General features: G+C 45.5%; 1 protein-coding gene and 1 pseudogene across 1 annotated transcript; both read left to right on the forward strand.

Moving 5' to 3' along the window:
• The first annotated feature begins 26,947 nt into the window (after positions 1-26,947).
• On the forward strand, positions 26,948-27,463 carry LOC147869128 (secreted RxLR effector protein 161 pseudogene; annotated as a pseudogene).
• A 2,468-nt stretch (positions 27,464-29,931) lies between these two features.
• LOC147869129 (uncharacterized) lies at positions 29,932-33,784 on the forward strand. Its single transcript, XM_087336610.1, has 4 exons — positions 29,932-30,177; positions 32,024-32,180; positions 32,474-32,617; positions 33,348-33,784. The coding sequence occupies exons 1-4, from the start codon at positions 30,068-30,070 to the stop codon at positions 33,420-33,422; spliced, it is 486 nt and encodes a 161-aa protein (XP_087192736.1). The 5' UTR covers positions 29,932-30,067; the 3' UTR covers positions 33,423-33,784.
• Positions 33,785-72,089: the final 38,305 nt, after the last annotated feature.

Genomic DNA, 72,089 nt, shown 5'->3' on the forward strand with positions numbered 1-72,089 from the left:
CCACTCGAACCATTCCAGAAGTGGGGGCTGGACTTTGTTGGACCGTTCAAACCACCGGCAATGAGAACAGGTAATCGGTACGTCATCGTCGCGACGGATTACTGCACGAAATGGGTGGAGGTCAAAGCCTTAAGAGACAACACCGCTGCGTCAACGACAAAATTTCTATACGAATACATCTGGTGCCGTTACGGATGCCCAATCGAATTAATAAGTGACCAAGGGGGGCACTTTCTCGACCAAGTAGTTGAAAGCCTGACGACATTCTATGCCGTTGTCCATAAACGGAGCACACCGTACTATCTGCAAGCAAACGGGTTAGCTGAGTTGACGAACAAAACGCTCCAGAATATCCTCCGGAAGATCGTCAATGAAAACCGAATGGATTGGGATACCAAGCTACATAGCGCGCTTTGGGCATACCGAACAACATACAAAACGAGCATCCGAACAACACCATTCCGGTTAGCGTTCGGACTACAGGCGGTCATGCCGGTGGAATTCCAAGTACTAAGCTTATGGATCCAGCTACAAGAACGGCTGAACGAGAAGGAGTTGGAGGCAATACGGTTAACAGAGCTGTGTGAACTCGAGGAACAACGGCTGGCAAGCATCCTGCACTTAGAATTGGAACATCGGCGACAGAAAGCATTTGTCGACCGGCACAGGAAAGGAAATGAAAAAAAATTCGAAATCGGCAAGCCGGTGTTAGTATTTCAGACCCGGATGGGCAAGATGCCGGGTAAACTACGGTTTAGATGGACCGGCCCGTATTGGCTGACACGGGAGTATAATGGGTCCTACCGGTTAGGGACACTTGCCGGCGAAGTGCTAGGCAAATGGGTCAACGGATTCAGATTGAAGCCATATAGAGGACTAATGCCCAAGAACCCATTTGAGCAAAGGACCGACACCGGATCGGGAACCGGTGCGGAAACGGCAACCTGTGAGGGAAACGGCAACCACCAAGACGGAGGAGACGGCAAGCTAGTAACAGGGGAGAATGAGGTGACGACAAACCGTAATGAGGCCGGTAAGGGTCCGATAGGACCAATGGACAAGTAACCTCACCCTACATTAAAAATGAATAAATAAATAAATAAATAAAAAGCGAAGTAATCATGCAAAAGCGAGGTATGAATGGACAAGAGAGCGAGGAGCGAAAAGGTACGTAGTGGGCATTTAAGCGCCGCCACAGGACATAATACTATTTTAGTACACGACGTGCACACGCTCGAAAAGGCGCTAGAATGCACAGAGAAAAACCACTGCGCATGGAGACCCTCTACTTTCACGAACCCAGGAGCACAGAAGCACCAAGGCGTTGGAAGATCATCAGATGAGAACCTACACATAGAGAACCCCCGCTTTCTGAACTCTCTCTCTCTCTCTCTCTCACTCTCATCACCATCCAACATCGCCACCACAATCCGACCTCGACACAGACATGGACCCGCAAACGCTGTCGGGATTCTTGACGATTATGGAGGCGCCGCCACACAAAGAAGCCAACAAGGTGATCAAAGCAATTGACACAGAGGTCATAACGGAGGAGGCGATTCGTGCGTTAACAGGCCTTCCGGAGGGAGGCATATTCACGATCGACAATCTGGCCTCGGAGCAACTCATCAAGTATTTTGGTGAGTACTCCCTTGCCAGCAAGGGCTACCGGACACAGGGCGGCGGAGATATGCTGTTCCGCGAGATTTCCTGTTAAGAGTCTATTACTAATCAATAGACCAAATCAAGTAAAAAGGAAGAAAATAGATTGGATAGAAGAACCCGTTCCACCCGACCACCTCCGAGCTATGATCTAGACATAGCCAACCTACCACCGACGTCCCATACCGCCGGATATTAGGATGACTAATACCTTGGAAGAGATAAACACGATCGTCGAGACGAAAGCCTAGCCCGCACCACCGGTGTCTACGACAGCAGCCTTCCGACGTGATGATCTCTATGAGGGTAGCTAAGCCTCATATTTATACCTTTTCCTAGGCCCCTTGAATAGATGTGCCTTTCTAAAAGGCTCTCTATTCATTGGTTGTCTAAATCATGATAGTGCATGCACATATCATTCATTCTATCCAATCATTAGTCCCCTTTTTAATAATAGTGAACATACCCTTCACTAATGTAAATATTAGTGACCTACCCTCACCAACGTTATGTGTACATAACATACTCCCCTACTTCAAAAGATTGCACTCTTGCAATATAAAGTGAGGAAATTGTGCCTTAAGCGAATGCTCGCGTTCCCATGTGGCATCATCAATAGGTTTATCCATCCATTTGATCTTGAATAGCCGAATCTCTTTAGAACGTAAACGTTTAGTACGAGAATCAAGAATTCGTTCAGGAACATGAGGTTTGTAAGAAAAATCCTCTAATGTTACAAGATCTTGGATTGTGATGGTGTTATCACCAGAGCCTAAAAATGGTTTTAGACGACTGACGTGAAAAACAGGATGAATACCCACGTTACGAGGTAAGGCAAGGTGATAAGCAGATGACCCAACTCGCTTAAGGATTTCAAATGGGCCACAATATCGTGGGGCTAACTTAGCGCACTTGCCCGTAGATAATGACGTAGAATCAGTCGGGACACGCAAAAAAACTTTTTGACCAATAGTAAATGCACGAGGACGTCTATCCTGATCAGCATAAAATCGAGCACGATCTTGAGCTGTCTTGACATTTTCTTTGGCAATATGCAACATTTGGTTCATGTCTTGCAAAAAATTGCGTGTACTGTCTAATGTATCACGATGAATCGTGACATCAACTGGGGCACGTGGCTGAAAACCATACATCAACATAAAAGGACTATATCCAGTGGATGTATGTTTAGAGCTATTATAGGCAAATTCTAAGATAGGAAGGTATTGCTCCCACTTAGAAGGGGTTTTTGCTACATAAGCTCGAAGCATGTCCTCAATAATTTGATTAACTCGTTCAGTTTGTCCATCAGACTGAGGATGATCTGCGGAACTCATGCTCAACGTAGTTTCTAGTTTCTTAAAGACCTGAGTCCAAAAGTCACTAGTAAACTTGGAATCTCGATCACTAACAATATCCATCGGTAATTCATAAAAACGAAATAACTCATCAACAAATTGATAAGCCAACTGTTGAGCGGTTACCGTGGTTTTTGTAGGAATAAATCTAGCTAATTTTGTTAGCCTGTCAACGACAACCCATATGGCATCATGACCCCTTTGTGTACGAGGTAAACTAACAATAAAATCCATTGAGATACTTTCCCATTTATTGTTGGGAATATCTAAGGGATGTAAAAGACCAGCAGCTTTAAGTCGTTCCGACTTATTAATCTGACATTGTAAGCATTGAGTTACGTATTTATGCACGTCAGAGCGCATCTTAGGCCAGAAAAAAGTACACGAGATGAGAACGAGTGTGCGTTGTATTCCAGGATGACCAGCAGATGGTGCATCATGACATTCATGAAAATTTTTTTGTTTAACATTTGGTAAATCTGGAACACAGACCTTTCCACTACGGTAGAGCAAACCGTTTGTAATGTGAAAGGTCGCCTTCGAGGGTAGGGTGCTAGTATCGGCATCTAAACCAGATTCGGCTTTCGTCCAGTATTTTGAGAAATAACTGTCATCAAGGTATTTCCCTCGAAGGTGATCTAAAAGATCAGATTTTATTTCCGTGAAGCTAAGCATGTTAACTTCTTTAATGCGACTAAGAGCATCAGCAACGGTGTTCATAGAACCCTTGCGATATCGTATGGAAAAATCAAAATCTTGCATAAGGTCAGCCCAACGGCCTTTACGACCAACAAGATCGGGCTGGTCACAAAAATACTTTAATGATTGATGGTCTGTTGTAACCACAAATTTATTTCCATAGAGATAGTGCCTCCATGTTTTAAGTGCGTGTATCACCGCAAACAACTCTTTCTCTTGAACCGAATACCGAGATTGAGCAGCATCAAGCTTCTTACTTTCAAAAGCAATAGGGTGACCACCTTGATAAAGAACGGCACCAATAGCATAATCACTAGCATCGGTTTCAATTGAGAAAGGCTTAGAAGGGTCTGGTAATAGAAGAGTGGGAGCCTGACACACATGCTCCTTGAGTGTCTCAAATGATTTGTCAAGTTGTTCATTCCATGAAATTGGTTTGACAGACTTACGTGGATGACCTTTTAAAAGATCAGTTAATGGCGTAGTCAATTTGGAATAGTTACGAATTGTTTTTCGTAAAAATCCAACAAACCCTAAGAATGATCTAAGTTCACGAATATTACGAGGAATGGGCCAAAGTTTAACCTTTTCAATACGAGAAGGTTCAATTTCAACGCCATTTTCTGTAATTAAATGACCTAGGTACACAATAGATTTTTGGAAGAAGTCACATTTTGAATGTTTTGCATAGAAAGAGTTGTCACGCAACTTTCGCAAAACAAATCGAACATGTTGAACATGATCTTGCAAGGTACGGCTATATATCAAAATATCATCCAAGAAGACGACAACAAAATCACCGAGTTGATCTCGGAAAACATCATTCATCGCTTGTTGGAATGTGGCTGGAGCATTAGTCAACCCAAACGGCATGACTAAAAACTCATAATGGCCATAGCGCGTACGAAAAGCGGTTTTAGGAATATCATCCTCGGCGATGCGAATCTGATGATAACCAGTTCGTAAGTCAATTTTCGTAAAATATCGAGCCCCGTGCAAACGATCAATCAAATCATCGGCACGAGGTAATGGATATGCATTCTTAATTGTCATTTTATTCAAACGGCGATAATTGATACACATTCGCCACGAACCTTCCTTCTTCTTGACTAATAGAACTGGCGCACCCCAAGGTGATTTACTATACCTAATGTGGCCCATACTCAAGTATTCCTTAAGTTGTTTAGCGATCTCATCCTCTTCTAATCGACTAAGTCGGTAAGGTGGAATGCTCACAGGAGCAGCCCCAGGGATGAGTTCAATTTGATGGTCCACATTACGTTTAGGTGGTAAAGTAAGCGGTAATTCAGTAGGAAACACATCTTGAAAATCCTCTAAAATAGAGTCGAGTAATCGTTGCTCAAAATGTGGTAATTGTGTGGCGTCAATATTAAAATAATAAAATTGAACCGCCGGATCAATTACACACGAATAAATTAATGAACTAGAATACTCACTTAAAGATTTAGAAGACACAAGTGAATGAGAAGGAAGTTTGGAACATTGAATAAAATGTTTACAATTATTAAGTTCAAATGTGATTGAGTGATTAACCCAATCAATGGACAAAGAAGGGTTTTTATTAAAAAACCAAGGATATCCTAAAATGACATCTGCGGATTGTAATTTCATAACATGAAAGTCAAGCTTCTCCAAATAAGTATCTATTTGAATTGGCAGTTGACAAACAATGCCACTGATGTATTGAACGTTTCCATTTGCCATGTGAACTTGATAGATATGATCACTTGCGTTTATGTGGAGCTCCATTTGTTGCACAAAGTGATCATTAAGAAAATTGTGAGAACTACCGGAATCAAACAAGAAATGTGCTTGTGTTCCATTGATATATTCGACTGCTCGGAGTAAATCATTAGGTCCAAGTAAATGTGAAGGAAAAGTGCATTCACATAAACTTAAGTGATTGGTATGAACTTCAACAATATCAAAAGACTCACCTGTGTGACTCGTAGATTTGTCTTGAGGAGGGGTGTTCATTGACTTCCTCTCAAGACGACGACAGGTATCCTTTGTGTGGTACCGCTTCTTGCAATATGCACAGAAGAGGTTCGGTTTCTTTGAGTCGCGGTCAAGAGTGTCACTGGATTGCTTACGTTTCCCAATGAACTTGACATTCGGAGTTTTGGCGAACTCAGGTTTATTGTGGTCTTTCTTGGAAGTCCTATGGTATCGCAGCACAATGTTGACGGCTTCCTCGAAAGTTGTGGGGTCCTTGTCATGGACAATCCAATGATAATCCCCATTGGGAATACCATTCAAAAAACAAGCGACAAACCATTTCTCACCCGTAAGTCCCGATTTTTGGATCTGGATCCGAGCGTGATGCACATAATCCTCGAGAGAGGTAAATGGCTTACTAGACAATGTGAGCAAGTGTTGCGCTTGTTCGGTTTGAGAAGGTGGCTGCAAGAATTGTTTCTTAAAAACATCAACGAAACCTTCCCAAGTTGTGGGTAAGTTTTTTGCGGTCCTTAGGCCACGCCACCAAGCAGCAGCTCGGCCACCTAACTCACGACCGACATAACCAATTTTTACTGCATCGGGCTTGGGATGAAGCTCAAAGTGAGACTCCCAACGACCAAGCCAAGTGCTAATAGCCTCCTCGGTTCTTTCTTTCTTATCTCCCTTGAAAGGCGTGACTACGAAGGAAGGTTCACCTTCTTTCTTGGACTCAATAGTTAATTCTTGGAATTTCTTTTCCAATGCCATATTGGCCTATCTCATTTCGGCCAATTGATTCAAGGTAGTAGTGAGCAATTGCTCAATAGTGATCTCAGCTTGTGTGCGAGATGCGGATTGGGGTTGAGAGGTCTCATTTGGAGAGATCGTTCCAACTGCGTTCAAAACTTGTTCCATGATGCACGCTGTGGGTATGCAATAAAATAAGGAGGTTCAGAAAATACACAAGCAAAATGAATGCTTGAAATTTTGATTGAAAGAACTTTATCCAAGAAAGTATCTCATGTCTTTACCCCTCTAGACATATGAGATGTGATTCGAGATCCGATAACTATGGTAACACTATGGTGTTTTAAAAACCATGGGGGAAAACATAGCTAAGATGTATTTCTCGGATCTCTATCTTGAGTAATCATGGCGGCTCCCTGAGGCTCAACCATGGTTCTTACATCAATGAAATTTCCTAGATAGCCTTATATTAATGCCAAGCCATCATGTATTATATGGTCGAGAAAGTGTATTACGTGAAAAAACAAGTGCACTCACAAGTAATATTCTAGTCTTGCGAGCAATAAGCAAACGTGATGATAAAATGATAAAATAAGGCACTACTCATAAGAGTTAAGTAGTGACGAAAACAAGGGTAAAAAAAAGAACCCATGTGTTACCTACGAAAAAAACAATGTCACAAATAAATGGGAAGTGCAAGGTATGCACATATACATCCCAATATGATTGTTATAACTTGCACAATTGTGACATAAGCCACAAATTGATACAAGTGATGACGGTGTTGTGCGCAAAGATGTAATACTCAAATCCATGAGTAAAACATCAATAAGGGAACTCATAAGGTTTTACTCGTTTTCTAAGGCTTGATGATAAGAGTTAAACCTAGATGACCCGTTGAAAAAAAAATCGTTCAACAAGCCACTCCATAGGAAAAAAATAGTCTACACGTAAAGGTTACATTAAAAATAAACGATGTAAATACTTTATACATGAAAAGGAAGTGGAAAAAGGAGAGTTAATTGTGGGCGGGTAAATAATAATTACTAGAAAATCATATAAGTGAAACAATACTTATGAAATTAAAATTTAATTAGAATAATCAACAATTAGGTGTATGGAATCAAACATGCCCTAAGATACGAAACCCTAGGGTAGTTGACATGCACCTCCTCAAGACCACCACATATCCCTAGAATCGGCCAAGTAATGGCTAATTAAAGAGGAAAGTGGCATAGGTAAGTGACATATACCTCGTCAAGGCCACATCATCCCTTAGAATCGGCCAATTGATGGCTAATTAAAAAGGAAAGTGGCATATGTAAGCTACATATACCTTGTCAAGGCCACAACATCCCATAGAATCGGCCAATTGATGGCTTAATAGAGAGTAGAGTGGCATAGGTAGGCAACATACACCTCGTCAAGGCCACATCATCCCTTAGAATCGGCCAAGTGATGGCTCAATAGAGGGGAAGAGTGGTATACTCAACATCATATGCAAAACGGCCATGAGATAAGCGTGTGCGATTAGAGCAAACACGCTCGACCCAATGCACAAGAATAATTATTATCGTAAGAGTTCAAGAGAGGAGAGAGTGGGATATATATCGCAATATGCAAAAGGCCATGAGTTGAGCGTGTGCGATTAGTGCAAACACGCTCGGCCCGATGCATAATAATAAGTAAAATCGTAGCGTAGTAGGAGGTAGAAAGAAAGAGAATAAAACGTAATACCAATTTGATTCGACCATAAAGAACGCATAATAGAAAAAGAGAAGAGATAAAAAAAGAAGAATACCGGGTTTAGAGTGTTGTTTTGATCCTGAGAAGAGCATGACGAGCCTTGTTAGATCCCCCTCGCTCACACGCAAAAAACATCAAAACAACAAAAAAATTGTTAGTAAAAGCTCTGATACCACTGTTAAGAGTCTATTACTAATCAATAGACCAAATCAAGTAAAAAGGAAGAAAATAGATTGGATAGAAGAACCCGTTCCACCCGACCACCTCCGAGCTATGATCTAGACATAGCCAACCTACCACCGACGTCCCATACCGCCGGATATTAGGATGACTAATACCTTGGAAGAGATAAACACGATCGTCGAGACGAAAGCCTAGCCCGCACCACCGGTGTCTACGACAGCAGCCTTCCGACGTGATGATCTCTATGAGGGTAGCTAAGCCTCATATTTATACCTTTTCCTAGGCCCCTTGAATAGATGTGCCTTTCTAAAAGGCTCTCTATTCATTGGTTGTCTAAATCATGATAGTGCATGCACATATCATTCATTCTATCCAATCATTAGTCCCCTTTTTAATAATAGTGAACATACCCTTCACTAATGTAAATATTAGTGACCTACCCTCACCAACGTTATGTGTACATAACATTTCCTGTGTGCTCCACGAATACGGCCATGTGTACCCTAGACCCCCTGTCATGCCGCAGAACCGGGCAAGGATGATCATTGCCACCTATGAAGGGATCAAGGTGGATTGGCCGGTATTGATCGCAGACGGTTTGTGTGCGGCGATCGAGATTGTCAGAGGAAAAGACGGCAAAGAAGGCCGACATGGATGGAAGATATGGCACGAAGTAATGCAGTGGCTCACCTTGCTTGTGCCACTCGTCCAGCCCGTCCAAGAAGTGGGGAAGAGTGGCGGACAACACCCAAAGGACTGCTTCCAAAAGACAACAGCTATTGGCCTTTAAGGCCACTAAGGGGAAGGCGGCGGACGCAGAACAGAAAAGGAGAGCGCCAGCCGGAAGCGGCCAACAGATGCGCAGGAGGAACCATCGGTACGGCCCGTAAAGAGTACACTCCGCTGACCGGTGAATAGAGAAGCGGATCCCGTGGCGGCGAAAATCAATGCCGAGACTCAGGAAGAGGAAATAGAGGAGGAGCCCACGGAGCACCTCCAGCGACGGTCATCGGCAAGGACCGTTGAGGCAGCCGGGAAACGTTCGGATCCTCAGACGGAGGGAACACCGGCTCCCCATACTGAGACTCCCATGCCAAGGAAGGAACTGGAATCGGTGCGCATGGAACCGGAATCAGAAGCCCCTGCACCACTGGCAGCACCGGCAAGTCCCGTACCGCCAGAGCCGGAAAGGTCAATGCAGCCTCCCTCGGCCAACCAAGAAGAAGCGCACGGGGAACCAGGACAACAGGGTGGTCCACGGGCAGAAACGGAATTGCAACTCGGCGCAATCAAGCGGCACCACCCACCCACAAGCGAGCCCATCCGTCAAACCTCCATGCAAGCGCAACAAAAATGCACCGGTAGCCTATGGCTCCGGTGGATAGGCGAACAGATTGCCTGAGCAGTAGGGTATATTGAGGCGGAAGAAAGAGCGCAAAGTGAACAGTTGCTCGTCACAACCGAACAACTAGAGACGGCCCGATCCAGAATCCGGTGCCTTGAAAAAGACTTGGATCAGGTCACGACAGAAATGGCCAAAATGGCCTTAACGGCAACACAGATCCAAGCACCGGTGACTCCGGTAAGTGTACACAATAAAGAAACAGGCCAACCTATACATATTAATAAGACCTTGGCAACAGAAACCGTTCCAGAGAGAGATGCGGCGCAAGCCCAGGAGCTTGCGGAATTGAGAGATGAACTTGCCGCACAAGAAGCACTAAGGAGCCGTGAACGGGAATTGAAGACAGCGGTCGAAGCCAAATTAAAGAAGACTGATGAGAACCTCCGCCGGGCAGAGGAGAGCCTCCGGAAAGGCCATCAAGAGTACGACCGGCTAAGGGAGGAAAAAGACAAAGTGCTACAGGAAAAGGACAAGCTGCGGAAGACGGCGGAAATGGAAATTGAACGGCTAAAGGAGGAGCTCCGACAGTAGAAGGACCGCGAGGACCGGGCTCGTCGACAGATCAACGTACAGCTCAAGCAAAAGACAAATGATTTGGAGCACCTGCATCGGGACTACAAACGGCTGGAAACGGAGCATAAGGAACGGATGGCTGAGCTCCGACAGGAAGTTGATCAGGCCGCGATGGCGCTCGCCGACGAACGAGCGGAAAATACAAGACGGTTGGACGAGGCGGAGAAGGTCCGGATGGAGCTCCAGAGGCAGCAATAGGAAGAAAGGGAGAGAGCGTCAACGGTATTGCAAAAATTACAAAGCACATATCCAGGGCAATTGATGCATTACAAGGAGCAGGTAGAAGACAACATCATAATCATCAAGCAATTTAAGGAGGAACGACAAGCGGTGGAGATCAAATCACAGATGGGAACGGGCCGGATTCAGTGCATCCTCCGGGCATGGCTGAATTAGACAAAACGCTTGATTGATGAAAGCTCCGTAAGATGGTGGACAAAGTGGGCACAAAATACGGCGGAACTCCAATGACGTGGAAAACCGGCGGAAGGAAGGAGATGATTGTTACACGTTGACTTCCGAGGACTTCACCGCCATACGGGACGAGCTGGCCGAAGACTTCCAAGTCCTGGCAGATGAACAACTGGTGTAGGTCTAGCAACTTGTAGCTCAGCTAGACGATGATAGGCTGGACGCTCAAATCCAGTTTGAGAGCTACGAGCGGTCCCGGGTTCGGGAAGAAAAAGCACGAGAAGCGACAACGGTTAACCTTAGTGATGAGGAACCGTCGCCGAACGAGGGCCAGGCCGGAACCGGTCAACCGGAGACCACTACGACGGAGGCAGCAACGACGGAAACACCGATGTCAGAGCAACAAACGGAGGCGCAGCAGCAGCAACCACAACAACAACAACAACAACCAATTCCAGATGAACCATTGGAGACTCTCGAACAAAGCATTCTGGATATTTTGGACGAAGAATAGCAAGGGTCGGATGGTGGATTCGACGTACAAGGTACTGTCCCACGGGCGTGCCATGTGTTACCGGCCTGCAAAGGAGTCCAGAGTGTGAAACGAAGGAGTTATTTAATTATTAAGGGATGGTTGTAAGTAAGCTATTAGTGTGGACGGACGGACCGGAATCGGTATGCCGTTCCGGATCCGGACCGATCCCGAACAGGTGCGGATGGCACCGGAAACCTATTTAAAGGCCCGGATACAATGTAATGGGCAACGGATAATTAATGAAGCTTAGTGTTTCTATCTCTCTGTGTTAATTGCCGTTCTGCATTCATTGTTATATCTTACGCGTGTGATTATTAAGGACGATCTTGCTAAGTAACCTAATTAAGTCGGATTAATCGTTGAGCCTAATCCTCTTGCCGTAACATCCCTTTGGTGAAGTGTCTTCCGTAGACACCCTGTGTTAGGCCATTGTCCGGCCCTAAGAGTTAACAGTAAGAAAATGATCACTTTGTCTGGTGTGAGGATAGCTTGATCTCTCGCGGACAACCTCCCGAATCGACTTTCGAATGCCGAAAACACATTGAAGACCTTCAGCCCCTTGTCCGGCATTTCCACCCAATCTTCGAATCCCCTCTGCATTGCCTTGGAAGAGTCCTCGATAGTGAACGTGACCTTCAACGCTTCTTCAAATGCTTCCCACATCGGATTTTGTTGTCCTATACCGTGGATACTCCCTTGAAGCCCGTCCGTAGCCACCCGATTGAAGGATGTAACTTGCAATCTTCCGATATGCCGCATTGTAGCATTTCCGCCTTGTAGTCCCGCAAATAACGTGACACATCCTTCCCATTGAATTGCCCGTTCCGTTGCATGAGCCACTCTACTGCCACCGCAATCTCCGACATTGCGCGTTGTTCTTGTAGCATCCGCTCGAACATTGTCATCATATTGTTAGCCTCTTGTTGTTTTTCCATCTCCTTACCACCCGTTTTCACATTGGGTTCACCAAATGTGTCGTGCCTTTCGGCGCCGAATCATTGCATGAGTTGGTGGGAACCGCTGGGGTTTTGGAATAGGATGAGAAAGAATTTGAGATGTTATCAATATGAATAGATTATAGGAAAGAAAGATATGAAACTCTTGAATCCCATGAATATAATATATTAATCAACCCTTATATAAAAAAATCAACACCCCCCCCCCCCCCCCCCCCCCACAATGTATATCTTTCTCTCTTCCTTATATAGTGATGGAAGAGTCTAAGTTTACCACATCCAAGCATCATGCCTTTTCTAACTTTAGTTTTCATGCACACTACATGTGCAGGATTAGCTTTCTATCACATCTTTTCATTTAACTCGAGTGTGTATGCATGAATAACTTTTTCTATCATGCTTATCTAGAATATTTACATGGGATAAAGTAATATTAAAACTCATAATATGCTAGTACAATGGTAAGTCTTAAAATTGCTAACATGGAGGTATAGGGTTCAAATCCGCCCTATGCATGTAACATAATTATTGTAGTATTTTCTCTTATTTCTTTATACTTCGTCAATTGGGTACTCCACACACATTTTATGTATTGTACAAAGTACACTACGACAACACTAGGTTCCAATCTAGAAGCACATGTATGAACTCTTGTTTACTCAATCGATGACATTATCAAAAGCGTAGGTGGTAGCGGCGCCGGACAACGACTACACACAACAGCGATGGCGGCCAAGAACTGACGACAACGGTGAAGATGACGGTGGCAAACGTCAGACGACGGCGATGACAATGTCGACAGACGACAAACAGGGATGACGACCGTCTGTAGAGGACAACGGCGGCGGCGACAACAGTAGACGACGATGGCAACGACAGAAAGAGCCATCCATTACACACACACACACACAGAGAGAGAGAGAGAGAGAGAGAGAGAGACAGACAGACAGACAGACAGACAGAGAGATACAAGAAGTTGTGTGAGTTGTAACCGCTGGTTGGTGAAGATATAGAGCTCGAGATCATTGCCCCTGAGTCACACATAGAAAGGTAAGTTCATGCATATTTTCTAGTATAAAACTTTAGTAAAAGAAAACGCTTTATAGAAAAAAGCTACACATGCACATCTAGTGTGCATGAACACTATAGTTGATAAAGAAAACGCATGAGGTTAGGAAAACCATGTTAGTGTTGAAAAAATAGATGTCACACATAGAAAGGTAAGTTCACGCATATTTTCTAGGATAAAACTTTAGTAAAAGAAAATGCTTTATAGAAAAAAGTTACACATGCACATCTAGTGTGCATGAACACTATAGTTGATAAAGAAAACGCATAAGGTTAGGAAAACCATGTTAGAGAAAGCATATAGTCTATAGTTAGAGAAAAAGCATGGATTGTGAAGACTGTCTCATCACTATATAAGGATGGTAGCACAATATAATGAGAGGAGAGAAAATTATGGATGAAAAATAATTAGGGTTAAAAAATAATGATTAATAAAATAAACTATGCTTCTGAGATTCACAAGTTTTCTATATCTCTATCTTCCAGTCTATTCTAATTTATTATTAAGGTTTTCAATATTAATAAAATAAATAAACTATACCCGTGGGATTCACGAGGTTTCTATATCCTTCTCTTTCAAACTAAATTCATATTCTTATCTAAATATTGGTTAATAAAATACATTATACGTGTGGGATTCACAAGTTTCCTATCTCTCTTTCCTATAATCTATTCATAACTAGACTCATCTCAAATTCTTCCTCCTAGTCCAAAACCCCAACGGTACCCACCCGACTCACACAAACGATCCTGCACCAAAAGGCATGACAACAAGCCACCTAAAAACAGTTCGAAAAGAATGGTCATAACTCCTTAGTTTGAATTGAGTTGATGTTGTTCTGCTCTAACTTTGTCTCTCTCTCGTGTAAAGTTTCCATTAAACTTGTGTCTATATTCTGTTGCCATCCGGCTAAGCCGATTTTTCCTTAGGTTTCGCATATTTACTTTTTCATGGTATCAGAGTGTGAGGGTTAAGAACCTCTCCAGCCAACAAGTGCTTTTCAAAGACAAACCCTAATATCCGGTAGAGAACAGAAATCAAGAAGGTTAAAATGGACCTAGGAATGGCTAGCTCGCTTCTGGCGGAGAAGCTCGATAGATCCAACTATGCATCTTGGTCGTACAAGATGTACTAGTACCTGCTCGAGCACGGTTATTGGAGTTATGTCGACGGAGCTAATGACACAGCATCTGATGCAGCACGGAGGGTCTTCCCGGCTTGGGAACAAGCGGCAAGCAGGGAAATGTACTGCTTCACATCCAGTGTTGGTGATCAGCTGCTTAGCCATATACAGGATGCAAAGATGTCAAAGGAAGCATGGGTAAACCTGAAGAAGGTCTTCGCCACGAGCACCAGGCCCGGAAGCTACAACTCCACAAGAGTTAAGCAATGTCCGACAAAAGGATATGTCGGTGGACGACTACACGACCCGAATAAAAGACATATGCATATTAACATGACCATTGAAGAAGATGAGATGGTGCACGTCTGTGTCAGGGGCCTGGTGTCAAAGTTCGGTGCATTCCGGAAAACAATCTGTACAAGGGAGAATACTCCCTCGTTTTTCGACTTACAGTCAATGCTCCTTGTAGAGGAGAACCACGTGGGTGCGTGGACGAGCACACACACCAATCACGAGATGCTAAACATGGAGACGGATCGGCCCCGTAGTCGTGGCGGACGAGGTGGATCGACACGTGGTGGAAGCAGATGACAAGAGCTAAACCGAAGGCACAAGGATGGTGCCAACAATAGTTCTGGACCCTCCGGAAGCAGGGGGAGTCAAAGCGGCGCTAGAAACTGACAAGGGAAGACCGCAACGGAATGTTGGTACTATGGCCGTAAGGACCACAAGGAGAGCAAGTGTTGGAAAAAGTGTGTTGATTTGGACAAGTCTGGATCCGGGAAAGCCTGACGAGAAAGTCAGCAAAGCTCGCACTATGCGGAAGGACCGGAAGGATCCGGTTCCGAAGATGGATCGGGCCCAACCTTCGTGATGAAACACAAGCCTAATTCAGTGAAGACAAGCACCTCGAAACTGAATGAGGTATGGTATGTTGATTCTAGAGTGGTTTGCTTATCTAGAAAAACCGGAACAATCAGGGGTGGTCGAAACTGGAGACAACACCTCGCATACCATCGAGCACATCGGTGAGGTTCCTCTCAGCCATGTCGGGCAGAAGCGAAAGCTAATGAACGTCCTACACGTTCCGACAATCACGAAGAATCTCATGCCAGTCGGACAAATTGTCGATCAAGGGATGCAGGTTCGGTTCACGGACCTCCGATGCTTCATCGAAGAATAGGCAAAGTCATTGTGCAAGGGTGCCGAGATAGGAGAATGTTTATCCTCGAAACAAATGATGTCGGCACCGTTATGTTCGCGAAAGGGCAAACGGTCGAGTCGAACATCGACCTGTGGCATAAGCGGATCCCTAAACTTAATACGGTCGTTACATATGGTACGGATATTGATGATGAGAGAAAGAAAAAAGATAGAGAAGAAAAGAGGAAGAGAAAAGAATACTTCAATATACTATTAGGAAAACAATACAATCCTCTTGGACTCCAAAAGTAACACCCCAAATAACTACTTCAATATACTATTAGCTAAAATCGTCTTTCCTTCTTCTCTCTTTCTTCAACTAATCTTCTTCTCACTTCTTCTAGTCTTCTTATTATTGCTCACTTCTTGTAGATATTGTATTCCCCCTTTTGTCTCTCCCAATTGCTAAGATCAATATACTATTAGCTAAAATAGTCTTTCCTTCTTCTCTCTTTCTTCAACTAATCTTCTTCTCACTTCTTCTAATCTTCTTATTATTGCTTACTTCTTGTAGATATTGTATTCCCCCTTTTGTCTCTCCCAATTGCTAAGAATACCCTCATATTTATAGGTTTTTAGTTGCGTTATTATTGCATTTTTCTTTCCTTTTCTTTCTACATATCCTCGAGTTTGTGTGATGCATTTTTCATATCATTATTTCTAGTTTTTCATCCACATTTTTCATACAAGAAAGCTATCTTTGTCAACTTTCTTTGAAATATTTTCTTTTGAAATTTGGATATGAGATGAAGAAGTTCTGAACATTTTTCTTTGCCTTTTTTATGCTGTTTTTTTCTTTTTTCCTGCTTTTCCTAATTTTGGAAATTGCCTCTAACTTCATATCCCTTCAGTTTCCTTCGTCTTTTAACTCTTGAACCTTTCATATTGTGCTTTATTCATATACACCTTAGCATCCGCTGTATTTGCCATGCTCTTTTCTTACGAGCAAAAGTTGACTTCACATTTAGCCCCCCTCCTTGCTTGTTGAGCAAACCATTTATGGTGAGCCTAAAAAAAAGAAAATGAAAAAACTCCTTCGCCTTCTGGTAGGCTATAGACAAAGGAGTATAAATACTAAAATTGTAACAAATTATTGTATGAGAAAAAAACCCCATTAAGCGGTGGAAAAAAGAACTCACAGTCCTAGACACACCCACACCCACACATTGACAATCTCCATCACCATCTTCCTCCTTGTCAACACGGAGAAAGAGGTTACCACAATTATTATGTTTTCGTCAACTCTCCAAAAACAAGTAGGGCCATGCGATACATAACTCTTGATTGAAGTAAGCATGTCAACATATGAATAAACCTTTCAAGTGAACGAACTTTTTGTACAAATACCTTCAAAGTTTTGAGACTTGTTGGAGTTGTCACCTTTTGAATTACTTTGATCTTTGCTTCATCAACATGACTTCCTTCTTGGTACACCACATTCTCCACATTACCTTGTCTTGTGCGTACAACTATTTCATCTAGAATTACATCTCAAAAAGGAAGTGAAAAATGATCTCGTGTGGTGGAATCATTCAAGAGTTTGAAGTCGATGTCATTGTTCTTTGGAACCACAAGAATAGGTGACAAAAAATTCAAATCCTCCACATGATAAGTGAAACTCACTTGAAACAATGTTTTGAACTCCTTTATAAGTTTTTCCTTTTTCACAACCCCCAATCGTCGAAGCTTTTGGGCAATTGGTACACTTTCCTTCAACTTGATGTGGTCCTTGATGCCTTCTCTTATCTGTGAATAGTCATTTATGAATAACTTTGGAAACTTAGAAAAAAGAGAAATAAAACTTAGATCCTCTTTTCCTTGGACTTTGTTCAAAATCATCATCTTTTTTCCCTTTAAGGTTATAATACCTTCTTCAATTACTTCGCCTTCATCCTTAGACACCGTGTGGAACCATTTCTTTTCCCTATCCCATGAAGTTCTATCACTTGGTATGCTTTCCTCTTCTTGCTTGCCATTGTCGATAGATGTTTCCTTCTCCTTCATACATTTGATTACTTGTTGTAGATACAAGTCATAGAAGATGTTAAACCCCTTCGACGTTGATGATATCATCATACTCCAATCATGTATTACGTGTAATTCTTGCATCCAAGGTCTTACTAATATTAAGGAACAAGATGGCCCTTTAAGAAGTATCACATGCAAATCCATTGAAATGGATATGCCAAAACACTCAATAACAACATCCTCTATAACTCCAAAATGAGAGGCCAAACATCCGTCAACTATGTCTACCTTGGTAGAGGACTTTTGATAGATAGGATTTCCAATCTTACTCACTAGGACATTAGATGTAGGAGCAATTCTAATACCACTATCTACTAAAGCATTCTTAGTTAAAAGACCTTTAATGGTTACCAAAATAGTGGGTCGAATATCCTTTTGAACTTTCAGTTGCACAATCTTCGTACAATGTAATGTCTTTATACTTTGTTGTATACTCGATACACGTCCCCACTCCTTTTCTGGTGATGGAGAAAGTTGAAGAAGTTGTGGCCAAGTTAAACGAGGTCCACTAGAGATTAGCTCTTGGTTGAGATCGAATGGTTCCACACCTTCCCCCATAAGCATATCATCAATTTTAATCTTTCTTCGTGGATGTTTCTTTCTAAGTTCATCCTCCAAGTTAGTCTCCTTAGGATTCTTCTTTTGTTGAGAGTTAATAGACTCTCCTTCCAACTCTTTATTTTTATGTGATGCAGTAGATGTCTTAATGTGTGCAACATCACAATCTTGAGCTATATCATACACAAAGTCAATAAGATTTACCTTAGGAGGAATTGTTGGAATTTGCACTAAAGTATTTTCCCCTCCTACCACATGGTTGTTGAGTTGGTGAAAGTTGTTACTAGTGTTGTTTTGATTACTCTGAAATTGATTCATGCCTTGACCCCCAATCACCTTGTCTTCGTGAAGGACATCGTGTAGATATATGTCCCTCAACACCACATGTGTAGCACACGATCACTCTCCTTCGCTTTGGAGCATCTCGAGTTTGACTAAAATTTTCTTGCATGCTTTGGATTTGTCGAGTAATTTCATCAAGACATTGATTAACTTGCTCCGAAAGACTTCCTTCCACCTTAGTTTGAGTTGTTTCTTGCATCACCAGAATATTAGGTTGATATGTCGTAAAAACATTAGGGAATCCATGCATAATTGATGATTGTTGAAGAATAGGAGATTTAAATGTTACAATTGTTGAATCCACTCTCGCTTGTAGAACTTGGATTTGTCTATTGTAAGCTTGACAAGTTTGGACAAGCGCTTGGAAAGTTGTAGGATCCTTTAGATTTGCTTCCAACACAAAGTGTGGACTTAATCTTGCTTTGAAATGGTCCATCTAAAACCATTCATCCTCCATTCCACCATGTAGTCCAATCCACGTAGTCCAAGGGTCAATAAATTCCCTCTCATAATCGATATACTCAATTTGATGACATTCGTAAACGAAAGAGTTCCTCTCACACTTCCATTGCATTTCGACATTGAATATACGGAGCTTTAAATTGTTTTACCAATAGTTGTAATTCAATTGTTGGTCTAGTAGCAAGGACTGATATCAATCCCTTGCTTGTCCATAAAAAGTAGCCACCAATAGAGGAAGCTTCTCAAAATCCTTCATCTTCCCTATTGATATTGCATGATGTTCGAAGGCGGCCAAGAATGCTCCCGCATCTTGAACCCCATCACCTGCAAAAGCAAATTGAAAAGCCATATTTTCTACAAAGAAAACATGCCTTGTCTCTGATATGGAAAGAATCGATCCTCCTTGGAGCGCTAAAATGATGATGAGAGAAAGAAAAAAGATAGAGAAGAGAAGAGGAGATGAGAGAATACTTCAATATACTATTAGCCAAAATAGTCTTTCCTTCTTCTCTCTATCTTCAACTAATCTTCTTCTCACTTCTTCTTGTAGATATTGTATTCCCCCTTTTGTCTCTCCCAATTGCTAGGAATACCCTCATATTTATAGGTTTTTAGTTGCTTTTTTCTTGCTTTTTTCTTTTCTTTTCTTTCTACATATGCTCGAGTTTGTGAGGTGCGTTTTTCATATCATTATTTATAGTTTTTCATACAAGAAAGCTCTCTTTGTCAACTTTCTTACAAATCTTTTCTTTTGAAATTTGGATATGAGATGAAGAAGTTATGAGCTTTTTTCTTTGCCTTTTTTATGCGTTTTTTTCTTTTTTCTTTCTTCCTGCTTTTTCTACTTTTGGAAAATGCCTCTAAATTTTATCCCTTCAGTTTCCTTCGTCTTTTAACTCTTGATATGAGCTTTTTTCTCTACCTTTTTTATGCGTTTTTTTTCTTTTTTCTTTCTTCCTGCTTTTTCTACTTTTGGAAAATGCCTCTAAATTTTATCCCTTCAGTTTCCTTCGTCTTTTAACTCTTGAACCTTTCATATTGTGGGTTATTCTTATACACCTTAGCATCCGATGTATTTGCCATGCTCTTTTCTTACGAGCAAAAATTGACTTCACAGATACCATACGTATATAACGTATTAATACATGTATAGTACCTCCCAATTTAAAGGTACGTTAAATACGTTTTTTAGTATGTTAAATACTTATAAAATACGTAAAATACGTATAGTACGTAAAATACTTCTAGAATTTGAAAATTATTTACCTTTCTAAAAATATTTGTAATATTGTAAAAATCATCTATGTTTACTCAATTTTGTGATGTACATTATAGTTCTACATCCTAAAATGCATATAAGACATTTGAACATTTCACATCCTAAAATACTTCTAATATGGATGTCGACATTCACTTCTTCTACAAATCAGTGTAAGTGTGTATCATGATGTTCTATTTCAAATTGCAATTATTTACGATTATGCCTTCATAGATCGAGGAATCGTCTACGATTATCACACTCAGGATCGGTTTCTATCTTCTTTTCTCTCTTCTTCATCATCTACTTCTATCTTCTATGATTATCACAGTCAGGGTCACGATAGGTTTTTGTCTTCTTTTCTCTCTTTTTCTTCTTTTTCTTCTTCCTCTTCTTCTTCTTCTTCGTCCTCATCTCTTCTGTTCTTCTGTTCTTCCTTCTTTTTGCTTCTTTTTCACTAAAATATTTTTTTTCTTTTGCTCTTTGTTGGGGTTTTACTTACAGTTTTTTATAAATAAGTACTTGAAGAGAATAGCGCGGAATACTACTCCGAGTAATGAAACACTTCATTTAAGGATTAAACACAGAAATGGGAATAGAGATGAATACTCGAACACACACGAACAATAGAGACTACACAGGATGTTTACATGGAAAACCCTAGTAGGGAAAAACCACGGGAGCCCACAGGCTCCGAACCATCAATATATTATGAGAGAGGTACAATCAGAGACTCGGAGGCAATGACCTCGAGCTCTATTTCTTTGCCAAGCGGCGGTTACGGCAGAAACCGTTCTCTCTCTCTCTCTCTCTCTCTCTCTCTCTCTATCAACAGTTACGCACATACAACAATACGGCTACAACACACAACAACCACATAAAGTGATTGCCCTAAGTCATATTTATACTTATATGAACTTAAGGATATTTAGAAATATAGCCTCAATAGGTTTATTGAAAAAAACATATTTACATATATTTCTCTCTTCTGATTCTCACTGGGTCTCTTCCGGTTTCCCGATCTCTTCTGATTTTCACTGGGTCCTCTTCATTCATCATCGGATCCCATCCGGAGGAACCGATTTCCCAACAATCTCCCCCTTCACTCCGGCATGGGATGTCTCGTCAGCCCGATCCACTTTCGGCACGCGTTCAGCTTGTCGGTTGTCAACGCCTTAGTCAACATGTCCGACCTGTTCTCCTCCGTGTGAATTTTCGTCACCACGAACTCTTGATCTTCTACTCCCTCCCGGATCCAGTGCTACCTCTGTTCGATATGTTTCGTTCGGGAATGGTAGGCCACGTTCTTTGCAAGATGGATGACACTTTGACTGTCGCAGTAGAGCCGGTATTCCTCATGTTGGATCCCTAGCTATCCGATGAAGTCCTTCATCCAAGTTATCTCCTTGCCGGCTTCCACAACTGCCATGTACTCCGCCTTCGTGGTTGACAACACAACCATCTTTTGCAGCCTCGACTACCATGAAACAACTTCCCCTACATAAGTCATGACATATCTGGATGTAGATTGGCTGGTATCCGCATCAGCCAACATGTCGAAATCCGTGAATCCGTCAAGTTGGGGATTACCGGAGCCAAACCGGAGGCACATACTTGAGGTTCCTTTCAAATATTGGAGTATCCACTTGACCGCGTTCCAATGCTCTCTTCCGGGATTGCTCATGAACCGGCTCACCACTCCGACTGCATATCCGATATTCGGTCGGGTACATAGTATCACATACATCAAGCTTCTGATGGCAGAGGCATATGGTATCTTCGTCATATCCGTCTTCTCCGCCTTTGTCCTCGGACTTTGTAAGTTTTTGACATCACTACGAAGGCCTGAACGGAATTGCTCCATTAGGGCTTGTTCATCCCAAGGAATATCTCTTGCGATGAGACAGAAATTGGCAGCATATGTCGAAGCTGGTTGATCACCTTGACGAAGTGTACGAATCTTGTTGATAGTTGTTCTCACCCCATCAATATCTCTGAAACAAGCCTTAAATTCCTTGATAAATTCCTCGAAATGATTCAATAGAGGAGAATTGGTCTCTAGCAATGGAGCAAACCACGACAACGCTATGCCAGTCAATAAGGTGCCCACTAGCCCGACTCGTGATGCATCTGTTGGATAACGTGCGGGATGCATTTGAATCACCAACCGTACTTGATTCAAGAAACCTCGTAAATGCACCCTCGACCCATCAAATTTAGTTGGGAGGCTAATTTTGGGCTCCTTGATAAGTCCTTGACCTTCAACCCTTTGTTGTTGTAACACTACGATTGTCGACTCTAATTATTGCACTCGTCGCGTGAACTCCTCTTGTTGTTGTTGCTTCTCTATAGTAACCTTTTGTAGATCCCCAAGTAGACGTTGATTCTCTACTTCAAGAGATGCGAACTTGGATTTAAGGTTCTCCATTTCTGCAACAAGGGTGAGATATTCTTCAGAGTTAATGGCAACCATGGTTTCAGGATGGTTACAAAGGAGGATAAGAGAGAGAGAGAGAGAGAGAGAGAGAGAGAGAATTCGAATCAAACTGTCAGAACCAAGGATAAAAGATAGAGTGATGGAAGAAGGATATTAGAGAACACGAGAAGAAAGGAACGAAATACTAAGAGAAGAATGGATGTATAAGATAGAGAAAGAAAGAGAATGGATACAAGATATGTAATGAGAGCTAAAGACTGGTGTTGATTCGAATTGATTTGAGAATACATGTATGCCCTTATTTATAGGCTCCTATAGAATAGCTTAGAGATTTCTAGAATGTTCTAGAATGTTCTAGACCTAGAATGCTCTAGGACATTCTAGAACATTTTAGAATAATCTAGAGGTTTTACAATAATCAATGTAATACAAGAAGTAGCTTTTATTGTTTCATATAACAATAAGCTATCTTAATGGTTGAGGTTTTCAAGTATGGATTACAAGGTTCGAGGTTCAAGTCCGGGTGACGCCATAATGGTCATGTGTTCATGACAATCGGCCACACAACCGAAATCTGAACAACCAGACCCCAGGACCACCACACCAATGCAATCACAAACACAACAAAAATCGACACTTGTCGTAATTGAACAGCCGACACAACGGCTGCGAAGGATGAAACAAAGGTCCCAACGATTTCCTCAGACTCAGCAAGAGGAGCCTGCGCAAAAGAAACAAGGAACCGACGACCAAGCCACACAGAGCACACAAATACCCCGGGTCAATCCTAATGACACAACCAAAGTTCAAAAAGGGCAGTCATCAATAACAACGGTGCGAGAAGTAGTAGGCTTTGCCGACATTCCTCTAGTGGCACATGAACTGGTAGCTATTCGACAATTCGAAACATCGTATGAGCTAGTAGAATGGTTAGCACAAAGATTACATGAGGTGTCGGAAAGAATGGCATAGGAGCACCAAGATCAGATAATGATCCAAAGGTCATTGAGTGGAGCTGTCAACCCGGAAGAGCAACACAAATTGGATCAAATCGGCCGACAGCGTAGTGCGCGAAACAAGGGCGAGGCTATCCGGATGCCACTGTTACATGACGCTCTGGTAGAAGTACATAGAGAATATGAAAAGGCCAGCCGAGCAGCCAAAGATATGGCTGATTTATACAAAAAATCATCAGTGGCGTCGGAAGTGCTAAACGCACAATGTACAAACATGAAAGCCGAAAACCAGCAGTTGACGGAACAACTCCAACAAGTAGAAGAGCAACTGTAGAAAACAAGGGAGGAATGTCCCACCAGGCGTGCCAAAATTATACTGTGTTGTTCGGTCGACAATGAATATTGTCGACATAGTATAAGTCGAACGTTGCTCACCGAATGTTTTACCAATGAATTGTGGTTAAACAAATAGATCCTAAAGTGGCTGTAAACTTATCGATGTTAAACAAACATCGAGATCATTATTTATGTAATAATGTTCTGACAGAGCGTTTAGAACACAGAGATTTCCTAAACTAACTTTATATTACTAAATAAAAACGATATATCTTTACACTGCCTTCGGTTCCATTTATAGGCAACCGGAAGGACTTTCTCATCAAGAAAACATATTGCCAAAAATGGCAAGAACAACAAAATCTCTGACTAACTATAATTTCGGTTTTAATTTAATTCAGCAAAATGCTGACTCATTGATCCTCTATACTGATCCAACTCCGAACCTTCTAGATTTCCGACTCCGACACTTCCCCACTTGTTCGGGTAACAAACAATAAGAACATGACATAGTAGTCCAAATCAAGAACAACGCACTTCTTGGACATGTCATTTCCAAGCCTCAACAAGTGCAGGATTCATACCTCAGCTCTTGGATGAACACTGGAGAAAACAAGAAGAAGAAGAAGAAGAAGAAGAAGAAGAAGAAGAAGAACAACAACAACAACAACAATAGATAGAGCAAGAGCAAGAACATCACCAAAAATACTCAACAAGAACATTTTGAGGAACATAACATATACATAGGACCATATCATCATAACACCCCTTTCCATAGATGAACATGTACTAGACTCAACCATATACATGTTACAAGACTCTCAAATGAACACATTTGAAAAACAAGACGACAAATATACTCAACAAGAACACGTTGAAGAAGATAACATATAAATAACATCATATCATCATAACGCCCCCTTACCATATGTGAACATGTACACCACTCAAGCATATTTCTATACAAGACTCTCAAATGAACACTTTTGAAAAACAAGACAACTTGTGGTAGAGTTACAAGTTATTTGGTAGACTCTCAATGAGTATGTGGTAGAGTTACAAGTTATTTTCCAACAACTTGTTGTAGATCATGCAACAAAACCTACAATAGGAGGAGACATAGATGTTGTGTTGCATGTTTGTTGTAGAGGGGTCATAACAAGGACATCGAGTAGAGATGGTATGAACACAACGAGTAGCGGGGACAGAGTGAGCAAAGAATGCATGATACACCATAGAGGGGTCACAATAATAACCAAGAGAAGAGAATGCATGTTCGCTGCAAATGGCTCACAACAACAATAAAGAGCAAAGAACTCTTGTTCGCTCTGGATGATGTGACACAACAAGCACCAACGAGAAAAGATGGTGGGGACATAGTGAGCAAAGGGAACAAAGTGAGCACAAAGCACCTTGAGGTTGCGGTAGAGTCAAAGAGAACACAGAACGTGGTTTCCTGGAGGTGCAGACGATCTGAAGCATCACCACAACTTGAGCACCTGTGAATGTCAGGAGAAGCAAAGAGAGATCTAAGAGAGAGGGAGATCTGAGAAAGAGAGAGAGAGAGAGAGAGAGAGAGAGAGAGAGAGAGAGAGAGAGAGAGAGAGAGAGAGAGGAGAGATTTGAGAAAGAGATACAGAGACAAAGAGATTGAGAGAGAGAGAGAGAGAGACAGAAAGAGAGTAACTTCAACATCCAGAGGAGAGACAGACAGACAGACAGAGATAGAGAGAGAGACACACACACACACACAAAGACTCACTCACTCACTCACCTTCAACAATTAAAGATTTTGTATAAGTTTACCTCGACATATGCACCTTCAACCTCAACTGGAATTTATTAAACAAGGGACACTTGGACAGAGACGTAACACTAGAAGGATGTGTGGGTTTATTGTTCTTTTAAATTTTGAACCCATTGAATATGACTTTTATTTTTTTAATAGGTGATGATAAACTTTTTAGTCACATTTATTGTATTTATTATAAATTATAGTGTTAATTCTCTTAATCGAAATAGTACTAAAATTTTGGCCAAAAGTTGGTACACCATATAGCTTGCTCACTAATTTTGCGTACAATATTCCTATTTACTGTACTAGGAATATAGTTTATTAACGGCCTACTCGAGTCCCGCACCACATGGCTTTCAGTTCTCGGTCCACACAGCCGATTTCAGTCTCCCCGATTGGTCTTCAACCGATTCAGTTCTTGGCTTCTTCAGCCGATCGACCCGAGTTGAGCTTGTTCGCTCAACAAAAATGACCACCGTGAGGACGGTAATTGCACTTGTAGAAGCAAAAGGGTGGCACTTGCATCAAATGGATGTGAAGAACGCATTCCTCTAAGGTGAACTTGAGGAGGAAGTTTACATGATGCAACCACCTGGCTTTGAATCAAGCAACCATCCATATGTAATTTGTCGATTGAAGAAGCCGCTCTATGGACTGACGCAAGCCCCAAGAGCATGACATTCAAAGATCACATCATATCTTCACGACATTGGCTTCCGAATGTCAAAATCTTATAACTTGTTGTATATCTGGAACAATCCCAAAACCCTCGTCGTCTTAATCTTGTATGTCGATGACCTTGTCATCAATGGAGAAAGCCTCACTGAGACACAAAAGATTAAAAAGCTACTTTTAGAGAAGTTCGTGATGAAGGATATGAATGACTTACATTATTTTCTCGACATCGAGGTCATTCAAACTCCAGAAGGGTTCGTACTCTCACAATGACACTATGTGTTGAACTTGCTCTACAAGTTCGGAATGATTGAGTCTAAGTCCATCTCGACACCCCTTGATCGAAATATGAAGCTAACTACAAATTTTGCAAATTCTATGAGCCGACATGGTATCGCTAAATAATCAGGAGTCTTATCTACTTAACTATCCCCCGACCATACCGCAACTATCCCCCACGACACTCACATGGATTGTGCTAAGCGATTGTTACGTTATGTTGGTGGAACAGTTAATTATGGTATCTTCTATAAGCGTGGAGTACCACTTCAACTCGAAGGCTTCACAAATGTTGATTGGGCGGGCAATGCATCTAATAGGCGATCCACTTCGGGATTTACGTTTTCACTCAATAGTGGAGCAATCTCTTGGAGCAACAAGAAACAACGAACAATCACTCTTTCGAGCACGAAGGCAGCGTATAGGGCTGCAACGGTAGCTGCTTGTGAAGCTGTATGGCTTAAAAGATTGTTGAAAGACTTCAACGAATTGGTGAACAAGCCAATACTAATCCACTGCGATAATCTTAGCAGCATCCATCTCGCAAAGAATCTGGTGTTTCACGCCCGGACTAAGCACATCGAGGTGTACTATCATTACATCTGTGAGCGCATATTGGCCGGCGACATTGACCTCAAATACGTTGGCACCAACGTGCAAGTGGCCGATATTTTCACTAAGGCGCTAGGTCTTGACAAGCTATGACAATTCCCAATGAATCTAGGCCTTAAAACACTCGATATGCTGAGCTTGGGGGAGAGTAGAAGTACAAAGACGAAGGAAAACATTGAGAATCAGCACCATACAAGAGGAAGACTGAGACCGGCATCGGCAAAGTAAGGCCGACACATTTAATCTGACTTGACTTGGCAAGTTAGAGGAAGACTTTCCAAAGCCCAGAATTTTTGAAGTTTGAGATAAACCCGACCCTGTCGGCACCCTTGACAAGCTTGAAATTTTGGATCAACAAGATCGACATTGCTAGATCATGATTGAGTACATAGGAACAATAGGAAAACCACGGTCTAGTAATCCGACCAACTACAATCGAGTCTTCCATTACACCAAGACAACCAAGCTTAAGAGGACACACAATTGAACTTGAGGGGGCGTGTTGAGAATCAAGCTCAACTTGTGTGAACATGTGCTTATGAAGAAAAGGACGATGTGTGAAAAAGTGTGTGAGCACACTTTATTGTAATCTGTGTAGTTGTTGAGTGTTAATATGGTCAAAGAATATTAGTTATTCTTATGACAAACTCATACTCAAGTGGATATCTTGGTTAGATTCCTCAAACACATTTTGTATGGTAGTCCCCTGAGGACTTGTATATAAACCCCTTTGCCCATTCTATTTTGTTGATGATCTTTAGTTAATTAATAGAGCTCTCTTCAGTGCATAAGCTATCATCCCCCTATTCTGTATTTTCTTATTCTTTTCTAGTTATTCTCTCTGATTTTCTTCTCTTGCTTATACACCCACTCTCTCACACACACGCTACGCTTCTGAATACTCAACTCTAATAGAGTTAGATTCTTTATAGTTGGTGTAGTCGGTCACCGTCATATCCCTTTGGTGGATATTGTTGAGCTCCTACCGAAGCTGCATCTTTCGGGTCGTAGTACTTGCGGCAAAAATCGTTTTCAGATTTTCCCAGGCCTCCTTTGTTGTCTTCGCGTCTCTGATGTAGCCCATCATCTAGTCGTGCACACAAGATGTAAGGCAGTAGAGCACTCTGCTAGCTACCTGCTCCCAAGTCGAAAAGTCCTTGTGTGCCGGCTCTATTGCTACCTCGTTTGCGCCATCGACGTAACTCTAGTACCCGTGCCCAAGTAGGTACTGGTGCATCTTGTACTCCCACGATGCGTAGTTATTTCTATCCAACTTGTCTATTGGTAGAGTGCCTCTCATGCCTCTGTCCATGTTGCTGTCTGTTTTTGTTTGGAAGTGAGTTGCTTGGTCTTTGTCAACAATGTTGGCTGCAGAGGATCTGTCCTAACCCTTGCACTTTGATATCACGTAAAGAAAATTTGTGGAAGCTAGAGAGACACAATCGACTGAGCTGAATACACCATATGCAACAGTTAGACAGTTAGATAAACACAGAGATGGAGATGGAGATACAATACACACACACACACACACACACACACACACACACAAAATACACAGACAACAGAGGACTATATTTCAAAAATTGTCGAATTACATACAATGTGCTAACAGAGCACTTTTTATACAAAGCCTCTATCAGTAGGTTGGCAACCTTCAATGAACTCATTCAAGAGTTTTGACATCTACTTAGACCTATAATATTCCTATGATCTAGGTCCTATTTGGCCCTACAACCCTACATCCTAACAACTTATAGCCGATTCGGCCTTTTCGGCCCTTTTGGCTTCTAGCCGATCCGTTTTTCGTCCTTTAGCTGATCTGGCTTTCGGTTGAGCTTGACTTCTCAACACACTCTTTCCTCTCACTCTCCTTAATCTTTGTTAGCTCTAAGGAGCTTGTAATAAAACCTTCTTGTAAGCATCGGCAAGTATTAATGTGAATTAATTATTGATTTGGCTTGATATATGTTCTCCCCACCAAGTTTTGGGTCCGTTTCGAGACCGCCGTGTTTTAGGTTCATTACGCCAACTCTCAATGGTATTGGTAGTCCTAACCCAAGGGTGGTGCCCCTTTTTGGGAATTGGGACTTAGATTAGGACTAGGACCGGTTCCCTTCTAGGTTCCCAACATAGATTGGGACTCATGGTTGCATGGTTGTCCCAACCAAACCAAACCTTTGCTTGGGTTAGGCCCTTGCCAACTCCCTTTTGGGACTTGTTGGATAAGTCCCCGACTCACTTCGAGACCATGTTCCGGGGGTTGGGGTTGGGGGTGTTGTTTAGGAGGACCAGAGTGCCAACAACTCGTTTTGGGGCTCCTCGGTTCCCTCGTCCCTCGTTTTGGGTTGGCACTCTTAAGGGACATTGTCCCACCACATACAATACATACATACATACATAACATACAATACAATACAATACATATAATACATACATAGGTGGATAGGTGAGAGAGGTGAGAGAGGTGGTGACGATGACGATGACGATGACGATATCCATTATTGACCTCTTAGGCACTCCACAAAATTCTAATGAATGACGAGAGCAGAACAGCTCCATCTCCATCTCCATCTCCATCTCCATCTCCATCTCCGTCTTTCTCTTTCTCTTTTCTCGCGCGAGAACAGGACAAAATAAACGTAAGTAATGTGAAGAAGCCAGAAAATTAGAGAAAACGCAGATTTCGCCAACTTCATGGATAGCTCTTCATCAGATGTTGTTCCATCTTCTGGCTATAACCTTCCCATCATAGCTGCGTTTTTCAGTTTCATCATCGCTCAATCCCTTAAGGTGCTCATAACATGGTACATTTTCTCTCATCAATCTGCTCTGCACTGATTCCAGTTAAAAACTTTTGTGGATTGCTAAGATTAGTTTATATTCTCTATGACGGACGAAAATTTAATTGCTATTCATTTTGACATGCTAAGATTTCTTGATTTGTTTTTTCTTTTCTGTTAATGATCAATTATGTTGAAGCCCTTCGTGAATGCTGACAGTAGTTGGCTTTCTGTATGGAATGCTTGGATTACTCATCCATGTTATTGTGCTTGAGAATTCCAGATTAGTTGAAATTGTCTTCCGAAATTAATTAACATTAGCTCATAATCCTTAGGTGGTGAATTCTGAAATAGTCGGCGTTGTTTCTGGAATACTAGATTCGATGACTTTCTGGAATTAGTCGACTTTGTTAATCTTCCTTTTTAAGTGATTGCTAGATTGATTGATCTTTCTTCTGAAGTACATAATAGTCAATGAAATTTGCAAATGCTACATTGTGGTTCTTTTCGTGAATTGTAGAATAGTCAAGCTTCTTTGTGAATGCCTGATTTTTTTATTCTGTTTTTAGATCACTTATTAATCTTTATGAATGCTTGATATAAGATTGTTTTTAATTGCTGAATGATAGATTTTTCCATGTTCTCCGTTAATGCCAGTTGAGTTGAGGCTCTCTGTGGATTCTAGAGTAATCAATGCTCTTTGTGAATCCCATATTAATTTATTATCATCGTGAATACCAGGCTTGTTGATGTCATTCCCCTTTGAAGAAACTCTTACTTGGGGTTTAAAATATGTTAAAATCATCGGTATTTTGATATCACTCCCATTTGACTAGAAATATGCCCGCACATTTCTTGACTTTTAGGATGCACAAAAGAATAAATTGGGGTTTCTTCCCAGTTAGAATCAAAATTATGATATTTAAAATCATCCATTTTTGGAGTTTTTCCTTTTTGAGAGAAAACTACCATAATTCTTCATCTACAAGATGTAGAAGGTTACCCAACTTAACAGATTCATCTGAAATTCTTTGGGAATTCCAGATGATTTTCCTGTTGGAATAAACAACATTTTTGAGCTCTATGATATCTGATGTCATCAGGTTTTATTGTTTGATGGAAAAGTACCACATTATTCTTTGATATTTAAGGTGTATAATAACATCATCTCGAATCCTTGTTTACCACATTCTTGAACATTATCATCAATTTGATATTTTTCCTTCTCACCAGAAATTTGTTGACATATTTCCTGTGTGTTGAAATGTATAAGAACTTCAGACCTATCAATATACACTGGCTTTATTTGAAATTCGTTGCTGATGCTAGTATGTTTCACTGATTATGGGAAACATCCTCTTGAGTGTGAAGAAGTATAATATTATTACTTCCTTGATACTTTCCTTGTTTGACAGAAATGTACTACCTTAGTTCTGGAACTTCAAGATGAAATAAGTTATGTGTAATACCACGATGTATTTATTGAACATTCAAATGTATAGCTTCGCCAGGCAATCATGGTCATGTCTTCCAGAAATGTGTCACCACAATTCGTGGACTATAAGATTTGCAATATCATTATTCTAAGAGCAGGAATTTCGTTTATAAGGCATACTAAAAATCCATTACTGGATAATGTGCTGAAAAATTTCTGGGGCCGAAGCTTTTATTCATTTTCTTCTTTGAATTGTTTTCCTATTTGGATTGAAGATAAAATGTCACATCTCTTGTTTTAATACAGTTTTGGAATTTTCGTAGCTCAATTTATTTATATTGAAGATAACCATAATATACCTATTGATCTCAATCTTCAATTTCATAATGCACTTTGCATTTAGAAAGTTGATTTATTTGTTAGCTTCTGTTTTAGGTATAAAGACAGAAGATGGGAAGCAAAGAAGGCTCTTAGTTCTGCTGGAATGCCATCTTCTCACTCTGCCACAGTCATGAGCCTTGCAGCTGCCATTGGATTAAAAGATGGCTGTGGGGGTTCGACTTTTGCTATAGCAATAGTTGTCGCTTGTGTAGTAAGTCCAATCTTAAATAGAAAAAAATAGCTGTATACCCTGGAGTTTTCTTTTTTACACCAAATGTGTCTGAATTTTTGTTATGGAAAGAGCAGCTATATGTGCTGTTTGAGGAATTATATGATCAATTCATCTCCTTCTCAGGTATATGTGCCATTTGAGCAAATCTATGGTCAATCCATCCCCTTTTTCTCGCATTTGGGTAACTAAGAAAAAGTCAGGGGTAATTCAGAGCTTGTCTACCTACTTTCAATGTATGTTTTGTTTACGCAATTATGCTTGGAAATATATAGGTTATGTACGATGCAACTGGAGTAAGACTACAAGCTGGTAGGCAAGCGCAGGTGCTAAATCAAATTGTCTTTGACCTTCCACCTGAGCATCCACTATCCGAAACAAGACCTCTTCAAGAGCCACTCGGTCATACACCTCCACAGGTGAGACAAGTTTTCTTTTCTGTTTCCTGTGTAGGGAAATTTGAAGGAAGTATTTTAGTGATTGTATTGAGAATTCTATTGAGGTGCTTCTGAGGGCTTGTGGAAAGTGTTGATAATTCCCGTATTTTCATTTCTGGCCAAAAGAGAAAGTAAAAGCTACTTTCTAAAGCCCTTATGTAGACCAGGGATATATTTGAGTTTCTCTACATAGAACTTGATTTTAATGCAATCAATAAACATGAAGACTTACGTAGAGGCGCTTGTCAGGGTTCAAGGAAATTATGTAAATAAAAATATTCATGAAAATCGTGTTTTATGTTAGGGAAAAACTTGGCCTTATCCACGTTCTTTTTTATTTTCCTAAATGATTTTACTGCAATTTTATGTACTAGTTGAGCAATAATGATCAATAATCCCTGTTTCCTCTGTGTTGGCGAAGAACCAATGGTACAATGAAAAAGTAGGGGCATTTTAGGAAACAAAGGAAAACTCAGGCATGTTTCAGTGTGTCCCCCTAAATTTCACAGCTTTAGGTAAATGCAATGATTTGTAGTGCTAGTTGTTCCTACATTTAGCCAGTACAAATACACTACATTCTATCTGGCTGAAATGTCTAGTTAAGCTGAAATAAAGCATAAGCAATATGTTTTGCTTGAATGCTGAGAAATTAGATCAGAGCAACACCCTTGATAACACCAAAGGTTAATCATAAAGTTTCTCTGCCTTACAGGTAGGGGCAGGTGCATTTCTTGGTTGCATAGTAGCATTGTTAGTTCATGTTGCATCAAGGCCAGGTATTTCTTGATTGATGATGAAGATACACATTCGAGCGTTTTGGAATCATATTTGCCCGATGATGAGCATGTTACTAATGTACATCATTCCTCGTTTTTCCTCATGAATTTGCAATGTTCTTATATCGCAAAAAAGCATGTGATGATTGCTTTCCTTTTTCTCTTAGTTGATGGAGATAATACAGTTACTTCTATTCTATTACCTTTCCTTTCGAGTTAAACCTCACAGCAGAAACAATTGCAATATGCTATTCTGAAAAATAAAACAAAATAAATTGGAATCTATATTTTTGTACCTATTGTCTCTATAACATGGATGCTAAAATTTACTGTAATTATTTTCCCTAATGAACATTCCTATGTTAAGTTCAAATGATAATCAAGATAAATTGACTGAAGATGGCTTTCTAAAGCCAATATCTTTGACACGTCTTTGAAGCAGTAAATCAACCATAGTCATGGCCTTTCATAATTAATTTAATCAAGAGTATCACAGTTTTGGCCGTTGATTAAAAGACAACCGCTAAGATAACAAATTTCAACCAATGGTCAATAATAGATTGCATTGAGAGAAATATCATGTTTCAATACTTAATGAACACTTTGATAGAAGAGATACGATCAAAGAGTCTCTATTTAATACTATTGCACGTTACGCATGTCTTGAGTAATGGGCTTGATGCTAAGTTCATAATAGAAACTCTTCATGGTGTACTTTTTGATGTTATGAGTGTACGTGTGTGTGTGTGTGCTTGCGTGCATATATAATTGTGGATGTGCACACATCTAAACTCTCTACTCCATATAACATGCCTTGAATATTTCACATTATTTATACTTACAAAATAATAGGTGGAAAACGCATAATATTTTATGCTATGCTTACCAAATGCTTCCAATATAGAAAGCCTTCGTATCAATAAGAACTTTTTCATGTATGGCTATTGTGGTGTTAAGTGTTTCCCAATGTTGATGAACTATATGAATCACTAATGTTATATGGAAACCATGTTTTGATGTGATCAAACATTTAGGAGTCAAGTAGGGTATGACGTTCACACTCAAGGAAGGGACGAGTGCATAATGTGCATAGCCGATAAGACTCATCATTGTGGCTTAATGTTATTCCTCAAATTGAAGAGAATGAGAACGAAGTTGAATGGAATAGATGATTTTGTAATGCCCCTAGTTAATGGGGGTCTTGATAAGCACACAAAACATGATTGGGACACAGAAATTTGGGACACATGTTGTTCCCCTAGATTATGGCGGTCTTGAAACCCACTGAAACATGATTCCAAAAACGAGAGAAGTGGGACAAAAAGATGATCTTTACTATATGAAAGAGTTACAGGTTTACAACCATCCCAATATTGGGACCAACCAAAAGAAAAAAAGGGTTTGGGGTATGTACCCTATTATCGAGAGAGAGAGAGAGAGAGAGAGAGAGAGAGAGAGAGAATTAGAATTTTTATCGTCCATAAAGAGGCCAGTTTTGACCTATGGGACCAAAGTATACGTGTGTTCTTGATATGTGTCTCCTTCCTAAGAAGGGGTATTCATACATTGAAGCACAAAGTCTCTATGCGTGAATAAAGCATACACATAATGAGCTCAACTTCCAGGTGATGTCTTTAGTATGTCACTTAAGTTATCACTCCCTCTTAGTATGTCACCATATCTTTAACGGACTGCACTATATGTCGAACATGTGAAGAGAAAGTGACATTCATCCTCTACCATGCCTTGATTGCATACTTTACATGTGTTCAAATTCGTTACATTTTGATACCATGATGCAACTTCAATACCTAACTTGTGAGATCGAGTGCGAAGTAGTGTCAGGGCTCTATGAGCATTACTACTAATATTGGTAATGAGATAAGGTTGGATACGTTCAATAGGCATTCTTGCTTTATATTGAGACCAACATTTAGGGTTGACATTTGCAATGTAGTATCTAAATTTGTCCTCTTAGCATCTTCCCACTTCATCCTTAATGATTCCACCAACCTTTCCTCAATCATTACATAATGCATATCATTGCTCGAAAGCTCTAAAAGATCATCGACACTCCATCATCTAAACCATTTCCTTATGTCAACAACCCAACCGAATGATAGAATCTTACTCTTATGATTCTTTTGTAGCTTACATCCAACATTCCAAGCAAGATGTGGTAATTGATGATTCAACATATTCTTGACTTTTGTAATGTATTTATATACTCTTTGGAGTGCTAATATTTCTATGGGTGGAACACCTGTTTCCAAGAGCATAACTTGGTACAAGGTAGTGCATTTAACTCCTAATTGCCTCCTTAAAAACATCTTTTGATTTTTCTCAATCTCATTCCATGCATTAAGAGAGATGGTGCTACCTCATACTTCTACTCCATAAATCAATACTTGAGTTACCATGACATTGAACAACATTAGTTTTACTTCCCATCCACAAGTATCATTTTGGTTGCATTGGTTCTCCAAATGGTAATACTATTTCCAACTGGCTTGGAGACCAAAATCAAAGCATGCACTCCATTTATTTGTGGCGGGTACATCAATACCAAGATATTTAAAGCTTTGAACAAATTGTATATGTTCATCTCTATATGTGAGCATAGGGTAATGATGAGGTTGGATGGTTTGCACTACCATCATTTTTGTTTTCTCCACATTCACTGCTAGTCCACTACTATAGCAAAATTCTTTTAATGTCCCAAGTAAATGTTGCATACTATCAACCTCATATGAGAAGAGTACGACATCATATGCATATAGAAGCAATAAGATAACATGTTGCATCAATTTGGGGGCATTCAATACTTCTTCTCTTGCAACCTTACCACTTCTTCTAATTTATCAATACATAAGTGAAAGAGAGAGAGAGAGAGAGAATAAAACTCAAAACTAGCGAATGAATCCAAATGAGGAGAAGCTCCTCCATATATAAGCCCTCGAGTGGTTGTTGGGCTACCCAAGTGGCTATTGGGCTACCTCAACTGTTATGCCTCATTTTGGGGCTCATTGGTTCTATCCCAACTCACTTTGGGACCATGTTCTAGTTGGGATTGTTTAGGAGCACCACACATATGAGGATTTACATTATATCCAAGAGCAAGCTTACAATACTACCAAATTGGGACAAACTAGAAACAGGGTTGGGACTAGTTGGGACAGCCCAAGTAGACCACATTCACCCGTATCCCATGGATCTTGAGTCCCATCAAGCTCACAAGATATTTATTACCAAGCACTTCCGCAACTTGGCTTTCCACCACGACTCTAAGACGTACTCAATCTTCTTCTTGGTTTTTGTTCAAAGGATTCCATTGTCTCCGCTCCTTGTTCAGCCTCTTTGTTTATCGCCTTTCAAGGGTTTTCCCCATTTACTTCGGGTTCCACTGTCTTGATTGAGCTCACTTTTGTTGATCTGTTCTTGATCCTTAGCTCAACCTTGGTTTATGGTAATCCCTTAGACTCCACCTCGTGTACCTCGAGCTCTTGCTTTGGGGACTCTTCCACCTTGACTTCTAGCTCAATCTCTTCAGTTTGTTCTTCCTTGGTCTTACTCTGACATTCGGTCTTGAGCTCTACTTCTTCCATCTTTCCTTCTTGTTCAACCTCCTCCGTTTGGTCTTCGTTGATCTCCATCTCGAACTTGATTTCCATCTTGGTTTCGATCTTGGTTTCGATCTTGGTATCGATCTCGTCCTTCTCAAACTTTCAGTTAAGATCGTAATCGGCCAAAACCGGTTTCTCATATATGTATTGGGGTGCAAAGAACAAGTCGATAGTACGCAAACACAAAACAAGAAACGAAAACAGAGGCAGAAGATATTTAACGTGGAAACCCCAAACGGGAAAAACCACTTGTGTCAGGCCTTTCGCTCCGGATCATTGCATGAGTCGGGTGGGAACCGTTGAGGTTTTGGACTAGGAGAAAGAAGAATATGAGATAAGGTTTGTTACGAATAGATTGCAAGATGAAGATATGAAACTCGTGAATCTCACGAGTATAGTGTATTAATTGATATTTAGATTGTAAGAGAGAAATAGATGGCAAAATCATGAATCCCACGAATATTTTTTATTAATCAACCCTTATAAAAAATCAACAACCATATACATCTTTCTCTCTTCCTTATATAATGATGGAAGAGGCTAATTATAGCATCATGCTTTTTCCTGAAGTGTTCGTGCACATTAAATGTGCACGAGTTGCCTTTTTCAACCATGATTTTTTATTTCCTAAATATAGTGCTCATGCACGCTAGATGTGCATGAGTAATTGCCTTGTGTTTTTCTTCCAAATAAAGTTTTCACGTATTCTAAAAGTGCATGATTTACTTTTTTTGTAAAAATAGGCATAAATATAAGTCTTATATTTATTAAATCTATATTTAGATCACTTATGATAAGTTAGTACAATGGTAAAGTTTGGGTTTGTTTATATGGAGGTATACGGTTTGAATCTTGCCCTGTGCATGTAACAATGTTTTTAATCTTTTCTTTTATTTATTTATGCGTACTTAAATCGGATATATTTTTTACATATGTCACGTAGTGTGTGAATACACTACGACAACGTGGAGTTCACAAACTCTAAAATAGAATCACAATTTTGGGAGAAGTACAATGAGAAGCTAAAAGGCAACAACCTTCTGCTCTCCTTTGTTAGACGGACGGCTATAGAGTTACTCACATGCTAACTCTCATTCTCTCTCTTATTCTCAATTACTAAGGCAACAACTCACTGTAACTTGTTATAACTATATATCATCATTAAACTACTTACCCTAAGTATATTTATATTGATATACGATATGGGCTATTTACAGATATAGCCCACATGGGGCACATTTAGACTATTTACAAATATAGTCTCTCAAATCGGTTATATAACCGATTTTTAGTTTTTGGACTCGGCTGAATTACCCGCATACTCCACCCGATTCGGTTTCTCCTCTTTTTCCCATTCGGAGGGACCTGTTTTCCCTACACTTTCATTTATGCTTCATGGTTCCTTGGGAGTGTTTTGTTAGGAAATATTGAGAATCAGACTCAACCTCCTTAGTGTGGGAACACACCTTTGGAATATCCAAGTGTGTGAACATCCCACGGTTGTCCGCCATAAGAGGCCAAAAGTAAATAATGCATAATAAAGAAGCGTATTAATTATAATAGAAGCGTTGAAGTAATGCGTGTAACGATTCACGCAGGAAGCATAACTGACTAGGCCCGATTTATATAAAGGGCATATGAACATTGTAAAGGGTTAGCGCATTTTGGAGCACAGTCTTTTAATATAGTTTCTGTCTTCTTTGATTCCTGTCTCTTGTCTCTTGCCTTTTATCTCTGTGCGTGACTGTGTACAAGTAGTGTAAGGCGAAGTACGCGTGCGTAATTACGCACATTAGGAGCTCGGTTGTAGCCGTCTCCCATTACGCCTTTTTTATACACTCTACTACATAAGTCCCTACGTCCTACGCGCTATGCCAACCTCCTCTCCCTTGTACCACGATCACCTTGATACCTACCCTGAAGCACTGAGGGTAAGACCGTGTTCCTAACCGATAACACTTTTGGCACGCTTGGTGATCTGTGAATCCTCACAACCGAGCAGCAAGGAATGGATGTCTAGCTACCGACATATCAGAGAACCTACTCAACAAGATCGATCATTGCCTAGATCCATCACCCGACAGACAGAAGAACGTGATACGCGGAAACCCCGCCTCAGCTATCGCGTCCCCTCGTTTCAGGAGTACACGGTAGACTCTACGCTCGAAGAACAAAGTGGCATTGGATAGGAAGTCCTATCGCACCTAGACCAATATAGTGCGACTAAGCTTCACAACAACCCTCACCGTGGAAGCACCAACCTTCCCTTGCCTAGCTTCATTGCTGCAACCAGAATGGCCTTTTCATACCCCCATTTCGACGGAGAAACCGGCGCCGAGAGCAACCTACGATCGTTCCTTAACGTGTGGAATGCCAACCACATGGCACAAAGGCTACCAGATGCGGAAGCCCACGAATTGAAGGTCACCCAGTTCGGGCTAACCTTGGATGGTCGAACTGCGCGCTGGCACTCCCAACTCGATCTAACAACATTCGCAACATTTGACCAACTGCAATCGTCGTTCTTGCGAATCTTCCATCGGAGTGGCCACAAAGTGAAGTTATTGATCAATTTTATACGATCAAGCAACTTCCAAAGGAATCCGTAGCGGATTACAGTTTAGGGTTCCAGAGTCTATGACATCAACTCACACGGGCCCCCATAGAGGAAGAGGCCAAGGATACATTTTTGGCAGCTTTATGACAATCCCTAAGGACTACGCTGACCACACAGAGTGTAAAGGGCGAGACGGAAGATATGGTTATTGAGCGGGCGTTGCAGCTCGAATTAGAGGATGAGGATGAAGGACTGTCCATGACATCGCTCCGGCAGGCGTTGCCCCAAGACGAGGAATATTGATTCGGCTAGGCAATTCAATGCACAATCTACTTAAACTCCGGGCACTTTGTGGTGGATTGTAACATGCGGGTACATTGCCCTATTTGCCATTCACGGGTACATACACTGGATCAGTGCGAATATAACATGCTGAATAGACCCACCCAGACAATTCGCCGTATGGAACCGCAACGACAGTACTGCCGTAACAACCAAGGCTGGTAGGACGAGCGTTACCAAAATACGGAACGATACCAGAAGGCGGAAAGACAGTACCGTAACCGCCATAACAGTGACCCGTATTCCGACGAAGAAGAGCAGGATGAGGAATAATACCGGAATAATGACCGTTACAATCGGGGGGGGGGGGGGGGCTCGCTATGACAATCGACGTCGTATTAACAATCGCGGACGACCAACTGTTCCCCGACAAAACGACAATAATCGCTAGACACAGGACCAACGCTGTTACGAGGAGAGTTTAGAGGATGAACGAGGCCAAGAGCTTTGCCGGGAGTATCGCCAGAAACCCCGTAACAACCGAAGATTTCAGCAACCACGGGAAGAGCAACTTGCACCCCTAGACACCACCGCACTACTAGTAGTAGAGAAAGGCGAGTCCAGGGTACATTGCTTCGTGTGCCAACAAACAGGACACTACGTGACACAATGTCCACAATGCAATAAAGGCAAGGACCTAACCGTGAATACTATCATGACGAATATCCAACCAGTCACTACATGCAGTCAGGCGAAAAACATAGAATGGACAGAACAAGATGACATATGCAAGGTAGCCCAGGCCTGGGTGGAGAAAGCAAATGAAGCTAACGCAGAGCGAATGAAGCAAGAATCGGCGAGCGCCATGACGCAGATTGAAGATAAGGCACTATTGCCAGACCCGTTGTTGTGAAGATTCCGGACCATAGTGAGAAACTAGGGAATATCGGAAGAATCGGCGAGGTGGAGCATGTGCACTCACCCTTGTACAAATTGTGTTAAGGATAGGGGCGCCGTTATGGGCCGAACAATAGTTAATTCGGGACAAAGGATCCCATGTAATAAGGGATTTATCCCACACTATTACACATCCCTCTCCTTGTTCTATAAAAGGAAGGGAGCGCCCTTTGTGAAGGGGTTGCCCATTTTTGTGTTAGGGGGTATACCATTAGATTAGGGTTAGTCGGTTTTAACTTGGTAGTTCTTCTTCTTCTTCTTCTTCCTCGTCGTGAGGGTTGAGAGTTCGTGTAGGGTTTGCTTCTGCTCGGTCTCCTGTGCAAGACACCCACTCGGCGCGACAAGCCCGTGAGCTCCCCCGGTCGGCAGCTTGGCAGCAGACCGCTGCTGTAACCTACCTTGGTCTGGCTCGGAGACGGGGTTGTAATCTTCTCTTGTAATATATATATCTGTTTGGTTGTGCACTTCTACGTCTCTGATGGTGTTGGGTGTTTCTACCCCTTTTGCTTCCTGTGCGTAAGAGTCGTTGTCGCGCGCACACTCTCCCTCTCCTCTCTCTCTCTCTCTCTCTCTCTCTCTCTCTCTCTCTCTCTCTCTCTCTCTGTCTCTCGTGTTCGGTTGCATCCGGGTCGTGTCCAGTGTCAGTTTTCTTAGCATCCCTTTTCTCCCTCGTCCGAGACCCCCGTGGTCCCCCCCTTCTACACGCATACGCGTAAGAACGCGACATATTTGGTGAACCCGACGTGGACGGCGGCAAGGGAGAATGGAGTTGGAAGAAGATGACTTTGCACAACTTTTTGTCGAAGTGGTGAGGGAGTTTGGACGAGCAACAGCAAGACGAGAGACGGCGCAGCAAGCGGTTGAGCGAGTGGTCGAAAGAGTCAGCCATTTCAACGGGGACAAAGTCCCATTCTACTTGGAAGCCTACAACGCGGTAATGGAGGAGCGAGACGTAGACGAGGCGTTGAGGCTGGAGTTCTTCTATCGGGTCGTCGTCGTCTGTATGGACGCCGAAGTGAAGGAGCTCCGAGAAGCTCATAGTTCGTGGGAGGCCTTTGAAGAGGCGCTCCTGTAGGCATATGGAGGACGGTGGAAGAGCCGGGGATGACGCGACTTCGACCAGTGGGTTGCATTGGCGAAGACCCACCGTGGCGCAATGAAGGCGTTCCGAGAGTTTGAGTAGCGGCTTGCTCGGCTCCCGGAGTGGGAACAAGGTTTGGTGGGGGCGGACAAAGTCCTATTGTTCGTTAGGTTGATCGACCGAGCGAAATGTGAGTCCATCGGGATTGAGCTCGAAGACGATGACGGAGCAAATGGCCTTAACGGAGGACTGGTCAAAGGTCGAAAGGGTATGCCAACGGCTAAATGACGAGTGAGCCAAGAAGGCTAAGAGGAAGGCACGCGACGGCGTGTCATCACAACGGGAAGAGGCTGAACGACAAAGAGAGTCGGCAAGGCTCGGCTTCGGGGACATGATTGCGGAGGCGTATGCAGTTGTCGAGGCGATGCTCAAGGAAGAGGAAAGATCGAGGCCGCAAGCCGAGGCCGGGGAGGCGGACTTGCCCCACGAGATGGCGGGAGATCGGTACCACGGTACCATGGGAGAGGGTGCGGAACAAAATGCCCTCTCGACTTGCAGAGATAGAACGGCCGAGGACGAGGCCGAGATATCGATCGCAGAATCGAAACGTTGGGACCGGCGGTTTCAGGCATGTCAGCTCGAAACTCCGGACATTGGAGAAGCAAGCCCGGGCGGGGCTTGCGCGATCGGTAAGAAGACGACCGTCGACCACGAGGAGCCAATGGCTACGGATAGGGGTGCGAACCGGACGGGCGATTCTTCGCGTCTTCCCACAGTTGCTCCCGAGACAATGGCAGTCGAGCCCGAGTGCCCACGTGAGTCCCATGAGGAGGAAGGCGGCGGCGTGAGACCGAGAATCGCCGGCAAGATGATGCGAGGAAGGAGCGGACGAAAGCCCTCGAAACCGATTTCGGAGAACTCGGCATTCGGGCCCTTACGCCCACGTGAGACCGAGGAGAAGGATGACCGTATCGAGGAGTCCTAGCATGATGCTAGTGAAGAAGCAAGCATTAACAAGGAAATTGGCTAGATGGATGCTGCTACTCCAGGAATTTGAATTCACGATCCAACATCGGTCGAGCACGCAGCACGCAGCACGCCGTAGACGATGTTCTAAGAAGAATAGATAACGGCGACGACGTTATCAAACAGGGTGATGATTTCCCCGACGTAGATATTCTACGGGTTGCAACTAGAGCATCACTGGACGAGAAATTTTTTCCAGATCGATGGTTGATGGAGATGACCTATTTCTTGACAACGGGACTGCCACCATCAAAGCTACGTAGTCACAATTTCTGCTTGGTGGAGGGAGTGCTATATCATAAAGGAAGCGATGGTAACTAGAGGCATGGTATACGGTAGGATGAGAAGGAGACAGTGTTACACGAAGCTCACTGTGGAACGGCAGGTGGCCATTACGCATGAGACGTTATTGCCCGAAAAGTGTGGCAAGCAGGCCTTTGGTGGCCGACTACGCAAAAGGACATGTATAAATATTGTAAAGAGTGTGACCTCTGCCAACGCCTAGGTCAACTGACGGAGCTCGCACGGATGCCTCACCAGCCAATGCTTCTGTTTGACCCTTTCCAAAAATGGGGTCTCGATTTGTCAGCCCCTTTACTCTAGCAGTGGCACGAACAGGTAATAAATATATCCAAGTCACCACAGATTATTGGACAAAGTGGGTAGAAGCGAAAGCGTTACGAGATAATACCGCGGCATCTACGAAGAAGTTCCTCTATGAACAGATTTGGTGCCGTTTTGGCTGCCCAATAGAACTCATAAGTGATGAAGGGAGATATTTTTTGAATACAGTTATCCACGAGCTCACAAACCATTATGCCGTAGTACATAAGAAGAGTACACCGTATTACCCCGAGGCGAATGGATTAGCGGAATTGTAAAAGAATACATATGCGAAACACAGAGTACACAGTTTGGAGAACTCAGACAACTCAGAGATGGAGATGGAGAGGGAGGGACAGAGAGAGCAGACAACTCAGTTCTATTTCAAAATAATGACGCTCTGTTCTGTACATCCATCGTGCTCAGTGAGCACCTTATATACAAGCCCTGACAATCGGGCTAACACAAGTACTAACAGTACTTGAATGCTCATAAATGAGCCGACTACACAAACTCCCAAAATTATTCCTTTGCGAGGAAGAACGCTCTAACGACCTCTTCGGTTTTCACACCGATGTGGCCCTATTGTGCGTACTTTTTCACGCACTCAGTCTATGCACTGGGTTATGCTGCATACTTCGCACCGAATGTTGAGCTTGTCTCTCAACGCTCCCTCTCAAACTCAACTTGAGGTTTCACTTGCTCCGTTGGATCTACGCTCCGGTTCCTTCTGGTTTCACGCCTCGTTCGCGTTCCTCGACCCGTTCGATTCCGCGTGCTTCAACCCTTTCGGCCGGCTTGTTTGCTTGTTCGGCCCTTCTCAGCTCCCTTGTTGTCACGGTGTCGACGCGTTCTTCGCTGCCCTTTTCTCCACATGGCCTTCAGTTGATTTAGTGTATCCGAATCGAACATTTCGATTAAATCGAACACTTCCGATTCAATTCCGCTCTCATCTGAATTGGTTGTCTCCAATTCGTTTCTTGTCTTTAGGCCTTTGACTACATCAGACCACGTCTTCGTCTTGGCCTTATCTCCCCCTATTTCGACTATCCTCGGCTCCTTCTTATGCTTACGGCCCTTGCTTCCGTCTTCGGCTTCTTCAGTCGGTTCGAAGTCAAATTCTCCATCGGACTCCGCATCTCGGTCACTTCCACTGTGATGCTTACCTCTGCTACTTTCACGCTCTTGTCCCTGTTCTTCCTTTCTCCCCCTCAAGTTCGGCGTGTTGAGGTGACGCAACCCAAGTGCACCTGAGAAATGCCGTAACTTGTCGAAACCAAGAGGTTTTGTCAAGATGTCGGCAATCTGCCGAGCCGTCGGAACATATGCTAGTTCGACTTCACCTGAAAGGACCTGCTCACGGACAAAATGGTAATGCACCTCAATGTGCTTGGTCTGGGCATGGAACATGAGGTTTTTCGCAAGGTGGATACTATTGAGGTTGTTGCAATAGATTGTCGTCGGATCAGACACCTCTACATGTAGATCCCGTAATAGCCGTTTCAGCCAAATGACTTCACATGTAGCGATAGTCGGTCCTCGATATTCGGCCTCCGTGCTCGACATTGCTACTATTGGCTGCTTTTTGTTGTTCCACGCGATCACCACACTTCCTAACGAGAAGGCGTATCTGGATGTGGATTTACAATCACTGGTGTTTCCGGCCCAATCGGCATCTGTGTAGCCCACTAACTGTTCGGCAATGCCTGCTCGATAAAAGGACGCCATGTCTTTCGTGTTGCTGACATAACACAGTATCCGTTGCACGCATTGAAAGTGTTCGGCCGTAGGCTGCGACATGAATTGACTGATAAAGCCGACCGGGTAGCTAAGATCCGGCCGAGTAATCGTCAAATAGATAAGGCTCTCGACAATCTGTCGAAACCGTGTCGGGGCACACTCCTTCCCTGAATCTCAGCGAAGCTTTGCGTTTCTATCTAGAGGGGTCGAGATGGGCTTATAGTTTGCCATCCCGAACTTGAAGAGCATATTCAGTGCATAATGACGTTGGTTGATCAATATGCCTTCGGGGGTACGGATCACGTCGATCCTGAGGAAGTAATGAAGGTGTCCGAGATCCTTCATTTCAAATGATGCCACAAGTTGAAACTTCACGCGGCGGATTTCTTTGAGATCGGTACCAACGATGACAAAGTCATCAACATACAATAGAAGACTAACCGGTCCATATTGACCTTGCTGAACAAAGAGAGAAGAGTCCGACTTCGACAACGCAAACCCCATCCTATGCAGCTGTTGCATAATCTTCGTGTTCCAAGCTCGCGGGGCTTGCTTAAGTCCGTACAATGACTTCTTGAATCGGCAAACTACCGAGGTGTTTTCTTCGGATAAAAATCCGGGGGGCTGTACAATCTACACCTGCTCCTCAAGATCACCTTGCAGGAACGTGTTCTTTACATCCATCTGATGTAAGTGCCACCCCTTTGCTGCGACTACGACTACTAGTAGGACTCGCACGGTAGTTATCTTCGTGGCAGGCGCGAAGGTCTCATCATAGTGCACGCCGTGCTTTTGCGCGTAGCCTTTAGCTACTAAATGGGCCTTGTAGCGGTTGACAAAGCCATCAGTGTTGTATTTCACCTTATACACCCATCTACATTCGATCGGTATTACACCCTTGGGTGCGTCAAGTAGGTCCCATGTCTCGTTCTGCGTTAAGGCGCGCATCTGTTCCTCCATCATGGCACGCCAATTTGCGTCTTTCGCCACTTCTGCGTAGCTCTCTGGCTCAGGCACTTCTGCTACTCGCGTCATGTACGCGTAATGGTGCGCCATGTACTCATTATACCCGTATCTCCTTACGGGATTCTTCTGGCGGGTAGATTGACGTAATTTGTGATTACCTGATATCGTGATCTTTTCGGCCGATTTCGACCTCTTCTGTGGAGGTTCCTTCTCAACTAGCTCGAGGTCAGATTCGCTTTGAACTGACTCGGCACTACCAAAATCGTATTCCGGTGTCTTCTTCTTCCCCTTCTCCTTGCGCGTAAACCGTCTCCTCGGTTCTTTACGCGGGGACATCATGGCCGAATCTCCACTACTCGCCATCTCATCATCTGGTTGGCCATCTCAACCCAACCCCTCATTCGGCCCACTCAGCCGAAATGAGATCGGACTCTCTCTTAGAGCTCTGATTTCTTCATCGTGCGGAGGCATTTCAGCCTCGCTGATTTCTTCTTCAAAAATCGGAATGGAGTCATGAGGTTCTGGAGGAGAAGGCAAGTACCACGAAACGGACTCGTCAAATACGACATCGCAGCTTACACGTACTTCGGCTTCAACCCAATAAAATTTCGGCATATGCTTCTCTTCAAGCATTGCCCGGGCCGCTTCTTCAATCGTCCGATTCTTCCACTCGGCTACGCCGTACTGCTCCGGCATATATCTACACGAGAACTCGCATCAAATTCCCTCCTTCTGTAGATAACTTGTGAACTGGTCAGAGAAGTACTCCTTCCCGCCATTGGACCGTAGGCATTTTATGTTACGCCTTGTTTCCCTTTCCGCAAGGCTCTTCACCTGCAAGAAACATGCGAAGACTTTGCTCTTCTTCACGATTGTGCATACCCACGTGTGCCGAGTGAAATCGTCGATGAAGGTTACAAAGTAACGGCTTCCAACGAGACCCACGTTCTGTACCGGACCCCACACATCCGAATGGATCAAATCTAGAGGACTTCGACTACGATTACGCTCATTGGGGAATGGAAGTCGGTGTTGTTTTCCCAACTGACAAGCTTCGCAGACATGGCCATTCCGGCCACGAAATTTATGCAACCCGAAAACAATGTTCTTCGTCTGCATTTCATGAAGCTGTGGGAAATTTACATGGCCGAACCGCTTGTGCCATAGGTCAATATCGGATTCGACCTTTTGTCCTTTCGCGTACAACGTGGTTCCGGCTTGATTAGTGTCGAGGATAAACATCCTCTCTTCATGGCGCCCTTGCGCAATTACTTTGCCTTCCTCTTCTATGAAGCAGTCGAGGTGTGTGAATCGAACTTGCATACCTTGGTCGACGATCTGACCGACCGACACTAGGTTCTTTGTTATTGTCGGGATGTGCCAGACGTGGCTGAGAGGAACTTCGCCGACGTGTCGTCTCCCGTTTCGAGCACTCCTTGTGATTCCGGTTTCTCTAAGTTCGAGAACCATTCCTCGTGACTCGTCATATGATTTGATGCTCCGGAATCAATATACCACACCTCGCTTGATTTCGAGGTGTTCATGGCCATAGAATTGGCCTTATGCTTCATTACGAAGGCTGGGCCCGATTTGTTTCCGGCTCGTTCAGAGCCTTCTGTGTACTGTGATCTCTTACGCCTCTTTGCGTCTCTCCGACTTGATCCGGCTTTGTCCAAATTGACTCGCTTTTTCCAACACTCGCTCTCCTTGTGGCCTTTCTTGCCACAGTACCAGCAATCCGGCATGGTCTTCTCTTGCTGTCTTCCGGCGCCACCATGACTCCCCCTGTTTGCGAAGGGTTTGGAATTGCTTTTGGCATCTCGATTATGCGATACATTCTGCTCTGTTCGGCCGCCTCCATTGCACGCCGATCCACCTCGTCCACCACGTCCACGGGGCCTATCATCCTCTGTGTAAAGCATCTTGCCATCGGCGTGCGCACTCGTCGATGCAGCTGTGTGGTTTTCTTCTACGACCAACATTGACTCAAGCTCGAAAAACGAAGGCGTAATCTCCCTCGTGCAGACTGCCGTTCGGAAAGGTCTGAACTTTGACACCAAGTCACTAAGACAAACCTGCACCATTTCATCTTCCTCGATGTTCACGTTGACGGAGGCGAGAGAGTCGTAGATTTCTTTGATCTTGGTGGTGTAATTAGCTACCGATATATCTCTTTGTCTTACATTGCTCAGCTCCTGTCTAAGTTGCAGCTTTCTGGCCGTTGTGCTGGCGGCGAAAATCCTTTTGAGATTCACCCACGCGTCCTTTGGCATCTTGGCATCCCGAATAAAACTCAAAAGTTGATCGCTCACACAAGTCGCGAAGCAGTACAACACTCTGCTTGCCGCTTGTTCCCAAGCCGGATAGTCCCTGTGTGTCGAGTTGGGTGCCACATCGTTTGCTCCTTCGACATAACTCCAGTAACCATGGCTGAGTAGGTATTGGTGCATCTTGTACGACCAAGATGCATAGTTGCTTCTGTCAAAGCTTTTGAGTCGGAAGTGAGCTTCCTATACCTCTGTCCATGTCTTTGTCTTATTTCTTCCAAAAACAAGACCCTTCTGACAGGAACTCAACGCTCCTTATGCACAACGCTTGGCCACAACCGAGCTTAGAATCATACACAAAAAAACAGGAAACGAAAAACACGCGACACAAAGGAGAAGAAAAATTGTACACAGGATGTTTACGTGGAAAAACCCAAACTAAGGGAAAAAACCACGGCAGCCCACAAGCTGCAAAGATCACTATGTTAGAATGTACAACAGTGAGTTCACGGAGGCAACGACCTCATGCTCATGATCTTCGCCACAGTCGGCGGTTACAACAGAGGCAACGACCTCTTTCTCTCTCTCTCTCTCTCTGCACATTGTTACGCGCTCTATCTTCTTCTTGCACCAACAAGAATAACAACAACAGTAACTATAAGTTTGCCCTAAGTCATATTTATACTAATATGACTTTTCGGCTATTTACAAATATAGCCTCGATGGACTCTCAGAAACATATTTACGAATATGTCTCTTCATCCGGTGAGCATTCCTCACCGGGTCTGCACCATCCGGCTCTCCATAGCCGGGCACTCCTCATCTGGTTCTCACCGGGTCTGCACCATCCGGCTCTCCGTAGCCGGGCACTCCTCATCCAGTTCTCACTGGGTCTGCACCATCCGGCTCTCCGTAGCCGGGTACTCCTCATCCGGTTCTCACTGGGTCTGCACCACCCGGCTCTCCATAGCCGGGTACTCCTCATCCGGTTCTCACTGGGTCTGCACCATCCGGAGGGACCTGTCTCCCAACAAACTCCCCCTTCACTCCGGCATGGGGTGTCTTACTAGTCCGATCCTCTTCCGGCATGCATCCAACTTGTCAGGTATCAGAACTTTGGTCAGCATATCTGACCCGTTCTCGGCCGTGTGGATCTTCGTCAGCGCGAACTCTTGGTCATCTACTCTTTTCCGGATCCAATGATACCTTCGCTGGATATGCTTCGTCCGGGAATTGTAGGCCACATTTTTAGCAAGGTGGATGGCACTTTGACTGTCGCAATAGAGTCGATATTCCTCTTGCCGGATACCGAGCTCTCCGATGAAGTCCTTCATCCATAATATTTCCTTGCCGGCTTCCACAGCTACCATGTACTCCGCCTCCGTGGTCGACAATGCAACCGTCTTCTGCAGCCTCGACTGCCACGAAACAACTCCCCCCTGCATATGCCATTACATACCCGGATGTAGACCGGCTGGTATCCACATCAGCCGACATGTCCTAATCGGTGAAACCGTCAGGTTGAGGTTTTCCGGAGCCGAATCGGAGACACATATTTGTAGTGCCCTTCAAATACCGGAGTATCCATTAGACCGCGTTCCAGTGCTCCTTGCCGGGATTGCTCATAAACCGGCTCACCACTCCGACTGCGTATCCTATATCCGGTCGGGTACACACCATTGCGTACATCAAGCTCCCGATGGCAGAGGCATATGGAATCTTTATCATATCTGCCTTCTCTGCTTTCGTCTTCGGGCTTTGCTTACCGGATAGCCTGCAGTTTGCCGGAAGTGTCGATCCGACCGGTTTCACATCTAACATGTTGAACTGGTGAAGCACCTTTGTCACGTACTTCTCCTATGACAACCATAATTGCTTCTTTGACCGGTCCCGAATGATGTGCATCCCCAACATCTGTCTTGCCGGACCCAAGTCTTTCATTGAGAAGGTCCGGTTGAGAGCCTTCTTTAGCATCCGTATTTTGACTTGGTCCCGTCCGACGATCAACATGTCATCCACGTACAGAAGGAGTATCAGGAAGTCGCCTCCTTCGAACTTCTTCACAAACACGCAGTGATCGGCCTGCGTCTTGTGGTACCCTTGATCGGCCATGAAGGAGTCGAACTTCCGGTACCATTGCCGGGGGGCTTGCTTTAGTCCGTATAGGCTCTTCTTCAACCGGCATACCAGGTTCTCCACGAATCCTTCCGGTTGCTGCATGTAGATCTCCTCTTCGAGGTCACCGTGAAGGAATGTCGTCTTCACGTCCAACTGCTCTACCTCGAGGTCCATTCTTGTTGCTATACTCCGCACCGTCCGGATGGAGGTCATCTTAACTACCGGAGCAAATATCTCGTCAAAGTCCACGCCCTTTTTCTGCTGGAACCCCTTCACCACGATCCTGGCTTTGTATCTCGGGGAGTTGCCGGCATCCCCAGGTTTCAACTTGTACACCCTCACATCGCTATACCACAATCAACGCCGGACACCATCCACCATATATGTCGGATCCACATGCTCCAGTACCGACATTTGATAGGAACCAGCCACCCACTCACAATGAACGCCAACGCGACCGGTACCATTCACAATTACAAGCATGGCCGCCACTCCATCTTCGACCCGGTAACGACCATATCTATGGAAATGGAAACAGAAACCATCATACGTACCCGTTCTCCCCCTCCAATGTAAGGCTCCGGACTGTGTATGACAGACGGCCTATAGATCTACAACCCCCCCTCCATGGCATGATGCACGGGACTGCACAAGGCAGCCGGCATGGATACATGCCCCCTCTCCTCCCAACCCCACACATGTATTATGAAGAAAACAATGTCTCCCACCTACGTAACCCTAATCTTCCCCACTCCTCTCTCCCCCCACGCAACCTCTTTGTACAAACAGCTCCCTCCTCCTCCTCCTCCTCCCCCCCCCCTTCCCTCTTTCTCTCACTCGTTCCCCCATCCTCCTCCTCCTACCCCCTTTTTACTTTCTAAATATTACATGGATACCCCCCCCCCTTTTTGTCTAATTCTTACTCTACCCACCCCCCTTATGTTGAAGAATTCCACTCAAAGCCCCCACAATTTTCTTCCATTTATCACTCTACACCTCCCCTATTATCATCTAATTTTCATAATGCCCTTCCCCACCTTTTTTCAAATCCTTACCCTACCCATACCCCTTTAATTAGCCCACATCACTCTCATTATACTTATCATTCCCCCCAACACATCCTCCATATTCAACTCATCTCCCCCCTACACATCCTCCATATTACACTAGCCCCTCCCCCTTTCTTCCTAATACAAAAACCCCCAACTTTTATTCTCACACCCCCTTTCTTCCTAACACAAAAACCCCCAACTTTTCTTCTAACACTCCCTCACATAAAAACTATAAACACTATAAAAATACATCAAAACCTTGTCCTCCCCCAAAACCACTAGGAGACCCACAACCTAGTAGACCAAAAAATGGTTAGCTAGGCGTGCTAAACACGTTAACAAACGGTTTAGACACGTCGTATACCCTAGCAAACGTTTATTCTACCTACTTAATAGATCCCCCTCCACCCAAGACACATATATGTGGTTTGGGGGAAAACAAAAACTATTTCCCTTCCTTTCACACCCCAAATCCCGAAATAAAAAACCTAGAACCAACTTCTGGAAACCTCTTACTAGTACACAAGTAATTCATAGTAAAATCCATAACCTCTCTAAACATAACCTCACTAAAAATGAAACACAATTGCTAAACGTAGGCCTTAAGTATATCCTACCATCCCCACCTCCCTCACCCAACAATATCCTAAAAGAATTCACCCACCTCTCTAGATCCCTCAAGCTAAAACATTTTTTTAGAAATACACCTTCACTTCCTCTCAACCCCTTCAAACTACCTAACCCTAGTTGGATGCCACCCACAGAATATCTACCCCTAGTCTCCATAATAGAAAAACACCAACACATCCTTAACCAAATAGCACACAACACTAAGCCCATAAACACTAGAATCCCATACCACCTCTCTAGAGCCTTTAAAAGCCTCCAACACAACAAACACATTATCATCCTCCCAGCCGATAAAAATATGGGAGTATGTGTTCTAGATAAAGACACATACTACACCAAAGCCATAGAACACCTCTCGAATTCTACCACCTATAAGAGAGTCAGCCACTTCCCCTTGGAAGAGTTACTATACCGCCTTAATAACATAATAACAAACCACTTAGGTACACTTTCCCCAATTGAAGCTAATTTCATCCTCCACAAACCCAAAAAAGGATATCAAGTATCCAACCTCTATTTCCTCCCTAAATTACACAAAACACCTATGGGTTTCCGGCCCATTTGTTCATATAATAACTCCTTATTTGAACAAACATCGAAGTGGTTACACCACCAACTTCTACCAATCCTCCTTCTCCAACCACAATATCTAAAAGACTCTCACACACTAATCCAATCACTAGAAAACCTACACCCACCATCTAATAGTTTCCTATTCACGTTTGACGTTGAATCTCTCTATCCTAGTATCCCCCCTAAGTTAGGACTCCAAGCCCTACGTAGTCTAATCACCCCCCACTTTTCCCCTTCGAAAACAAATCTCATCTATACCCTTAGTGCCCTTATTTTAGAATATCACTATCTCACTTTCGATGACGTAGTTTACCAACAAATAAAAGGTACGGCCATGGGTAGCAACTTTTCAGTCGTATATGCATGCCTCTTTTTAGTATATCTCGAAAACTTACAACCATCGCCCCCCCATCTCTTCTACTTCACCCGCTATATTGATGATGCATTTGGGGTCTGGATAGGCACCAAATCTCAACTTTTAGAATATCTCAACTTTTACCCTTTACACACAAATAACTCCATCAAGCTTACCATTCAAACTTCCCCCTTTCGGCTACCTTTTTTAGACATATGGATCAACCTCGAAAATTCATCTTTCTTATTCAATTGTTTTCAAAAACCTCTCAATTCATACCAATACTTGCCTTTTTCATCGGATCATCCTTCCCATACGAAACAACACTTTATCACTAATGAAGTGAAGAGATATTTGATTAGAGAAAGCCCCCCATTAGGTTTCTACCAAATGAAAAAACTATTTTTCAATAGACTAGTTAACCGTGGTTACCCTCCTTCCTTTATACTAAAAAGCTATAAGAAAATACCTTTTAGTCTTAGAAAAACACTCCTATATCAACCCAAAACTATTACTTCCCTTAACCCCACAATCTTTAAACTTAGATACACCAAACATACCCCAAAACTAGGCATTCATAGTTTTCTAAAAAATCTCTATAATTACTTAATGTTAGATCCCGAGCTTACAAGCATCTCACACCCTTTCGTATGTTGGACAAAATCTAAGTCCTTACATGCCCTCCTAGTTAAGACTAAGTTTTCAAAAAATCCATCAAAATCCCCCACTTAAAACTAAGTTTTCAAACAATCCACCAAAATCCCCCACTTAAGACTAAATTTTCAAACAATCCACCCAAATCCCCCACTTAAGACTAAAGTTTCAAACAATCCACCCAAATCCCCCACTTAACACTAAGTTTTCAAATAATTCACCCACATCCCCCACTTAATATTATCCTAAATCGCCCTTTTTCATCACATTAAAAACTCCCCCCTCACCATCATCATTATACTAATTCCCCTTCTCTCATTCCCTATCACTTTCCTACACACATTTCTCTCTCTCTCTCTCTCTCATCACCACATTCTATTCTCTCTCATCTACTACACAAATCAAATCCTCCCCACTCCTTTTCTCTCACTCCCTCTTCCTTCCCACCCCTTTATAAATCACATTCTCTTGTTGTAATGGTCTTTGCACTGAAGAGCTACACTATTGAGCGAAACTAGTTTGCCTAAGACCACCACCCTCTTTGAATTAAAAACATCTCTCTCTCTCTCTCTCTCTCTCTCTCTCTCTTTCTCTCTCATTAGTGTATGTTGCCTACTTTCTCTTGTTTAGCTTAAGCACCCTCTAATCATCGTGTGCCTATCTCTACGCACTCCTTGTTTTGACCATTTGGTCCTGGTATCCACATCAGCCGACATGTCCGAATCAATGAAACCGTCAAGTTGAGGTTTTCCGGAGCCGAATCGGAGACACATATTTGTAGTGCCTTTCAAATACCGGAGTATCCATTTGACCGCGTTCCAGTGCTCCTTGCCGGGATTGCTCATAAACCGGCTCACCACTCCGACTGCGTATCCTATATCCGGTCGGGTACACACCATTGCGTACATCAAGCTCCCGACGGCAGAGGCATATGGAATCTTCATCATATCCGCCTTCTCTGCTTTCGTCTTCGGGCTTTGCTTACCGGATAGCCTGCAGTTTGCCGGAAGTGTCGATCCGACCGGTTTCGCATCTGACATGTTGAACCGATGAAGCACCTTTGTCACGTACTTCTCCTGTGACAGCCATAATTGCTTCTTTGACCGGTCCCGAATGATGTGCATCCCCAGCATCTGTCTTGCCGGACCCAAGTCTTTCATTGAGAAGGTCCGGTTGAGAGCCTTCTTTAGCATCCGTATTTTGACTTGGTCCCGTCCGACGATCAACATGTCATCCACGTACAGAAGGAGTATCAGGAAGTCGCCTCCTTCGAACTTCTTCACAAACACGCAGTGATTGGCCTGCGTCTTGTGGTACCCTTGATCGGCCATGAAGGAGTCGAACTTCCGGTACCATTGCCGGGGGGCCTGCTTTAGTCCGTATAGGCTCTTCTTCAACCGGCATACCAGGTTCTCCACGAATCCTTCCGGTTGCTGCATGTAGATCTCCTCTTCGAGGTCACCGTGAAGGAATGTCGTCTTCACGTCCAACTGCTCTACCTCGAGGTCCATTCTTGTTGCTATACTCCGCACCGTCCGGATGGAGGTCATCTTAACTACCGGAGCAAATATCTCGTCAAAGTCCACGCCCTTTTTCTGCTGGAACCCCTTCACCACAATCCTGGCTTTGTATCTTAGGGAGTTGCCGGCATCCCCCGGTTTCAACTTGTACACCCACTTATTTCGGAGTGCCCGCTTTCCTTTCGGCAACTCCACCAATTCGTACGTATGGTTCTCATGCAGGGAATCCATCTCATCCTGCATGGCACTTAACCATTTTCGGTTGTGGGTGTCATCCTTCGCTTCTTCGAAGCTTTCCGGCTCCCCCTCATCGGTCAGCAGAACATGCTCTGCATCCGGAAATCTCCGGGGGGGGCTTCTCTCTCTGAGAGGATATCTCCGTCTTCGGGCTTCGGTAACCGGCTCCTCCATTTGCTCTTCATCCGAATCCGATTCGGGGTCTTGGCCGGTTCCGGATTCGGCTTCCTCTATTTCTTCTTTAGCCTGTTCGGTATCCTCACCGTATCCGGCTGGTTCTTCAAGTGCTAACCGGTCTCTCGCCGGTTGGGTCTGCTCATCGTAGAATCGATCCTTACCGGTCGACTCGGAGTTCATTATCTTCTTCTCCGACTCCCAGTCGGCGAGCGTCTTGTCCTCCATGAAGATAATATCTCGACTCCAGAATACCTTCTTGTCGACCAGGTCCCACACTCGGTAGCCGAACTCATCGTCACCGTAACCGAGGAATATGCATGGCCGGGTCTTTGGATCTAACTTTCTTCTCCGGTCCTTAGCTACATGCACGTACGTGAGACACCCGAACACCTTCAGATGCCGGTAGGATACTTCCTTACCGGTCCACACTCTCTGTGCTGTGTCTCCGTCCAAGGGTACTGAGGGTGATGTATTTATCACATATGTCGCCGTTGACAGTGCCTCAGCCCAAAACTTCTTGGGTAGTTTTGCATGCGCTAGCATACTCCGGACCCTCTCCATTATGGTCCGGTTCATCCTCTCGGCTAGTCTGTTTAGTTCCGGCGTCTTCAACACGGTAAATTCGAGCCGGATTCCCTTCGAGCAGCAGTACTCCTCGAACTGCCCCTGGTATTCTCCTCCGTTATCTGCTCGAACTGCCTTCAGCTTCCGGCCGGTTTCTCTTTCCACTCTCGTGTGGAGCTCTCTGAAGACGGATAGCACCTGATCCTTCGTCTTCAACGGTGTGGCCCACAGCTTCCAGCTGTGGTCATCTATGAACGTCACGAAGTACTGTGCTCCGGCATGTGACTTCGTGTCTACTTGACACACATCCGTATGCACCAACTCCAGTGGTGCATTACGTCTCATCGGTGGCCTTGGTTGGAAGGAGGTTTGGTTTTGCTTACCGGCCAAACAATCAGTGCACTTCTCCAAGTGCACGTTCTTCACTGGAATGAGGTTGTCGTTTGCAAGCCACATCATCCCCTTCTAGCTCATATGACACAGCCTCTTGTGCCACAGCTCACCAGCTGTGTCGGATGCCACGTTCACTTCTTCCGGACATAACCGGGCATTCATCAGGTACAGTGTGTTGACCTTCCGGGCCCGAGCCACAATCAGGCTCCCTTTGCTGAACTTCATGACACCGTTCCGGATGCTACCCGTGTAGCCTTCATCATCTAGCCGACCGGCTGATATCAGGTTCAGTCGAACCTCTGAAACGTGTCGGACATCCTTCAGCAGCAACTTGCATCCGGTTGGTGTGGTCAGCCACACGTCTCCTATGCCGACAATTCGGCATGTACCTTCATTCCCCATCCGGACATAGCCGTGATCACCGGCTGAGTAGGATGAGAAGCATTTTCAGTCCGGGGTAAGGTGGAACGACGCTCCGGAGTCTACCACCCAGGTCGTCTCGTCGCTGGCAAGGTTTATCTCACTCTCCTCGGTGATGAGCATCAACTCTTCTTCACTTGCCGCGATTGCCGTCGTTCCCTTCCGGTCCGTTCCCCTCCTGTCTTTACCGTTACGGTCTGGGGTCCGCTTCGAATCGGTACCGTCGGTTTCCTTGTCTTTACGGAAATGCCGACAGTTCTTTTGAAAGTATCTCGACTTGCCGCAATAAAAGCAAGTAGGCCTCCCCCTTGACTTTGACCGTGTCTCCGACTTCTCCCGGTTCTGGCGACTATGGTTTCTCTGTCTTCCGCGTTCCGATTCGGTAAGGAGCGCTTTGGAGTCGGATCTCGTATCTTTATCTTTCCGACGCGCCTCCTCATCTAGCAAGCTCGACTTTACTCTTGCTAGGGATAACCGCTTTCCTTCCGGCCCGGCGTTGCCCAAAGTGACAACCAACGTCTCCCAGCTATCCGGGAGGGAATCGAGCAGGAGTAGCGTTAGTACCTCGTCGGCGAGAGGTACTTCCAATGATGTTGCCTGGTGGATCAGCCCCTGGAAGGCATGCATGTGCTCCGCCATGCTGGAGCCATCTTGGTACCGGAGTCTTACTAGCTTCCGAAATACCGAAACCTGATTAACAACATTTTTGTTTTGAAACATTATGCCGATCTTCTCCCAAAGCTCATGAGCCTTGCTCTCTTCATTGAAGTTGTTGTACAGGCTCATGTCGATGAAGCACCGTATGTACACCGTTTTCTTCACGTGCATCACCTCCCATATCGCAACGTCGATTTTGTCTGGTCTCTTGTCCCCAAACTTAACCGGCAGCCAGAGGTCTTTAACCACGAGCATGTCCCTCATCTTCGACTTCCACACTGAATAGTTGCAGCCGGTGAGCTTGAACATGCCGCCAAACGATTCGTCCATTTTCTATGTCATTTCGCTCTGATACTACTTGACGGGAACTCAACGATCCTTATGCACAACACTCGGCCAAAACCGAGCTTAGAATCATACACAGAAAAACAGGAAACGGAAAACACGCGACACAAAGGAGAAGAAAAATTGTACACAGGATGTTTACGTGGAAAAACCCAAACTAAGGGAAAAAACCACGGCAGCCCACAAGCTGCAAAGATCACTATGTTAGAATGTACAACAGTGAGTTCACGGAGGCAACGACCTCATGCTCATGATCTTCGCCACAGTCGGCGGTTACAACAGAGGCAACGACCTCTTTCTCTCTCTCTCTCTCTCTGCACATTGTTACGCGCTCTATCTTCTTCTTGCACCAACAAGAATAACAACAACAGTAACTATAAGTTTGCCCTAAGTCATATTTATACTAATATGACTTTTCGGCTATTTACAAATATAGCCTCGATGGACTCTCAGAAACATATTTACGAATATGTCTCTTCATCCGGTGAGCATTCCTCACCAGGTCTGCACCATCCGGCTCTCCATAGCCGGGCACTCCTCATCCGGTTCTCACCGGGTCTGCACCATCCGGCTCTCCGTAGCCGGGTACTCCTCATCTAGTTCTCACCGGGTCTGCACCATCCGGCTCTCCGTAGCTGGGTACTCCTCATCCGGTTCTCACCGGGTCTGCACCATCCGGAGGGACATGTCTCCCAACACCTTCAGCTCTGTTTGACGCAACATTTTCTTGTTGGCTGCAGAGGACTTCAACCCTCACACTCTGATACCATGTAAAAGAATACTTGTGCAAAAGCATATGCGAAACACAAAGTACACAGTTTGGAGAACTCAGAAAACACAGAGATGGAGAGGGAGAGGGAGAGAAAGAGAGAGCAGACAACTCAGTTCTATTTCAAAATAATGGCGCTCAGTTCAGTACATCCTTCGTGCTTAGTGAGAACCTTATATACAAGCCCTGACATTCGGGCTGACACAAGTACTGACATTACTTCAATGCTCATAAATGAGCGGACTACACAAACTCCCAAAATTATTACTTTACGAGGAATAACGCTCTAATGGCCTCTTCGGTTTTCACACTGATGCGGCCCTGTTGTGTGTACTTTTTCATGCACTCAGTCTACGCACTGGCTTATGTTGCATACTTCGCACTGAATGTTGAGCTTGTCTCTCAACAAGAATCAACGAACAAGACGCTGCACACCATCCTGAAAAAGATCGTTAATGAGAATAGAACGGATTGGGATATGAAGTTGCATATCGCCTTGTGGGCTTACAAAACGAGCTATAAAACCAACATACAATCCACTCCCTTCCGACTAGCATTCGGGTTGGAAGCTGTAATGTCCATTGAATTTCTGGTCCCTAGCTTGCGGATTCAAGTATGCGAAAGGAATAGCGTGCGGAAGCAGTTGTAAAAGGAATAGGGTGCGGAAGCAGTAGAAAACCAAACATAGAGACGTAGGTTTAATGGAGAGCTTGAATATACATAATACGTGGGAGTGACAGAGAGAGAGAGAGAGCAGAACATTAAAATTCTATTACAAAACAGTAATAGTTCTCTGCATATACAACGTGCTCAACAACACTACTTATATGAGTCCTCAAAGGACTTACAGAAGTACTGCGTACTTCTAGCCTAACATGAGCGTCTAACACTAACTACGAGACTATTAACTACCTAGTGTTCTATGCTCCTACTAGGCTTCCGGTTACTGCTGGATCCGGCTAACCGGCTCCCTAGCTCACCGGCTCACCGATCTAGCTCATCCTTCTGGATTCCGATCCGGATCCCGTTGAGTTTGCCGCTCAACACTCCCCCTCATGCTCAGAATAAGCCTGAGCCGGATCGGCATCCTTCTAGATGCCGATCCGGATCCTGTTGAGCTTGCCGCTCAACACTCCCCCTCATGCTCAAGTTGAGGTCGGATCGTAGTGTTAGTCTCCATGGCAACCGGTCCTACCATCTGGCTCCTTCTGGCATCACTCCGCCTCGCTCGTGCTCCTCATCCGGTCTGGTCCCATTTGTCGTGACCCTTTTGATTCTGGGCACCTTGACCTCCTTGGTCGGCTTGTCTGCTCAACATGCCCAATTAAGCTCCGTCGTTGCTGTGACTTCGACATTTGCCGATTTGCCGATTCCTTCATGTTGGCGTCGACTTTCGCTGCCTTCTCGTCCTCTTGGCCGTGAATTGATCTAGTTCTTTTGAATCCGTCTGTTGAACCGAATCGGTTGTCTCCGATTCATTCCAGCTCTTGTCCGAATCGGTTGCTCCTGATTTGTCTTTCGATTCCAGGCCCTTCACCATATCAGACCATGTCCACGTCTTGGCCTTCTTCATCCAGTTGGCTCTGTACTTCTTGACTCTACCAACGTTGCTGCTTGTTCTGACATGTTTGGATGTGTCAACTTCCTTTGTCGACTCGGCTCCTTTCTTCTTCTTGTCTCTCCCTTTGTTGGTTCTTCCGTCACTGGTGCAATCGGCAGTTTCTTTGCCTTTGCCCATTCCGGTGTCTTTGCTTGTTCTCCCCCTCAAGTGTGGCACGTCGAGATGCTGAACACCAAGCATTTCGGTGAAGTGCTGCAACTTGTCTGTTCTGAGTGGTTTTGTGAAGATGTCGGCAACTTGACGATCCATATGAACATACCGAAGTTTGACTTCACCGCTTAGGACACGCTCACGCTGTCGTGAAGAATTTCGGCCAAGGGCGGAAACCGGGAAACATTGGCTACATCGGCGGGGTGCAGCATGTGTAGTCACCCTTGTACATTTAGTGTGAATAACGAGGGTGCCTTTATGGCGCCGAAGAGTAGTCAAGTCGGGACAGACGATCCCATGTAAGTAGGGATTTATCCCACATTGTAACGCATCCCTCTCTCCTTGTTCTATAAAAGGAAGGGAGCGCCCTTTGTGAAAGGGTTGCCCATTTTGTGTTGGAGGGTATACCGTTAGGTTTAGACTTAGTTTTCTTTTTCTTCTTCTTCTTCTTCTTCTTCGCGGGGAGATCGACCGTGGAGGGTTGTTTCTGCTCGGTCTCCTGTGCAAGACCCCGCTCTGCGTGACGAGCTCGAGAGCTCCCCGGACAGCGGCTTGGCAGCAGACTGCTGCTGTAACCTACCCTACCATGGTCCGGCTCGAAGCCGGGAATGTAATCTTCCTTTTATATATATACATTTGTGTCTGTCTGTGTATATTCGTGTCTCTGTTGGTGTCGGGTGCTTCCCCTTTCCCGCGTTTCCTTAACATAAGGGCGTGAGTCGGGTCGGCCTGTGTGTGTGTGTGTGTGTGTGTGTGTGCGTGTGTGTGCGTAAGTCGGTGTTAAGCGCGCGCTCCCTCTCTTTCTCTCTCTCCCTTCGGTTGCTTCCGGTGTGCTTCTGGGATGCCCCGGAAACGATGAAGTACAACTTCCTACGCTCCGTCGCTCCCTAGTCCAAGACCCCCGTGGTCCTGCCTTTCTCCACGCACGCGCGTAACAACGCGACATCTTTGGTGAACCCGACGTGAAGGGCGGTAAGGGAGGATGGAGTCGGAAGACAACGACCTCGTGGTGATGGTGGCCGAAGTGGTGTTGGAGTCGGCACGAGTGGTGATGAGGCGAGAAGCAGCGCAACAAGCGGTTGAGCGAGTGGTCGAAAGAGTCGGCCGTTTCAATGGGGACAAAGTCCCATCTTACTTGGGAGCCTGCAACGCGGAGATGGAGGAGCGTGGCGTAGACGAGGCGTTGAGGCTGGAGTTCTTCTGTCAGGTCGTAGCTGTCCGGATGCATGCGGAAGTAAAGGAGCTCCGTGAGGCTCATAGTTCGTGGGAGGCCTTCGAAGAGGCGCTCCTGAAGGCATACGGAGGACGGCGGAAGAGCCGAGGACGACACGACTTCGACCAGTGGGTAGCATCGGCAAAGACCCACCGGGGCGCGACCAAGGTGTTCCGAGAGTTCGATCGACGGCTTGCTCGGCTCCCGGAGCGGGAACAAGGTTTGGTGGGGACGGACAAGGTCCTATTGTTCGTCAGGTCGATCGACCGAGCGGAACAGGAGGCCATCGGGATGGAGCTCGAAGACGATGACGGAGCGAATGGGCTTACGGAGGACTGGTCGAAGGTCGGAAGGGTGTGCCAACAGCTAGACGATGAGCGAGCCGAGAAGGCTAAGAGGAAGGCGCGCGACGGCGTGCCATCACAGCGGGAAGAGGTCGAATGGCAAAGGGAGTTGGCAAGGGTCAGCGTTAGGGCCAGGATTGTGGAGGCGTACGTAGCTCTCGAGGCGATGCTCGAGGAAGAGGAAAGATCGAGGCCGCAAGCCGAGACTGAGGAGACGGACCTGCCCCACGCGATGACGGGACATCGATACGACGGTACGACGGGAGAGGGTGCGGAACAAAACGCCCTCTCGACTTGCGGAGATAGAACGGTTAAGGACGAGGCGGAGATACCGATCGCGAGATCGGAACGTTGGAACCAGCGGTTTCGGGTGTGTCAGCCCGAAACCCCGGACATCGTAGAAGCAAGCCCAGGCGGGGGCTTACACGATCGGTAAGGAGACGACCACCGACCATGAAGAGCAGGTGGCTACGGACAAGGGCGTAAACCAGACGGGCGATTCTTTGAGCCTTCCCGCACTTGCTCCCGAGACGATGGCAGTCGGGCCGAGTGCCCACGTGAGTCCCAAGCGGAGGAAGGCGGTGGCGAGAGACCAAGAATCACCAGCGACATGATACAACGAAGGAGCGGACGAAAGCCCCCGGACCCGATTCCGGAGAAATCGCCATTCGGGCCCGTATACCCATGTAAGACCGAGGAGATGGATGGTGGTACCGAGGAGTCCTGGCATGATGCCAGTGAAGAGGGATGGGAAATGTTTGTATATTAACGAATAACAAGTACACAGCAGAACACGTGAGCGGCTACGACCGAACAGGCCAGCGAACAGATGTCGATGCCTGTTCGTTTGCGCACGAAATGGGGATAGGATGGAGGTGCTACCGAAAGCACACGGGCGTTCCTCGAAGCAGTGCGAGCCTCCTGAAACCTGCAGAGAAGAGCAACAGAGAATAGATAGAGGAGAAGCGTTTGGTTCCGGTCCGACAGCAGTTCGTCCTCCTGAATGCGCAATCCCTTCTCCCTGCGTCTCCCTCTCCTTTATAACGTCAAGAAGGGAGCCGTCTCCCTCATTTACTTCCTACCTACCGAATCTAACTACCCCGGATCTCTCTCTGTTCCTAATTCTCTATTATACACATTAAGAGCGCGCACACGTGAAGGGCCGGTTCATGTGCGCTATTCACCGATTGCGCCAGGGGACGGTTTTCTTCACGACATCCGCCCCCACCTAACCGCGCATCCACCGGTATGCGCCAAAATTGGTTTCTGGTTGGAGAAAATCGGTCTGGGTTCCAGTTCTTCGTCCATCGGTTCGCCCTCCGTTTCAAACTGTTCGTCTTCGCTGTCCAGGCCTCTTAGATCCGGTTCGTCGTCGTGGCGTTTCTTGAACGCTTTGACCCGCTTCCCTGCTACCGGCATCGCCATCCTCGTACCGTCGAGTTCCGCCAGGTGATACGTCCCGTTGTCGTTGGCGCTCGTTACCACGTAAGGCCCGAACCACCGCTTCGCGAACTTCCGTGTTGCTCGGTGCTGGTTGTCGAGGCTGCTGTCGTAGACTAGCACCTAGTCGCCTTCCTCGATTTTCTTTGGCCGGAGCCGGTGCGTCCGGTCGAACCGGGCTTTGTTCTTCATCCTCGCCGCCCGAAGTCTCTCCGCCGCTCGCTCCACGTCCTCCGGCCTCCGCTCGAGCTGCCATATACGCGCCGCTAGCAGTTCTTCCCGACTCATTTCGTCACTCCAGTCTACTGTCGCCCAAGAGGAGATCGTCGTTCCATCCGCATGATCGGCTTCTGTCCGAACATGAGCTTTGACGGCATGAACCCGGTTACCGAACTGTGCGTTCTCCGGTCCGCCCACAAGGCGTAAGGTAATAGCCGTGGCCAGTTCCCGACCTGGTCTCCGCATGCCCGGACTAGCGCTTTGACGATTGGCCCGTGCCCGCGCTCTACCTTCCCGTTTGCCTCCGGATTGTACGTTGTGGTGAGCGAGAGCTTGACCCCTAACCGGTTGAACAGCTCCTCGGCCTCTTCGGCGTCCAACTCCCCACGGTCAGCCACGATCTTTCCGACGCACCCGTATCGGCATATCACGTCCTCGATCAGCAACCGACACACGGCCGCGGTCGTTTTGTTCTGCAGGGCTCGGCCTTCCACCTGGTTCGTCAGGTCCTCCCGGGGCAGCACCAGATATCGCATCTTCCCTACGCCCATCGGCATCGTCACCAAATCTACCATCCATTTGAAGTGGATGGCCGGAGGGTATGTGGGGTGAAGCTCGTCCCGATGTCGGAGTATGGAGTGCACTTGATAGCTCTCACAAGTTGTCACGAACCGATGCACGTCCCGGTATAGTCCCGGCCACCAGTACTTCCCCTTCAGCTTCTCAAACGTGGCCCACGTCCCACGGTGCCCAGCCTAGGGGCTGTCGTGGTAGGCCTTCAACAATTCCTCCTGTTCCTCCTTCGTCGCCACTACTCGGAGCGGGATGCCGTTCCTCTTCTTCGGGTGCTTCCATAAGTATCCGCCCCGGAGAAAGAACCGGTACGCTTTCTTCCGGATCCGGTTGGCCTCGTCCCTTGTCCACGATGCGTCCGACATCATTGTCCTTAAGAATCCCCCTATCTGCAGCCACTCCCTATCGTACTTGCTCTCGTTGAAATCGTTAAGCGCCGGAGTGCTCCCCCCCTCGGTTGTTACGTAAGCCGTCTCGAAGAAGTCTACGCCGACTTCCTCGTCCTCCGAAACCATGCCGCCCTCGTCGTTGAATCGCGCCCTCGAAAGCATGTCGGCCATGGCATTGTCTTTCCCGGAAATGTGTCGTATTTCTGGATCCAGGGACTTGATGTACGCTATCCACCTGAGCATCGCCAAGTCCGGGGTTGCGCATCCGGAAACCATGCCGAGAATTTGCAGGCAGTCTGTCTCGATAATCACCTCTGTCCCAATCAGATAGTCTTTATCGGCCTTTACCGCCGAAACGATACCCCAGAGTTCGCGTTTAACCTGGGTGTATCCTCGCTGTCGCTCGTTGAGGACCTTCGCGCCGAACCGGATTGGGAACCGGATGCCGTCCTCGTCTTCTTGGTTGACGACCCATCCAATCCCGGTCGAACTTGTATCTACCGTTATGTAGACGGGAGTGCCTTTCTCGTAGACAGCCTTCCGGAGTGCCGGAGCCGCAGCAAGAGCCTCCTTCATCTTTCGCACCGTCTCCGTATGCTCGTCTCGCCACTCGAATTTTCGCCCCTTTTTTAGCAACCCGTATAGCGGCTCGGCAACGTGGGCGTAATGTGGGATTCATATGTGGTAGAATGCGCATGCTCCCAAGAACCTCCGTACCTTCGTGACCGAGTTACAGTCGGGCTTCATTGCGGAGATGGCTTCCACCTTTGCTGGAGACAGTTTCCGGCCATACGGTCCGCATAGATGTCCGACGACCATGATCTCTAATTGCCCGAAGGCCGATTTTTCCCCAGAGAAGGTGAGCCTCGCATCCTCTAGCCTCTGCAGCACCCTCTCGCAGTCGTCAATGTGTGTCGCCACGAATTTCCAGCATCTGTCCGGTACGATCGTTTCGTCCTTTTCCTCCACCGGACATCCCTTGATTGGGATGTCATCCAAGAATGGCATGGTGATGTCCGGGATACAATCCCTCAGCACCTTGTTCATCGCATTCACCATGTGGGCCACCGAGTTCGTCCCTCCCTGTGGCAGGGTACACATCCGCACTAGTCCGAGAGGAGTCCGCATCGTCGTAATGTCTCTGCTTTCTACGGCTAGTTGAAACTGATCGTAACCCGAGTACAGATCACCGACCGAGTAGATCGACCTTCCGGCAAAGGCCTCCGCGAACTCGTCTATCATTGGTCCGATTCCTGCGTTCTGAATGGTCACTCTGTTGACCGGTTGCAGGTCTTGAATGAAGCGCAACGCCCCGTTCTTCTTCGGTACGGTAAACCACCGGTTCAAGTACGGGGCACTCGACGGTTCGAGGATGCCCATATCAACTTTCTGCCTTAATAGCTCCATCAGCTCTGGGATGTGAGCTCTCGGTACGGAAATTGGTTTGAGATTCCACGGCACATGCGGTACCGTGAATATCACCATCGGCTTCACGACTGCCGGGTCTACGCACCCGATCTCTCCCGGCGAGAATGCGAAGGCTTTCCCGTGCCTTCCGAGCATTCTCCGAAACCGGTCTTCTTCCGCCGGCAGTAGGAACCCGCCCCCACCTACCTTGAGCTCCCGTAGCGTTCTGTCAGTGAAGGCGTGTGCCCTATGCAGGCTGGATCTCGTAAACTGGGGTCCGACGCGACCCCCTTGATTCGTAACTCGCTGCCCTCCGGTAAGGGTGCCGTGACTGGCCTTACCTTCCGGTCCACATTTTTGTACTTCGTGTTAACCCGGGCCATCCGATCCGACTCGAGCCCTCGACTGAAGTCCGCGATGACTTCATACATCTCTTCTGAACAAACCGGTATCGTTCGGTCCTCTTTAAGGCCCTCTCCGACCACCTCTCGCAGTATTCCGAAGGTATCGTCGAAGGAGACCGCCTCCACGGCTCCGTTGATTTCCTCGCTGGGCCCGAGAACTCTGCACGCCCGAAGTCGCTCTTCCGCCCTTGTCTTTTCTCGGCCTACGACGCCAACTATCGTACACCCCCCATTGTCGGAGAAACAAAACTTCCTACTTATGGTAAAAGGTTTCTTCGGTTTCTCTTCTATTGTACATTTTTGGGGTTTTCCCGGAGTGTCCGGACTGTCGCGGCCCCACGCCTTGGCAGCCCTCTCTAAAAATCCTCTCGGTTCTCGCCACCGAGGAACTCGCGGTTTCGCTCGTGGTTCGGTCGCACCGTCAGGAACTAGACCGAATGACGCCCGTCCTAACTTTTGACCCTCGCGTAAGCCGACCCGTTGTCCAGCACCTTGGTCTCCATTCGCGCCGCCGTAATGTACGGTTCCCCTAGAATGACCGGGTGCGAGGACGTTTCCTGCACAAAGAAGTGCTGGTCTATTTCGACGTCGCCGATCTTGACTCGCACGTTTGGGCAGGCCCCGTGTAGCTCCTCGGTGGCTCGTGTCGCCGCCCGTATCTTCCACCCGTGCTTAGTGTTGATCGGCTATTTCCCCTTTTTGTAGAAGTCCATGGACATCAGGTTTATTTCCGAACCGTGGTCCACCAGTGCTACCACCGGTTCCTGAACATCTCCGATCTTCACCGGGGTTTCCATGGTCGCTCGGGCCCAGTGTGGCCTCGAATAGTGGCTCTCCGCCCACTCGTCTTCCAGCGCCATGTCCTCTATGTGCGCCGTCCGCACTTCCACCGGCCTTTCCGGTTCTGCCTCTGTCGACAGCCTCTTTCTCTTCACCAAGTCCACGATGGAGTCGTGGAACTCCTTCTTGGCTATCCCGAGCACCTCTCACAATGACAGTTCCACCTTGTTGTCGAGGATTCGTTCTTCCAGGACCTTTCGTAGGTCCGTGGTCCTTTCGATCTCCGTGCCCAACCGGTATCCGCCCTTCTTGTGGTTATCCCGGGCACTGGACTTACCGGCCTCGATCCGTTTCGGCCCGAATCGGGTTTCGTATCTCTGTGAGGGTCCGGCCCCTCCGTTCTTACCAACCCATTTGTCTTCAACCAGAGCCTCGTAGTTCTGGCAAGCTGCTTCGACGAAACCCGCCTTTTCTTCGACCAGGTCACTCCATCCGGTTACCTCCTAGACCCGCTTCTCCGCGCGGTCCGCCTCGTCTCTCTTCAGTCGGGCACCGGCGAGGCCTTCCAGCACCGTCGGCCAGAATTTGGCTTTGCTCTCCTTCCGGGCCCCGCTACCCCCGACCCGAATACCAGCCAACGCTGAGTAGTGGACGGTCTCCGCGTGCCGGGCTGCCGCCTCTTCCATCAGCCTTTTCATTCCTCCTCTCCCGTCATTTCGGTTCAGGGCCCTCCGGGTATCGTTGGCGTGCACCCGACCTTCCCACAGGTACACTACCTGGCTTCTTAAAGCCTCCATAAAGTCCCCGTAGTCTTTCCGGATGTGGCCGACCTCGTCGCACCACATGCACCTACTTCCTGCTGGAGGTCGTCAGTCACGAGCCTGATCGACGCCTTCCCTTCGAGCCTGGGCGATCTAGAGATCCTTTACCGCTTGTGTCAACTCCTCCAAAGCTGTTCCCCCGGACGAGCCTCTGATCACGCCGGTCGAAGGCGAACCGGTTTCGAGCCACTCCCGGGTCTCTTCCCTTCGTGCCTGCGGTATCGGTTCAAGCTTCCTTGCTGCGACAGGTCCCGCCCCGGTCGCCTCTGTGTCAGCCCACTCCCACCGTTTGTCAAAACGGCCGCAGATTCTCTTTACCGCAGCCCAGTTGGTCGTCAGCCCGTCTTCAGTTTCCAGTAAGGAGCCAACTTGCCCCCGATCCCGTGCGTCAACCGATTTGACAAACAGTAGGACACGACTTGTGTCCAGAACAGTCCGATCGAGCACTGAAAGGCGCGCAAAGCGTTCCTCAAACTCCCGGAGGAGTACCGACGCATTTCTTCCTTTGTTGGGGGACTCCACCCACTCCATGAAGCTTCGCTTCGAAAGTCGAAGCGCGTCATCCAACCCGTATTTCTCCAGGAGCCGTCCTTCGAACTCTTCCCAGTGTCGAATACATGTGTATAATGGACGTATTCACACTATCCCGTTTTGGCCATTTATGTAATTAGCATAAAGGGTAGTTGCCCTAAGTCGGTCACTATATATAGTAACCTAGTAACCTTTTTGTAAGGTTGGGTGTTGTATTATTGCTTTATGTAATAAAGAGTCTTTTGTGCCTCTCTCTCTCTCTCTCTCTGTGCAACGACCTACAATCTGTCATACGCAGGTATTCAAACACCAATCGAATGCTTCTTGATCTTCCGCATTGACGACCTCGTCCCCAACATCTGGTATCAGAGCGATCGGCCGTCATCACCGCCTGCACAGCATTCGGTTCTTCACCTCACCACGGCCTGCACAGTATTCGCGTCATTCGAAGAAAGAGAGGAGAAAAAAAAAAAAAAAACCAGGTTTGCATCTCATCGCGTTAGATCATCTTTGCTTGGAGTAAGCCAGCGGGTTGTACTTCGTTCCTTGTGATCGTAACCGCTCGAGGTGAAATCCCCTTGTGCAACTTTGACACGATCGTGCTCCATTCGGTTAAACGGCATCCGAAGAGGTCATCAAACGCTGCTCGCCGCTCATTGTAACCACTCGGTGCAGATCGGTCTCAAGACAACAACCCAAATTCGTGCTTCATCTGACTGATCGACATTCGGGAGGATCAGTTGGATTCGTCTCTCTCGTTGCTGCAGTCAACCGAAGCAGAATCGGTCCAGATAATCGGTTTTAATAATCGGTATTCGGCATATATATCCGAAGCGAACCGGGCTCACTCCGACTCGGCAACATTCGGGAAGACCAGTCGGTTCTGTCCCTCAAGCTACCGAAGTCAATTCGAGCAAGTTCCGAAGCCGAACCGACTCGGGTTCAAATCCGACTAGAACGATATCGGGTGAGCCAACCGGCTGCACTCCAACAAGGTTCGTAGTCAACTCCGAACCGAGCTTCGCCAACCGAAACCGAATTTGATGGCATCAACATCCGGCTCGTCAGAAATGAGTCTACGAAAGTTCGATGGATCGAACTTCAACTTCTGGAAGGAACAAATGCAGGACTATCTCATAGTCAAGGGGCAAATCGATCCCATCGAAAATGAAGAACCTCCAGAAGGATACAAACCAATTGAGTGGCAGAAGCTGGACAGAATCGTCCGCGCCACGATTCGGATGCACCTATCGGAATCGGTATACTTTACGGTGCAATCGTGTACGACAGCATTTGAACTGTGGAAAACACTGTCGGACACTTACGAAAAGAAGGTCGCCGCAACAAAGATGTTTCTGATCCGGCGCCTCTACAACCTGCGGATGAAAGAATCCGACTCGGTTCAGGCACACCTCAATGAGTACGAAAGCATAAGCTCCCAAATCTCGTCACAGGGGACGGCAATCGAGGATGAACTCAGAGCAATGATACTCATGAGCAGCCTTCCCTCATCATGGGAAACTTTCGTTACAACCGTGTGCAACGCGTCAACCACGGCTGTTAAATACTCCGAAGTCACGAGTGCAATCCTGACCGAAGCAGCTCGGAGAAAGTCTTTCGCCAAAGACTCAACAGACGACGCTTACGTAGTACAAGGTTCGACAGACCGATCGAACATACGAGGAAGAGATTCCTCACGGCCGCCGAACAATCAGCGAAGACGGAGCCAGTCACGGGATAACCGAATCTGCAACTATTGCAAGAAACCCGGACACATCAAAGCCGACTGCCGCGCACTCAAGAACAAGAACAACAAGAAGAGTGGCCGGCATGAGGAGGTCAATTACGTCAGCTTCTCAGCTGATGTACTACCGGACGACCCGAATATACTATCAATCGAAAATCCAGTCGGATCAGAAGTTCTACTCACGACTGAAGAATCGAGCACATGGCTCTTAGATTCGGGTGCGTCATTTCACGTGACTCCTCATCGATCCCAATTTCGGCAATATACGATCCGTCACTCCGACTCAGTTCGGGTCGGCAACTCACAACACTGTGACATCATCGGAATCGGCACAGTAGAGCTCAACCTTGCAGGTGGCTCTACACTTGTACTCCACAATGTCCGACATGTACCCGAGCTCTCAAGGCCATTGATCTCAGTCGGACAACTAGATGAAGACGGCATTCGTGCCGGTTTTTCTTCGGGAGGGTGGACACTCCACAGGGGGAACCTCCTGCTTGCTAGAGGACCCAAGATACACTCACTGTATCCGTTACATGTTACGCTCAAAGAGGGTAACCTGTTCTTGGTGGATATTCCTGTGTCATCACTATGGCACAGAAGATTAGGACACCTCAGCAAGGCCGGCATCACGCACCTATCTAGAGCCGGATACATCCCCAAACTCTCCTTCTCCGACCACCAATTCTGCGAGCATTGCCAGTATGGCAAACAAGCAGCCGCATCACACCCGACATCAGCACCAAGAGAAACGAGACCTCTCGATTTAGTCCATTCGGACGTCTGTGGCCCAATGCCGCATCAGTCTCTCGGCGGTGCCTCTTACTTCGTCACTTTTACTGACGACTCGACTCGAAAGGTGTGGGCGTATCCAATTCGCACCAAAGATCGTGTCTTCTCGATCTTCTCAGATTGGCTCGCTATGGTAGAAAATCAAACCGACCGAAAACTGAAATGCTTTCGGACCGACTAGGGGGGAGAGTTCAAATCCGAAGAATTCGTCAAATTCTGCCGACAACGCGGCATCCGACGTGAATTTACGGCACCACACAGTCCGGAGCAAAACGGGATTGCAGAACGAATGAATCGGACAATCCAAGAAAGGATAGTTTCCATGCTCCAACACTCCGGACTGTCGGATGGCTTCTGGGCAGAGGCTCTACTCACGGCAGTACACATAATCAATATGTCGCCAAGTAGACCTCTAGGACTTCAAATTCCTCAGGAACTATGGATCGGCAGTAAGCCGAATTACGACAAGCTGAGGATCTTCGGATGCGAGGCGTACGCCCTTATTCCGAAAGATGATCGCCGAAAACTTGCACCTCGGTCCAGGAAATGCATTTTCCTTGGATATGGATCCGACGGCGAAATGGGATACCGACTCTGGGACCCCGAACGCAGACAAATCGTTCGAAGTTCGGACGTTGTGTTCAACGAGTCGGCTATGAATCCATCAGTCGAAAAACCGAT

This window comes from Azolla caroliniana, unplaced genomic scaffold, assembly GCF_043228905.1.
Source record: "Azolla caroliniana isolate FFs.n. ecotype wild unplaced genomic scaffold, voAzoCaro1.0.p SCAF_1, whole genome shotgun sequence".
Classification (NCBI taxonomy): Eukaryota; Viridiplantae; Streptophyta; class Polypodiopsida; order Salviniales; family Salviniaceae; genus Azolla; species Azolla caroliniana.

What these genes read in the sequence shown, in the direction of transcription:
- LOC147869129 (XM_087336610.1), top strand. Translation starts at nt 30,068, where the DNA reads ATGGATAGCTCTTCATCAGATGTTGTTCCATCTTCTGGCTATAACCTT. An exon ending in CTTAAGGTGCTCATAACATG is followed by an intron (nt 30,178 to 32,023) that starts GTACATTTTCTC and finishes CTTCTGTTTTAG; the next exon opens with GTATAAAGACAGAAGATGGG. An exon ending in TCGGTCATACACCTCCACAG is followed by an intron (nt 32,618 to 33,347) that starts GTGAGACAAGTT and finishes TCTGCCTTACAG; the next exon opens with GTAGGGGCAGGTGCATTTCT.